The following is a 72,089-nucleotide window of genomic DNA, read 5'->3' on the forward strand; positions in this document are numbered from 1 at the left end:
CAACCTCTCCTTTCCCCTTGCTGGATCAAGAAGGAGGAGACGTCGCTGCTCCATACGTGTGTTGAACGCGGAGGTGCCGTCCGTTCGGCGCTCGGTCATCGGTGATTTGGATCACGACGAGTACGACTCCATCAACCCCGTTCACTTGAACGCTTCCGCTCGCGATCTACAAGGGTATGTAGATGCACTCCTTCCTTCTCGTTGCTAGTAAACTCCATAGATGGATCTTGGTGATGCGTAGAAAATTTTAAATTTCTGCTACGATCCCCAACAATTAGTTGTAGCATTTTCAATAAATAAGAGTGTCGAACCCAACAAGGAGCTAAAGGTAGAATTAATATTCTCTCAAGTTCTATCGACCACCGATACAACTCTACGCACACTAACGTCCGCTTTACCTAGAACAAGAAATAAAAGTAGTTTGCAAGAATTGAAAGATAGCTTTGCAAGATAATAAAGAGTTAGTTGTTGTTTCAAATTTTAATAAAAGAACAATAAAGTAAAGGTTTTTGAAGATCAATGAGAAAATTTTTGTCCCTAGGCAATTGAATATGACACGATAGTGATACTCATCATACTTATGAGGTAGAGGCTTAAGCTAACATACTTTTTGTACTTGGATCACATGTTCTTATGATTGAAACTCTAGCAAGCATCCGCAATTACTAAAGATTCATTAAGGTAAAACCCAACCATAGCAGTAAGTTAAAAGTCCCCTTTGATCCCATATGCAACAACTCAGGAACTCGGGTTTAGGCTTCTAGTCACTCACGCAACCTACTATAAGCAAATCATTAGCATATTGCGACACCCTACAGCAGGAACCCGTACGCTTGCACGACATGGCGGGCACCATAGGATAGCACCATAATAATATACAACTCATATCAACCATATCATACCACAATTAGCCCGCGGGACAAAAAAAACTACTCAAACATAATTGAGGTGTAACACACCATTGGATAATAATATATAGCATAGAGCAACATGTTCAAGTAGAGATTATAGCGGGGTGACAGAGGATACAACGCTGAATGGAGAGGGAGAAAGTTGTTAATGACGGCAGCTGATGTCTACTACGCAACCTTCTTCTTGTAGACGTTGTTGGGCCTTCAAGTGTAGAGGTTTGTAGGACAGTAGCAAATTTCCCTCAAGTGGATGACCTAAGGTTTATCAATCCGTGGGAGGCGTAGGATGAAGATGGTCTCTCTCAAACAACCCTGCAACCAAATAACAAAGAGTCTCTTGTGTCCCCAACACACCCAATACAATGGTAAATTGTATAGGTGCACTAGTTCGGCGAAGAGATGGTGATACAAGTGCAATATGGATGGTAGATATAGGTTTTTGTAATCTGAACATATAAAAACAGCAAGGTAGCAAGTGGTAAAAGTGAGCGTAAACGGTATTGCAATGCTAGGAAACAAGGCCTAGGGTTCATACTTTCACTAGTGCAAGTTCTCTCAACAATAATAACATAATTGGATCATATAACTATCCCTCAACATGCAACAAAGAGTCACTCCAAAGTCACTAATAGCGGAGAACAAACGAAGAGATTATGGTAGGGTACGAAACCACCTCAAAGTTATTCTTTCCAGTCAATCCGTTGGGCTATTCATATAAGTGTCACAAACAGCCCTAGAGTTTGTACTAGAATAACACCTTAAGACACAAATCAACCAAAACCCTAATGTCACCTAGATACTCCAATGTCACCTCAAGTATCTGTGGGTATGATTATACGATATGCATCACACAATCTCAGATTCATCTATTCAACCAACACATAGAACCTCAAAGAGTGCCCCAAAGTTTCTACCGGAGAGTCAAGACGAAAACGTGTGCCAACCCCTATGCATAGGTTCATGGGCGGAACCCGCAAGTTGATCACCAAAACATACATCAAGTGAATCACGTGATATCCCATTGTCACCACAGATACGCACGGCAAGACGTACATCAAGTGTTCTCAAATCATTAAAGACTCAATCCGATAAGATAACCTCGAAGGGAAAACTCAATCCATTACAAGAGAGTAGAGGGGGATAAGAAACATAAGATCCAATTATAATAGCAAAGCTCGCGATACATCAAGATCATGCCAAATCAAGAACACGAGAGAGAGAGAGAGAGATCAAACACATAGCTACTGGTACATACCCTCAGCCCCGAGGGTGAACTACTCCCTCCTCGTCATGGAGAGCGCCGGGATGATGAAGATGGCCACCGGTGAGGGATCCCCCCTCCGACAGGGTGCCGGAACAGGGTCTCGGATTGGTTTTTGGTGGCTACAGAGGCTTGCGGCGGCGGAACTCCCGATCTATTCTGTTCCCCGATCGTTTTAGGGTATATGGATATATATATATATATATATATATATATAGGTGAAAGAAGTACGTTAGGGGAGCCACGAGGGGCCCATGAGGGTGGAGGGCGCGCCCAGGGGGGTGGGCGCGCCCCCCTGCCTCGTGCCTTCCTCGTTGCTTTCTTGACGTGGACTCCAAGTCTCCCGGGTTGCTTTCCTTCCAAAAATAACTTCTCCAGAAGGTTTCATTCCGTTTCGACTCCGTTTGATATTCCTTTTCTTCGAAACACTGAAACAAGGGAAAAAACAGGAACTGGCACTGGGCTCTGGGTTAATAGGTTAGTCCCAAAAGTAATATAAAAGTGTATAGTAAAGCCCATAAAACATCCAAGATGGATAATATAATAGCATGGAACAATCAAAAATTATAGATATGTTGGAGACGTATCAGCAGCGAAGTTGTTGGAGTAGATCATCGTCATGATGGTTCCCCCGGCAGCGCTCCGGCGGTACCGTGAGAGAGGGGGGAGACCCCCTCCTTCTTATTCTTGCTTGGCCTTCCCCCTAGATGGGAGAAGGGTCCCCCCTCTGGTCCTTGGTCTCCATAGCCCTCGAGGGGCGGGATCCCCTCCAAGATTGGATTTCACCTCCTCTTTTTATCTAGTGTTTCTTCTCTGTTCTGGTTTTGTTTTGGGGCCGAACACCGTTTCTTTTATAGCCGGAGTTCCCTAACTCCAACTGGGCTGAAATTTTAACACGATTTTTTCTCATAATTAGCTTCCTTATGCTCAAAGGAGAGCGGTCTCTTCACAAGCCACCTCCATGTGCCCTAGGAGGTGCGTCCCCCTGGCTTGCGAGGCCCATGGGCCTCTTCTTGCATTTATTTTTGCGCCAAAAATTCAGATATATTCCACAAAAAACCACGTAAATTTTCAGGTCATTCCGGCTCCGTGAATTTTTCTCCTAAAAACCTCAAAATAATAGAAAACAGGAACTGGCCTTTGGCACTTGGTTAATAGTTTAGTCCAAATAGAAATAGTATAAATTATTTCCAAGAAATATGTAAAAGTGGTATGATAATAGCATGAAATAATCAAAAACTATAGATATATCAGAGACGTATCATGTGCCTATACTCCAGGGCATAGCCTGTGGCCGTTGGAACCCTTTGCTCCCTCCTAGCCGGTGCCCTCTGTGTCGGCCGCCTATGTGTCACCAGCGTGGGTGCCCTCAGCACTGGTGCATCCTCCTCCTCCTCTTCATCAATGATTTATCCTAAACTAGGATCCATCACAGCTGGGTGTGGTATGGGGTCTAGGGTATGTGGGGAGGGGTTTATATTGACACTCCAGGGGTGGGTGGTGGCTGTTTGATAGGCGGGTTTTATTAGCAGTAAAAAGAGGCCCATTTGACAAAGAATGGTAATCATATTCTAGTCTGCATCACAAGATCACAAACATAAACTAGGAACAATACTCAACACATTCATCTTAACTAGAATTAAATATTTAACGGATAATTTCGTCATAACACACTAGCATAATATAGAATGAACAAGGGTCATAACCCACACGATAGCAATCTAACACCTAACCACCATGTTTGCATTGGGCCTTAAAACTAAGATAAGTGGATCTAAAAACTATACCACTACCGTCATTAGCTTCCATGGCATGTTACATATATGGGCCTAATATATACCGTCATTAACTTCCATGGGCTGAAAATACAATCTTTTTGTTGACATCTTCAACAGTGGTTAAATTCAGTTAACTAGTCAGAATAAACTACCACTGCAGGACAAAACTATCATCTTTCTCTTCACATCTTCAACAGCAAGATTCAGTGAAACTATCAACTTTTTCCTTAACAACTGGATTCAGTTAAATTAAGTGAAACTACCATCTTTTTATTAAACAACAAGATTCAACAATTCAGATAACAAGTTAATTAAACATATAAGTACACACTTAATCAAATACCTACAGACTGAAACTACCATCAATACTATGAACAATAGGATCGATAGCACCTAAATCCAATTTTGTGCACTATGACTCATTTACAGAGCAAAAGTGCTAAGCTAGAACAACAAGTCCATCACTACTTACCTCCGCACCACAACCGTAAAACCTCCTCCCATTTTCTATGCCATCAAATGCCACACAGTTCTTAGCACTGGCGAGGTGAAGCTTGCATTTGATGGATGGATAAGCTATTGTCCCAGAGAAAGAGGCATCCACAATGGTCTCAGGGTTCTCCTGCATTCACAACATCTAGATTAACCAACAAATCCTTCCGGCGAGGCTCGAATGAGATCTGAAAAAAAAATCCAAATACAAACCCTAACCCTAACCCAAACCCTTCGAAAGCCTTACCCACAAATCTATGTCCATGCCGGTATACTAGAGGCCGCCGTCGCTCCTCTCCTCTTCGTCTTTCCATGAAGGCATCACATGGTAGTGGCGAGGAGGAGCAGCGTCAGCGTCGACATCGAGTGAGAGCGGGAGCGAGAGAGTGAGAGTGATCAAGTGAGCATGCTACCGTTGGCGCCCCCTCTTTGGTTGCTAATGCGCACCGTCACACCCGTTGCCACGTCAAAACTTACTCAAATATTTCCTCGGTGTTTTTTTTTTCACTGTCAACAATAGCATTCGGTGTGTTGTGTCATGTTTTGAATTGTGGTGGTTATTTGCTAGTTAGGACAAGATTGTGGTGGTTTTATGAATTTCATTCCCTCCAAAAAGGTATCTTCTTCCCGCCCATATGATCATAGTGGTGGGATCCTGATCTGGTGGTAGTTGAATATTTGTTAAGGACAAAATGGATGGTTCCTTCGCGTCCATGGCTTCTAGCTCCATTTGAGGAGACACTACGCTGGATGGTTCCTTCGTATGTCTCTAGTTCGTTTCGCTTCAATTTTACTCAGATACGTCGCCTCACTTGGGCTTCGCTGACGCTTAAGGCTTAGTCTGGGAGCACGATATTTCTAAGACCACAGTAATCCAAAACTATGGTATTGCAATGCATGGGCAATGAATACCTCGATTTCTAGATACTACAGTTCCATCTACTTTAGCAAAACTACAGAGTGTTTGGCAAGCCAATCTTTCTAAGACCAGCTAGGCGTGAGTGTTGCTCAGTTTGAAAAAAGAGGTCCAGACCTCTTTTTTAGATACTGCAAAAAAAACACCAGTTTTGTAGATACTACGGTTTTGTAACCTAAAGTATTTGTTAACGCCAAACGCATCAAAGTCTTTAAAACCATGGCTTTTTAAGAAAACCATAGTATTCTCCTAAAACTTCAAAAAATACTTGGTGCCAAACACAGCCTTAGCTATTGCTGTTGGCCCGCTCCACTAGCAGCTAAACCAGCCCAAAGAAAAATTACCCACCGAGTGGAGGTAGCCCAGGAAAAAATAGCCTTCTTCACGAGGGATCAAACTCTTGATGTTGCGGGTCAAGCCCAAAGGTTGCGACCAACCAAGGTAACACATTATTGTGTAAAATACAAGGTTTGTTTTCTTATTAAATAGTATCACCTCACTGAGAACGTCGTTTTGGTGACCGAGCTCATTGGAGCTCGTAAATTTTGAAAAATTTGAACTTTTCGGTTTAAAAAAAAACTAAAAAGATTGTGCAAGTAAACAAGGATGTTATGTGTATGTGTGTGAATTTTTAGGATGAAATACCTTAAAATGCAATCTATACAAAAGACAAATTCATGGCTTAGAAGGATGAACATTATCCTGTGTTAAAATGCCCCAAATTTGTTTTTTTTTGCACAACCCTCATTTCAACGTATTTTGCTCTGAAAATTTACGCACATGTGTATTATGCCTTCATGCATATTTGTATTTGTTTTCAGTATTTTTTGAAATGTAAAAATATGAATTATGATAAAATTTGAAATTTGAATTTAGAGGCCTCCATGGAGGCCGAGCTCCAAAAGAAAATTCCGCACCTCGCTCAATTACATCATGTCTTACCAATTTATACAGGTCTACAATTTAGAATCAATAAACATCCTCGAGAATCAATAATTCGTAACAATGGGCCTCATTTGTGAGATAATTCTGCCATGTGAATGGAGGCATGAGCGATAGCTGGACATGGACACGTCCATCGTGCTGGGCACCATAAATGAGCAAAAATAGAAAAAGGTATAAGGCTGGTCATAGCGAGGAGTATCATACACTAGTATCATATGTATGATACTACCTCTATAGTGGGGAGTAACATATGTGTAATGTCATGCAACACTTTATTTATTAGGTTGTAGACTCATCTTGTCTTGGTATGTGTGATGTTATATTAACTAGCTATGTTACCACATGCCTCTCTTTTCTTATTAATTACTCGCCACATCATCTGTTTTGCCATCTATTTTATTCCCACTGTGGATAGTCTAACAACGGAGCGGCATGGAATTTACTTAACAGCGGAGCAGAACACAGAATTTACTATGATAGTGCCAAAAATCTTACATTTTATAACGAAGGAAATATTATATTTAAGCGGCACACGGAATTTACACTATTTGCAAAAAAAAAGAGAGCGACACACGCGACCATTGAACGACCACTACCGCTGCTCGAATCAGCCCAAGGTTGAACTATATATGTGTGGAAGGAGGCAGGATTTTAAGTTATATTTATTGGGTTAGGGACATGTGTTCTTCCGTTACAACGCACAGGCTACGTACTACCAGCAATTGGCTCTACTATTGATCAACGTGGTGGTGCTGGCTGCCGGGGGCTGTGTATTGTTACTTTTCTCTTCCCAACGACTCCTTGTGATGATATATTACGCCCAGATGATTTTTTTTTAGCAAAGATCTGTCTAGATCCTGTGCAGATTTCGCTGGTACTCATTGCAGCTGTGGATTTCCCTTGTTGTTTCCGTGCGATAGGTACACGGTCCCCACTAAACCGGCTTCGTGTCCGCACCAAATGACAGGGCAAGGCGCTGGCCGCTGGGCCTGCATTCATGGGGGACCTCAACGCCTCCCTAGTGGGCAGCGGCATCAAGAGGTCATGGGCGCCCTACTCATCAATAAACAACAGCGCTAGGCTTGCGACTTGTGATTTGATTGATCATGGAGTAGGAGGAGAGGCCGGAGGGACCGAGGGTGAACTTTACCGAGTTGCCGCCGCCGCCGGGTGCCGTCGACGGGGACCGCTCTTCCACAGCCCTGTCCTAGTCACCGTCTCCGGCCAACGGGTTCGGCGTGGTTATAGCATGTATAGCCGGGCGTCTTAAACCGGACTCAAACGCACGGGCGGTCGGATCGGTCAAAAAATCTCGCTCACTGGGATGTCTCAAACCGATCTCAAACGTCTTGCTGTCTGGCGCCCCTCATATATAGTTTAAACGTAGGCCGGGTATAAGATACTCGGACGTGGACGCAAGCTTTAGGGGGTGTCCCGCCAGTGACCATGGACGCGTCTTGGCACGTCTGAGGGTGTTCGAGGATGGGGCGTCCCCGGGCGTTTGAAGGTGGCGCGTCCGCGGGCATTTGAGAGGCTGTATTTGGTGACCACACGTGTAGATGCTCTTAGGGCAATTTCAACGCGATTCAGCAAATAGATGGAATCAAATGTCTGTGGATTTCCTCTATTCTTTCCTCCCCCAATCCTAGGCGGCTAGAACAAACTCTGCTCCTCCAAACTTCACTGACCAGCCCATGGATTCGTCTTCCATCTGTCTGTCGCTCTGGTGGCCGTGAGGGAATCTTGGTGCTTTCGCTCCGGTTAGTAGTTTAGGTTAGAGTTTTTTAGTCCTCACGGGTGTTGCGCCCGGACGGATGACAACGCTTCTTCTTCGAGTTTGCCTTCCGGGCTCCGGTTCTCCTTGAGTTTGTTCCTCTGCAGGTAGTCGACGATGCTCCGGCGTAGATTCCTGTCGTCTCCTTGGGACTATGAGGTTAGCGTTTCTCGTTATGTGGCGATATTTGGTGTTAGGTGCTTCAGATCTATATAAGGGTTCAACGGCGACGATTGTGGCTCGAGGGTGTTGCTCCTTAGGAGCACGTGCATGAAAACTTTCCGACTGTCATTGACAAGGTCAAGTCGGCTCCGGTAGACGAGTGGCGACAGCGACGCGTCGGTGACTCGTTCTGGCGCCAACAATGGTCGTTCGATGGTCTCAAAATCTAAATGTATTTTTTTATTATGTTTGAGATATTTTGTACTTCGGCTGAACTTTTATAATAGATCTAATCATTTTCGCAAAAAAGTCCATGAACATTGTTCACATGTGTGCGTGTACACAGGCATGATGTTAGAGCAACTACGGCGGACCTAACTATGTGTCCGCGGACAATAACTGGCCATCCCTTCATTTGTCGGGGCCCACCGTCGGGTACCTCATTAGAAAATCCTCAGATCCATACAATCACATGCATCTCGATCCCACGCATATCGTTCGACTGCTGCATGATGCATGTCATCGGACTATCAAAAATTGGCATGTTTTACTACATCATACATGCCATCAGACTGTCAAAATTTGTCATGTTCTTCATACTAAAGCTATGGAGAAAGTTCATCCTGTGTTGCCCTTGCCCTTGTTGTTGCCCTTGTCGTCTTTGTTGTGAAAGTAGCGCTCGAGGATGCAAAATGGATTGTGTCTGATCTGCTCACTGCCAGAGTTGTCTGACCCCTCACTGCCTTCCCCCTTCTCCTCTTTGGGTAGGGGGGGGGGCACACACGTGCTACAATGGCAATGACAATGGGAAGCAAGGCTGTAAGGCGGAGCGAATCCGAAAAGATTGCCTCAGTTCGGATTGTTCTCTGCAGAAGAAACATGGGGAGATCCTGAGCTTTGAGGCAACTAAAGAAACAGGGCATCCGGCCATGGCACGGACGCCCGGCTTTGCTCCCTTGCAAGGGCGCGTGTCGTCCCCCTTTTTTCGCTTCTCGATGATGCGAGCATGAAAGGCTTCCTCGTCCAAGGCGGCATGCGACACTGCCTCGAGGACTGGCATGGCATCCCGCGCCCTTTGCCTCGCACGACGTGCATGATACGTCTCCAACGTATCTATAATTTTTTATTGTTCCATGCTATTGTAGTATCAATCTTGGATGTTTTATATACATTTATAAGCAACTTTATATCATTTTTGGGACTAACCTACTAACTTAGTGCCCAGTGTCAGTTGTTGTTTTTTGCTTGTTTTTTATTTCGCAGAATATCAGTACTAAACAAAGTCCAAATGCCACGAAACTTTTTGAAGATTTTTTTTCTAGACATAAGAGACACTAGAAGCTTTGGGAGAAGACCAGACGTGGGAGCATGGGCCCACCACCCATCATGGCGCCCTGATGGGTGGTGGGACCCATGTGGCTCCATTTGACCTAACTCCGCCTCTATAAATACTCTAAAATCAGAAAACCTACAGGGGAGTCCACGAAATACTTTTTCCGCCGCCGCAAGCCTCTGTTCTCGAGAGATCCCATCTGGGGTCCCTTTCTGGCACTCTGCCGGAGGGGGAATCGATCACGGAGGGGTTCTTCATCAACCTTGATGCCCCTCCGATGATGCGTGATTAGTTTACCACAAACCTACGGGTCCATAGTTGGTAGCTAGATGACTTCTTCTCTCTCGATGTTTCTCAATACAATGTTCTCCGTGTTGTTCTTGGAGATCTATTTGATGTAATGACTTTTACGGTGTGTTTGTTGAGATCCGATGAATTGCGAATTTATGATCAGATCTATCCATGAATATTATTTGAGTTTTCTCTGAAGTTGTTTATGCATGATTAATATAGCTTCGTATTTCTTCTCTGATTTATTGGTTTGTTTGGACAACTAGATTGATTTATCTTGTCATGGGAAGTTGTGCTTTGTAATGGGTTCGATCTTGCAGTTCTCAATCCCAATGACAGAAGGGGACATGACACATATGTATCGTCGTTGTTAAGGGTAAAAAGATGGGGTTTATTCATACATGAGTTTATCTTGTCTACATCATGTCATCTTGCCTACTGCATTACTCCATTTTTCCATGAACTTAATACACTAGATGCATGCTGGATAGCGGTCGATATGTGGAGTAATAGTAGTAGATGCAGAATCGCTTCGGTCTACTAATCTTGGACGTGATGCCTATATGTTTGATCATTGCCTTGGATATCGTCATAATTATTTTCTTTTCTATCAATTGCTCAACAATAATTTGTCTACCCACCGTATGCTATTTTCTCGAGAGAAGCCTCTATGAAAACTATGGCCTCCGGGTCTATCTTTTATCATATAAAAATCCTAAAAATACCTTGCTGTAATTTCCTTTTATTTATTTAATTTTGTATTTTTGTCACATCTATTAATCAAAAACTATACAATTTAATCTTTCTCGTAACCGTTGAGGGATTGACAACCCCTCTATGCGTTGAGTTGCAAGTATTTTTTGTTTGTGTGCAGGTGCTGTTTACATAGTGTTGCTTGGTTCTCCTACTAGATTGATAACCTTGGTTTTCATCTGAGGAAAATACTTATCTCTACTATACTGCATCATCTCCTCCTCTTCGGGGAACTCCCAACGCAGCTCACAAGTAGCAGTGCACGCCGCGCGTTCGCAGTGGACGGGCCGTGACCCATACCGGCATTGACCTCTGACTCAGAGCTTGACGCTGCGGGGATGAGGCGCCACCGAAGGGGTGCGCTGCCATCCTGGACCCCCACCCTGGAGTTGTGATGCCAGATGGTGGTCATCGCATCCGATGATGCCACAGTCAGGCGCCTCGAGCCACCAGCCTCGGTGGATCCAAGTGCCATTTGCGTGGACGCAATGGATCCCCGTCAGATCTAGTTTGATCATGGTTGGTTGCACTCCTCCCGAGAGCGGCGGAGAGCCATGCGAACGACCATCTCCTTCTTGTCTCCGCATGGGACGAGGTCCCAGTTGATGGATCAGGAGATCTCGGAGTCAGATCCGTTGCCCTCCATGCCAGAGAAAACCTAAGATGGTCGGAAAAGAGCTTGGAGTAGAGTGGAGTGGACTAGCTAGGGTTTTAACCAGGATGCCTATAGGGATGAATATATGCGAGGTCAGGGTAGGCCAGCGTGGGCCAGATCGAGCGTGTCGGACGCACTCAGGCGCGTCTGGGCCTCCCCATGTCCACCCAGATATTGGCTGGATATGAGGGGTGTCGGTCAGCACTGACATATAGGGGCGGTATGAGTGGTGCGCCTGGGTCGTGACTTTGTGACCGATCATTAACTGGGGCGTCCTCCTAGACGTATAGGGGGGCGTTTGAGGAGTTCGGATATAGATGCTCTTAGTCACCCAACCAGAGTCATCAAATGTCTGATCCGGGTACTCATCTAGGGCAGGATCCTCTTGCACGACCTATAACACATAACAGCGATCCCTTCCTCCTTGGTGATGAGGGCGGCCTCCTCCGCTCGCCCCTCATCAAACGTCTACACCTCCTCCTTTGAGAGCGGCACCCAGTCCGTCTGCCAGGGAACCAACTCCCAGAGCTACACCTGGTTTAGGGAGCTGCCCCTAGATTAAGAGTCACGCGCGGGCGACCACTTCTCAGCATCAGTCTTCTTGCCCATAGCGGCGGTCGTAGGCGTGGTGGTGTGCGGCGACCAGTGGATGTGTGGGGGAGATATGGTCCAATGAATAGTGGGTCCCTTGGACATCTAGACTCCCTTAAAACTCCCCCTGGTTTTGAGGGCGATTTGAGTAAATTGGGACGCCCGGACCAGTCATTGGACATTTGGTGACTAGCGTTGGATGATTGGAAGTGTTTAGATATTAAGTGATCCGTGTTGGAGCTGCCCTTATTGCTTGTGATTCCAATCGCTATTGCGCTGAGTCGGTAGTGTCTTGTTTGGCTGCCCACACCCAATGGATCAAACTTCATTGGATCAGATTTGCCCCTTTTGGTTGTGTTCGTGTTACCTGTATCACACACTCCTTAAAACAACCCTCGCCTTAGCATCGGAGGAACAACTGAATCGGTCGTTTCCAACGAGCTAGACTCAAGGGAGCGCATAAAAGCTGCGGTGCTGCTGGGTACGAGCCCTTTCCACATGTTTTAGTTCTGACCACCTTAATCTCCTTCATCTAATCCCTTTCAATCATACAACGGTGTTTCGATTCGAGATAACCTCTAAACGGAAAAAAATGTACATCAAGTTGTGATTCCATTCCCGTGATCGGTTTCTATTTTCATTGACTGTAAATCTTCAGTTTTGTGTTTGTGTTAAAAACCTTTATAGATGATTTTTGTCAAATTCATCGCACATGGTCGACCGTTGAAATTTCCCTTGAGGTGTATCTTCATCTTGTCATCTCACAAACATTTTGTGTTAATCCTGTTGTATTGTACTAACATGTTCATGCATGCCTGTTATTTTAGAGAAGTTTAATCAAATTCATCGCACACGGTCGATCGTTTGAAATTTTCTTTGACCACGAACTCCATCTCCTTGTTCCACGCAACTCTCATGTTGTAAGCTATTTATTTTGACGCTCATAGTTGAAGTTGTTTAGGGGTGATGGTGTGAGATAAGTTCACCATGTGAACAAGAGGTGAGAGTAACCATTGTGCGCACTTAACCAAACAGTCGAATGTTGCATCTAGCGAGCACAGAGATGCAACCAAAAGGTCTTGCTTGTGTTTCTGCTCCCATGCGAGGAAAAGCAATATAGAAACCAAACAACGTGCAAAACATGGCTCATAACTCGTATCACCTAAAATAGCCTCTACCGACCAGGTTCCCATAATGATAAAAAATGATGCGACCAACAAAACAGGCCCTCAAACCTTGCATCGGTGGCACGAGCAAGATCAAAAGGCGTTCATCAACTGGATGCCTCTAAATGTCTCGAATTGGGTATGACGACATGCATAAAAGATCGGTTTATCAGTGGCGACTCTAATAACATTAATTAGACTAGTTGCCTATCAGACAAGATGAAGTATCACTGAGGGTCGCTACACCTACAAGAAGTTACTCTCACGGCTATTTTTCGCATAAAGTAAAAGGTAAATTCAGTATAGCATATTTTAGCAACAATTAACTAGTCTTATTACATAAATAACTTGTGGACTAAAAGTTGCATCAATGTTCTGCTAAATTTGCACACTTTATGTATTGCGATTTGACATTATAATCCATAGACGAAATTGCAATAGCATTTCCTGGACTACAACACTTTCAATATTGCAATTCTAGATCCAGTAATATAAATTCGTCAATAACAAGAAAACAAAATAATTTTAAAAACCGGATAATATGCTAAACCTTTTTTAGGGATGTTAAACCTTTTTGTTATGTCTCCAAGAATGCATAAGTCAACCCCAACCCAAAAACTACTAGTTATACACACATACACCCTTTTTTGGCCGCGGGGGGGGGGGGGGGGGTACACACATACGACCTTGGTAAACAAAGCAACAACTATAGAAGTGGGGCATTTTGGTGACCGGACTCCATGGAGCATGAATTTTTTGAAAAATATCAAAATTCAAACTTTCTGGTTTCAAAATAATCTGAAAAAATAATGCAAGTATACAAGGGCAAAATGTATATGTGTGTGAAAATTGAGAATGAAATACCTTGAAATGAGACATGTACAAAAAAGCAAATTAATGGACTTTGAGTATGAATAGTATCATGTGCTGAAAAACCCAATTTGTTTTGCAGAACCCTCATTTCAACGTATTTTGTCCTGAAATTTACATACATGTATATTATGCCTCCCTGTATATATGTATTTTTTCCATAATTTTTTGAAACGTTGAATTATGAATTTTCAAAATTGCAAATGGATGCCTCCAAAAGCAATTTTCGCAAATATAAAGACAATTTTAATACCGATTAAATGACTTCGTAGTCATGGTCTTTTTCTTAACATAGTACATACGCAAGCGCTCATACATACGCGCATACACTCACCCCTATGAACGCATACACACACCCTACCTCTATGAGCACCTTCGAGAGACTGAACCGGCATATCATCTTGAGATTTACGAAGTCACCGTAGGCGCCTCGTCGTCGACGGGAACATCTCCTCCCACTGAAAGCGTGCCGCCTGAAATCCTGAAATAAATCCAGGAATAGATGACTACGAAGTCATGATCTTATGAGACATGCCTTGGTTGTCGTTGCAAGTCCCCATTGTGGATCGATATTTTTCTTGTCAAGCAACTATTAGCTCAAAAGTAAAAATGATGGACTAAGATGGGTAATATATCTCGACATTCATTCTCGAAAAAAAAAACTTGACATTTTGAAATCGTGCACATGCAGAGGAGAGATATATGTATGTTTACTAAGAAATAAAGCAAGAAAGACACGACTCTAGAAAGAAAACAAATTAAGCTAGCAATTGTAACCGACCTATGATCGTCAACTCTAACCCAACTCTTTGCAAGACGACAACCATGGGATCTTAGGGAAATGTACCCATTGAAGCATGAATCTAATATAAGTATCGGAGCCAAGATCTCTCGAGTACAAGACAATGACAATGTAGTATTAAAAACAGTAATATTAGGAGTAGACATGAGGGGTAGTGTTGAAGTATATTGATCCCATGTGTAAGGCCCATAACTCATTAGACATGAGGGGTAGTGTTGAAGTATATTGTCCGCCTCACAATTGGTTAAGACTTTTGGATGAGGTGGGTGGATCATGAATTTATATTAGAAAAAAAAGCAGGTTAAATAGAAAGGCCATGTAAGTCGTTCAACATTGTTCTTTAATAAACAAAATAAAACAAAACAAATTGACGAGTCCTGTTGAAGTTCCCTTTTTAGCCGAATCTTTTGGAGTTGAACACGGCCTGTTGCATGCGGGGGAAAAACCCACTCTGTCCTTCTCACGCCTGTGTTGTGCGTGACTTGGTTTTGAAATGATTTGGCACGGGTACGGTCTACTCCACCAGAGACATGACATGTGCGTACGCCCGACGAGTGGCCAGCCTGCCGCCGGCGGCTCGTCGCGTTGCGTCGGCAATCACTCGGCAGTGATAAGAAGTCCACTACTAGTACAAATGGTAGAGTGCTTATCGCATGTTTTTCTTGTTAAAAACTGCCCAGCGTATTTTACCCCGCACCAACTTATCCGAGAGCTCAGATTACATCCCCGCCCCTCAGCTCTCTACTGTTTTTGTTGGCTTTGGTTTTCTCCTAGGTGGCGCCAGTCAGTGAGAAAATAAACATGGCCCCACATGCCATTGTCTTCTCCATCTCTTCTTGCTCTGTGCTCTCTCCTTTTGGATCCCCACCATCGACTTCTCCGCGGTAGGGGATATCTCGCCTCTGCCGCCATATTGATGCCGCTCACCGGGGGGGGGGGGGGGGGGGGGGGGGGGGGGGGGGGGGTCTGGTGCACTTCGTGGAGCAAGAGCGCACCTTTGTAGGCGCTCACTTGTGTGCACCGATCCGACGCCACACTATCGTACAAATTTCAAAACCACACAGTTGTCCATACTAGGACAACGTCCGGCGCACGTGTTGTTGAGTAACGCGCAACCCTTTACAACTGCCCGCCGCCGCACTGTCGTCCAACACCGAATCGCTATATTTTTTCACTCCTCGCCAGCGACCATCAGGGGCGATAGCGCGCGAGCTCGGTGGCCACCATCATCGTCCGGGATTGAGTTCGCAACTGTAGGAGCCATCCCTGGCTATCTCATGACTAGGCTACGTGTGCTATTGCCTGGCTACCTTCGCTGGACGCAGTGGCGGACCCAGGAAAAAAATGAAGGGTGTGCACACCCTAAATTTTTTCCCCACCTAATCCATGTGTCAGACAAAATATGGCAAAATAATAATATGAGTAGCTTAATGCAAATCTCACAACAATTTAGTTCACAAAATATATCTTAAATGTGCTCAATTACAATACGAGTAGTCTTACATGAAAAAAGCACAAGTAAAAAATTACATCACTAGGTAACTCTACTTTGCATTGCCATGAAAGCATCAACTATTCATCTTCGCTTACTTCCATGAACACATCCCGTTCAATAAATGTCACCAAGCAATCATTCAAGCGATCATCACTCATAGTAGTCCTCAACTTATTTTCCACTAGATTCATTGCTGAAAATACTTTTTCAACACTCGTTGTCGCCACCGGTAAAATCAATATCAATTTGATGAGTAAGTAGACCAAATCATAAAGAACATGCTTCTTTGTTGCAACAAGCATAATAGAGAGCTCACCAATACTACTTGCATTTCTAAACCTATCATCTTGTCTCATATCGTCAATAAAATTAGTAAGTTGAAATTCTAGCCTTATCAAATCTGTGCTTGAAATGTCCATGGGATAGAATTCAGCAAGTCTCATTACCTTGAGTGCATCATAAGAAGCAAATGAATTGAGGGGATTCAAAGCCGACATGCAAATAAGCAACTCCGTATTAACCTCATCAAACTGATTGTCAAGCTCTTGAATGGTTTGATCAATGACACCAAGATATACTTCTCTTCTATAACGATCATCATTTGTTTGTACTTCATAATACCGACGTGATCTTCGATTACGCTCATAAATATCCTCCCACAAAGGAACTTGAATGTCATGTTTGTTGCAAAATAAGGTTAGCTTTGCAAGAAATTCTTCCCAACCATGGGACCTCATGTGTTGCATTCTACTCTTTGCCAAACTAACAAGTGTCATTGCATTGACAATATCTTGATCCCTCTTTTGCAAAGATTTGGACAACTCATTTGTATAGCCAAGAATAACAAGCATCAAGTGCAGATTGAAAACAAAGTCAAATGATTCAAAGGCTTGAGCAACTCCACGTATTCTTGTCCACTCACTTTTTTGTGAAGGATCTTTTCCAATAGCATCAAGTACTTCAAGGATTGTGGAATACATGCTAACAATGTGCATAATGGTTTTGAAATGAGAACCCCAACGAGTGTCGCCGGGTCTAGCTAGTCCCATCTCTTGATTTAGTCCGGGTGGCTGGTGGAGTGGACTGGCGGCGGCGCCGGTGCGTCCTGGCTACTGGCGGCGGCGCGGCCTGGTGGAAGGAGCCGAGCGCCCGAGCGCAGTGGGGTGGATTAGGTTGCTGTGCTGCGCTGCGCCTGACCCTGCTGCCTCTTCTGGGCTTTGGCTCGCTCAACCGCTCACGTGAAGTGGGCTGGGCTTGTGCTATTTGATTTGGGCCAAAAATACTACATGGTAAAAAATAATTTCTTAAATATCTGGGTGTGTCACGGCACACCTTGCACACACGCTGGGTGCGCCAATGGCTGGACATTGCTCTTGCCTCGGATGTTGAAACTTGGGCTCCTGCTATTGTCGCTGACCAACGGCCACAACATATGTTCCCCGTTTGGCGAGATGGCAAAGGGAAGAGGGAGAAGGGATATGGGTGGGGAAAGAGATGGGAAGAATATGACATGTTGGGTTGTACGTATCTGTTTTCTAGGTGATGTGGCGCCACCTAGTTCAAAACTAGTCAAAACATTGAGATGGTTGCCTTTTAAATGGTTTTGAGAGTTGAGGATGGAACTTAGACCAAACTGAACTTAAGGGTTATAATTTGAACTTAGCCATATATTTTTTTCCCTTTTTGAAAATTCCAGTTTTTCTTTTTTAGAAAAAAAATCATTTTAGAAAAATGTTCTGAATCTCACAAAATGCCAGCATCTAAAAAAGTATTCACATTTAAAAAAAAATATTAGCATTTTCAAAAACAAATATTCAGAAATTTCAACACATTTTTTTGATTTTTTAAATTATTGTTTTAAATATATATATATATATATATATATTTGATCTTATTTTATTTTTAGAAAATAAAAGGTAAACACTGAAAAATAAGAAGATCGTAGGAAACGTTCATGCTCAGTGCCAGCGATGAACTGGGCCTGCGCACGCACGTCTGGCAAAATTTCCTGTGGACTTGCGTGCAAGTTAGCCAATCTGACTGAAACTCAAAATAGGGTTACAGTACAGGCCCACAAGATAGCAAGCCCACCCTTTCTACATATCGCGTCCTCGCCACCCCCACCTCTCTCGCCCTCTCTTTCCCTTCGCACAATCGCGGCGTCGGCGGCTGCGGCGGAACCTCCCGGCGATCACCGGACTCACCCCGGCAGGTACCGCGCTCTCCTCCCTCCCCCCTGTATCCGCGTGCCCGCGAGAGCGTTCGTTCCTACGCGTACGGGTGCTTGCATGGTCTTTCGCCGGAAACCCTAGGTCTGCGGCGCGCGGGCTTAGATCCCCGGCGTATTCGGCGGGTTCCTTGCTGGTCCTCCCGGGGCAATCCCGCGGTCTTCAGTTTTGACTCCTGAAGTCTCATCGCCCGCTGGAAATATCGAATCTTGCCCCAGAGAGGCTCGTCACGCTGTTCATGTTACGCCGTACTATGTGGCAATAGGTTGGTTGACGCCGCATTGTCTGGAACTTGCCGTAGAGATTGTTTGATTCTTGGTATTGAAAGCCATAGAAAAGTTTCTTATGTGCTAACTTGCATGCTAGTCCATAGGAAATTTTGCTTTGTCTTCATGACAGCCATGACAAACACCCAATAATCCTGCAAGAAAATTCATGTGTTATTCCTGTGGTGCGACCAAACACCTTATATAACATTAAATCATTACCATCTTCAGTGTTTTCAATCTATGACTTAACATGCCATAGCATCCAACTCCTACAATTTTTAACTCTCTCTGTGCTTTTGGAATTCTGAAATCAAAGAGGGCCGTAACATGTCGTGTTATGTATGTAATTACAGGCAAAGCAATGAGGAGGTACAGTCCCCAATACCGGAGTCCCCCAAGGAGGGGATATGGTGGCAGAGGTAGAAGTCCCCCGAGGAGGGGATATGGAGGACGGAGGGAGCAGGGTTCAGGAAGCCTCTTGGTCCGCAACATCCCATTGAGCTGCAGGTAGGAAAACTGTGACATGGATACAGCTTTACTGATGACTTAGTTTTTCACGAAAGAAGAATATTTCACTTCGCAAGGTATTGACCTTAGTTTTGTTCTCTTATCTGTGGCAGGCCGGAGGATCTGCGGGTTCCTTTTGAAAGGTTTGGTCCTGTTCGGGATGTGTACCTACCAAAGGATTATTACACCAGGTAGGCTTTATGTATCCCATAATTTATTTGCATTTGGCAAACAATTTTGGCCTTGCTTTCCCATGATAATATGAAATATAGAAAAAAAAGGACTTTGAATGCTTATCTACATTGTTGTTGCATAAGATTGGTAATCCCAGCCTTTTTTTCATGAAGAGATGTTGTGAGCATATCTTTCAGATTTGGTGTGATTTTGGTTTGCAACCATGTTTGTGCATTAACGTTTAGGCCCAATGAAAATGCTCTAGTCATTGCAGTCTGTTCATGTGCTTCGGTGATTAATTTCTGTCACTAGAATGTGTGATTAACCAATCTGGAAATGCTTACATTACCTTGTCTTGCGTATTCATCCATCTCTATGATAGTTTCTTTTTCTGAAATAATTGCCAGGGTAGTATTGGTTTGATGCAAGTACAATCCATTGATTAGTTGAAGAATGTTTTTTTTTTAATATTCCTAACAATTCATTTGCTTGGCAAGATAGAGTCTTGTCCTAATGAAGAAGTTCTTCTATGAAGACAAAGATTTGATTTGAGAAAATTAGTTTCGTGAAGAGAAGATAAAGAGAGTTGTATTGGGTAGTCCATGAGAAGATTAAAAGAAGCGAAGTTCATTTCAAGTACTTTTGAGACTTTTCAAACATTGAGGAACTTGAAGCGAATGATTTTACGAAGATGCTCTTTATGAGGATCACCGTACTTAGTCATTATACAAGAAATTTGTACAAGAAACTTGGATACTAGGGCCTGGACATATAGCTGTGTTTTGCAACACTTGCTTCATGTTTGATGGGAAATGTGTGTAAGTTGTTGACTGTGCTTCGTCAAGAATCATAGAGGGCACACTGCATTTGAACTGTGATGGTAACATGAGAGGCACACACACTCTTTATGAATCTTCATGCTCTCTTTTGTCTGTTATCCCATTATATTTTCCTTTATCCTACTTTGTCTAATGGAATTGTTATCACAGGGAGCCCCGAGGGTTTGCATTTGTGGAGTTTGTTGACCCTTATGACGCCTCTGATGCACAATATCACTTGAACCACACAGTATTTTGTGGCCGAGAGATAACTGTTGTTGTTGCTTCCGAGTCACGGAAAAGGCCAGATGATATGCGTAATAGGGCTAGAATCAGGTATGTTATTCCATTCTTGTGAAATTCTTATCTTATGTTATGTGCTCATTTGCACTGGTTGCTTCGCAGGGGGTATTCTGGTGAACCTGAAAGGCGTCATTCTCGTTATGGTACTTCCTTACGTCATTGTTTTTTTAGGAAATGAAATCATTAATGTTGTATGATTTGCAGTCCTGCGTACTCTGAAATGCCAATCTAGAATTCTGAAAGCTTCATTCTATTAGGCTGTTTATCCCAGTTTAGACCTTGCAGTTGCATGTAGATAGACCAATTTAGATCTTTTTGCAGAGAAGAATGCATTATGTCTGCTACGCCTAACAGGTTGCAACTTGCAACCCTGCAGTTGCTGGAAGTTATTTATTTGTTCCTAGCGTTCATATAATTGTTCTTTTGCATAGCATGTGATTTTGGATCTTTTTGCACCCTCTAGTTAAGTAAACATCGAGTACCTTGCAAACAGACATCAGTTAGATGGAGGCTTTAATGGACAGAGTGCACCAGTGCTAAATCTTAGGAAAGGCTCCATTATGCACAAATCTTTATTTTGCGATACTGGTAGCTGCCTATTGCAGATTGCAGAAGAGTGAAATCTGCAGTTTACTGTGTTCTGAATATTTCAAATTATTTTTCCTGCAGTACCAGTTGACAAATTATGTGTGTTCTCACGAATTTCAGGGAGGTCTCGTTCCCGTTCACGCTCCTACTCTCCTCGCTATCGGGGCCGTCCTCGGTCAAGGTCAAGGTAGGGCAACAGTAGGTCACGTAGTTTTGCTTCTCATGTGACATTGCTAAAGCTACTCCCCTGTCATTCATGAATCCATCAACTCTCTGCTAAATATTTAATTATTTTTTAAAAGGTCATACTCTCCTGCTCCAAGACGGCGAGATGACTACTCTGCTTCCCCACCAAGATCACATCACACACAGTCTCCTAGGCGTCTGCCAAAGGGGCATGAAGAAGACGAGCGGAGATCCTATTCTCCTGCTGGTAGAGGTGGTGGTGAGCGTGATGCTGATACTAATGGAAAGTAAGTTCTATTTTTTTTTTGAAAGTAATGGATATTCTAGGCTTCCGAGTGTTTCAAGTTTACTGTAGCTCTGTCTTTACTGCTTTATGAACTCCATAGCTAATTGTCAGCACCAAGTTTAGTGTTGTGAATGAATAGGTATTTTATATGCCTCCATCTTCCTCCCATATTTGCTTTATAAACTCCGGAGCCAATTTGCTAGCACGTGGAATTATTGTTTTGTGTTCCTTTTACAAGGACATGAGCTTCTCATTAGAGACTAGGAAGTGCTGGATCCACCTTTATTTTCTTTAACAACAGCCGTTTTTCTTTTTCATATGCCAAATTGTTTCTAATGCGCACTGTGGATATCTGCCCTCATCTCCTTTAGCAACTGCTTTTGCATGCCAGATTGTCTGTAATGCACGCTGCAGAGTTACCCTATGAAATTCTAGTCAAGTTGTCCTTTACTTCTGGAATATGCATATTCTCATAAAAGGCCCTAGAGTAAACCTGTGGTCATATAGTGAAAACTCTTCTCATTGGTTCTATATATGTTCACAGGAGGTCACCACCATCTGACACTGAAGGATCACCTCCACGCACCCGTAGGTCACCCAGGCAATCCTCAGGATCACCCGTGGGGTCGCGCTCAAGGTCCCCTGAAGCTTCTCCTGCCCGCAGCGACTGATAAAATTGGTGCCTCCCATATTGCCGCGTCTCCCACAGCGGCGCGGCCATGTACTCTATCTCTAGCTTCATTGTCTGAGTAAAACCCATCTGGGATGTGTTGGCTAGTGTTGCGGTGCCTCTTTAGTTAGCAGATATGACTGGTTGGCTGTTCTTTTGCTGCTTGGTGTTGTTGAACCTTGTACCATGGTAGTGTTTTAATGTGAACTGAGCCACAATTGTGTTTGAATTTGTGATTTTAAATGCATTTTGAATGCCTTTAACTTGCTCCATGAATAGGTTCTCAAAGAAAAAATAGATTAAGTTTTATTTGTGTCGATTGTGATACACAATGCTATCGGAGCTTAGAAGGATTTATTTTGTTTCTTTGTTAGAATAAATATTTTGTTTGGAGGTAGGAAACTGAAAATTGCTTTTGAAAAAAAATAAATTTCATCAAAAGTCACATTTTTATGTTCCAAAAAAATCTGAAAAAATACAGATATACATGAAGGCATAAAACACATGTGGGTAAATTTTCAGAGCAAAATACGCTGACTGTGCCAAATCTGGGGCATTTTAACACATGATATTCAAGCCATGATTTTTTTTACAAAACGCATTTTATTGCACGTTTTTTTTTTTGAAATTGTATAGTTGGAGTTTTGAATTTTTAAATTTTTTGAGATCCAATGAGCTCGGTCACCAAACGTCCGTTCTCCTAGGAAGCTTGATATATTGAGGGGATAAACACCAAGAGATGCAACCCAATTCCTTTTAAATTTTGTCATCTATGCTTATTGTCCAATTTGTCTACGAACAAAATGGCACAAGAGGGTGTAGGATCAAAGATATTGTTAAGGCCTTGTTTAGTTATGCCCAACCTACTGATCCTATTCAACCCCGGTCTGCCCTATAGGTGTCTTCGGTTAAGGCTGGATTGGTTTGTTACCCTCCCAAGCCACATGGAAAACGTCGGGAGCCAGCCCTCTCGTCTCACCCCGTGGAAGCAAACCTCTTGCATGAAATGTCAGCACTCACTTTGGCGGCCTAGAGACGAAGGGCAGAGAGCGCTACCGGAGGAGGCGACGCCCCCTCCCCCCCCCCCCCACCCCCCCATCGCCGTGCCCCTCCCCTCTGCTAGGGTTGCCTTTTTGTGTGTGTGCTTGATTTCTACCAGAGTAATTATTAGCTTCCGATCTCTGACCAAATGGTAAATAGTCTTTGCGAGATGAGTCTGTGCACATGCACTTAGATGTTGGAACTCATTGGCTATCAGTTTGAGTACCAATTTTTTTTTGTCCTTTGGGGTTGCATATCTCACCTTCAATACCAATGGAGTTTGAGTGATGAGCAATGGGATGGATCTATGGTTGTATGCACGAACAAGAGCTCACATGGCACTAGAAACATTATATGACCGTTAATTATAATATAGTAGTGTTTTTTTATTGTTGCTGCTTGTGAAAAAATACAAACAAGCCCTTGACTTTGCAGGAAGGGCCCCGAACCAAGATAGTGAGACACAACAGGGTCCTCAACCCCCGCTTGGATTCCACCTCGCCGTCACGGGGGACGGAGCCACTCGGGGTGGCGAGACTTCCATAGCAACAAACCACAACCTGTAAGCAAACAGTGCATCGCTTCCCTATAGGCATCTGGGCCCGGGAGGAACATGGGTGGCCGTCCTTCGGCCAGAGCAGCCACTGGATCGACAAAGACCTCCCTTCAATCGCCGAGGCTAGGCTTCAGCAAGCGGCGTGTCTTTGCTTCAAACTCCGATGGTGATGAGCTCGTTAGCCATGTCAGAAGCTCCAGCCACTCTTCTCCGGCCTTCACAACTGTAGTTGAGAGTAGAAAAAGCACGAGAGAAACACCCAGGTCAGCTTTATCTGGCAACAAAGAGAACCTACCACCACACACATAGAACAAGATTCACCCCTCCTACTGACGCCGGCTGCGAGCAACGGGGAGGTCGGAGGCGCTCAAGGGCGGGGGAGGAGGGGAGGAACGACACAGAGGCCAATCGCCATAGGGGCAAGTCGTTGTTCTCCGACCATGGGGGGCTTGCATCACCGTCGTCAAGAATTAACTATTTCTCCCTTCTCCTTTAATAATGAAACGACGCGCAAATACTTTGCGTGTTCGCGAAAAAGAAAATGTTTATGTATGCATCAAAATTGGTGCCCCAAGCCTTAATTTGTCTTTTGCTAGGAGGAGAGGACCATGGTGCCCAAAAAGACGAGAAGCCCAAAGCTTTGGGCAGTGCCGCCGCTACTGTACTCCTACTTGTCTTCTCCCTCACCCCACCCCCCACCCCCCTCTGACTCTGACACATCCCCCGAAGCAACAGCTCTCCACGCGACTCCCCAAGCGAGATCGCTCGCTCCCTCCACCCCCGGCGGTCAGCCGCCGGCCTGCTCGCTCCCCCGCCCCGGAGGAGCTAGGGTTCCCGATCCCGCCGCCCGCGCGCGTCGGCGGAGCCCATGTCGGCCCCCCGGATCCGGGCGGCCTGAGCGAGCGGATCCGGCCGCCCGACGGGGCGGGCATGGCGTCCTCGCCGGTCAAGTTCTTCTCGGTGTTCCTCGCCGTCTCCGTCGTCGGCTGGGTCGTCTTCACGTAAGCCGCCCTCCTCCTCCTCCACGCACGCGCTCTGGAAACCGCCAGGAATGCCGGGGGCGGGATCCCGCGCGCGCCGAGCTTGGTTTCCGGGCTTCCCGCGGGGGGAATCCGGGCATTCGCCTCCGGGCACCGCCTGCTGCTTAGCGCCGCTGCTCGTCGAGAGTCGGATTCTCAGTTCCGGGGTTGGTTGGTTAATTGATTGAGTGGTTGGTGGTTCCTAGCCGACGACTGAAGTGGCTTACTTAGTGCCACTCCACTAGCAGCGGCAGCAGTGAACTGGGGCCTCATGGGAGGCTGCTTCCGTCTGGGGAGCTCTCCGTGGTGTGGGTTTGGTTGGGGTTTTGCAGTGCTATGTTTCAGGTCTTCAGTGTCTAAGGGTGTGTATATGCTAGCCATTTGATCTCATCGGGGCAGCGTGTGCTGCTTTCCGAGCTACTGGTTGGTAGTAAGATCCAAGCGAGATCGGGGCTTCATTTATCCATCTGGATAGTCAATTGCAAACTTCTCCACGTTTACCCCCTAGTTGGCACTAATTGGCAGCACAGTGGTGATCTGGTCCGATAACTGAGAGCTCTTGCGTTTTGGTGGATGGTGTGTTGGTAAAATTCGTCATTATGCGTTTCGTGCCCATCTACCAAAATTCATAGACTTGTATTATAGGACCATGTAGTAGCTTACCTTTTCTTGCCTTCCGCGTGCTTTATGGTTAATTACTTAATTATAGTGGTGTGTTCAAGATTCGTATGCTATTTGTGGATACTATCTTAACCGCATACCTAGTTTCTCAATGATGGGACCATCTGTAAATTCTAACCCAATCAGTTCACATTACTGTTCACATGATATACCATATCATGTAAATAAACCTTGTTGAACATCTAACGGTAAATCCCAGGCTTTCCATTTTGTTGTGGCTAATGGTTTAATCCTGTTTGTTGTAACATGTATTTGTACTACTTCTTTGTTATGGAAGAAACAAGTGACATGTCATGAAAGAGGATTTGACTTATCTCGACTTTTCAATTGTCATTCTACTGTACTGATTTAGCGCCAGTCGCACACAAAACATTTGTTCAACGACATAATGGGATAAATATGCCACAAACAACTTATTCTTCTAGCTCTTGAGATAATGTGATGCCGGTAAAAGTTGAATGTTCTATCGCTTGAATACTTCAACATTTTATTTTTTCGTAACAAAAAAACTCTGTAGGAAAACGTCTATTCATTCTGTGTTTGGATTCGTTGCAGGTTTGCCGCAAGATTGTTAGCTTGGTTCTTGAGCCGTGTATTACGTGCTTCCGTTGTGTTTCGAGTTGCTGGCTTCAATTGCTTGCGTGATGTAACCATAAAGTTCAGCAAGGTTTGTCTTTCATCTCAAACTTCTATGTTGCTTGAGTTTGCAAGTTCATGACTGTCTGTTCCAAGCCTTTTCACTTCGTTTTTAATTTAGAACAACTTGGTTTGGTGTATTCAGTTCCTTTTTCTACACGCAATCTGGTGCTATTACTTTTGCTACTTTGTCAGGGCTTTGCTAGTTTTCATGCTTTGTTGCACTTTCAAGCAGATCATTATCTAATGCTTTTCATGTTCGTGATATGAACAGTTAAAATTTATGCTTTCCCACAATGTAGCCGGGTTGCCTAAGATCACTTAACTTACGGATGTTGCATACCCTCTAAAATGAAATAAATTGTTAACCATTGTCAACGCATAAGGTATCAATACAATTATCCTGATGAACACCATCCTAGTGGCTCCATGAATAAAATAGCGGGAAGGAGATAACAAACGTTATTACCTTGAAATTGCAGAATATTTATTTTTTATAACAAAAAAGGTCTTGACTTATGCTAAAACTCTCATTTCATGCTGGTTTTTGTCTACTTGTAGTGGAGATGGCCATACCATCTTTCCTGTCATAGTATACTTACATAGTTAATAGCTAAAAATCAAAATCATTTGATGTTTGTTGGTGAACATGCATTTGATTACTTGCTTGCTAACTCATTTGTGCTACCTTTTCTTCTTCACAGGGTCCTCTTGAATCTGTTTCAATTGGTGAAATAAAACTAAGTTTCCGCAAGTCACTGGTCAAACTAAGTTTCGGTGTCCTTTCCAAGGATCCAAAGGTGCAACTGCTGATAAGTGATCTTGAAATTGTAACTAGATCATCTTCGCGAAGCAAAAAGACAAGCAAACCATCAAAGCCTCGCTCCACGGGAAAAGGGAAATGGTTGATAACATCAAGTATGGCTAGACTTTTATCAGTTTCTGTGGCAGATCTGATGATCAAGGTAACCTTCTTATCTTGCTATTGCCTTATATTTCAAAATTTGATGTGTGTATGCATTTTGCTTGTTTTTAACTTCTGTATGACAATAACACATCTAGTGTTTCGACATTCAATATTTTGTTCCCTCTGCAATCTGCATTCAAACAGTTCTACTGTTGAATTTAGTTCAGATTGGTAGCTTTACATGTATAATCTATTATATTTCCTGTTATTCCTTATTTCCCACTAGTTCAAAGTGACAACTCTGTTACAAGGGAACTATAGAGAGAGTCCAGAAAGACTAGGAAAGAACATATTTTGATAGTAGTAAAAGGTTACCTAGTTAGACTACAATACCCATCATTGGCTTAACTTTCTGCATGTTACATGTGCCTTTATGGCCATGTACACAATCTAAAAGGTGGGGCCAGTGTAAAGTTTTCACCAACTGGTATTGTTGTGTTTTTAGGAGCTTTAGGCCGCTAAACTAAGCATTCATGTGCATGGGTCACCAGTATAACATGCAGCATAATAATTGTTTAATTGGCATAGTTTTTCTGGCGTTCTGTCTTCCATATTCAATTTTTTCTCCTGAAATGCATCTCAGCAGAAGACATCACCCAACCACTGAGATGTGCTGGGTGCACCGTTTGCTGACTGAAGCATACCTTTTGTGTTTGGCTGTTTGCCGTTCTGTGCTGTTATTTATAATTGTTATTTCCACAACAATGATGCAGGTACCAGATGGTGCTGTTGACATCAAAGAGCTAAAGTTGGATACATTTAAAATCGCTGGACCTAATCATATTCTTGGTGTCAAGTTGCACATATTACCTTTAAATGTACACCTTGGAGATTTTGGGCTGATTGCTGATCCGGTGGGCAGCGGTAATCAGCTTGATACTTTCCAGTCTGATCAAGCTTCTCTATCAAGTTCTGAGAAATTTTTGGCACCATTTGTTTGTGAAGATTTGTTGGTAATTTGTGAGTTTGGTCATGAAAAGTGAGTTATTTTGTTCTTGGTAACTGTTATATTGGGTGCACATTTTGTTAATTGATATTTTGGATTGTAAATGTGGATTAAAACACATGGGTCTCTAATTGTTATGGAAGTCATATACAATTTCTGATAAGCTGTAGATTATTCTCAATTTAGTTTCTGTTGATTAATTTTCAGTTGGTTCAAAGTAATGCGAAAACAGTTTCATATTTAGATAATATAGCTAGGATACGAAAATCGTGTTTCTCAATTGGCCAAGCAATGCCTTGACACCTTGTATCTTTATCATATTTAGGTTTCAATAGCCTTTTACTTTTCTTGTGTGTATTCATAAATTGATAGTTTTTTGACAGGGAAAGAGGTGTTAAAATTGTTAATCTTGAATTGAAATGTGGAGATGTTACTGCCAACATCGATGAACGACTCTTTTACAAGAATGCAAAGCCAGAGAATAATGGTGGCTCTGAGAATGCTGGAGATGCTATCGCTGGTACTTCTTCAACTAAACAGTCCTCAAAAAGCAAATCTATTCTACCAGCATTAAAGAAGCAGATGCTTGCATTTCCAGATAAGGTTTGTTAGCACTGAAAGTTTCTAGTGTAGGCTAAATGACAATTATTCAGTTCATTTACTACAGCACACTAATGTTCGTTTACTACAGCACACTAATGTTCGTTTGTGCTTGCAACAACTGTGATTCTGTTCGGTATCTTTTGTAAGCCTAGTTGCAGCCCCAACTCACATTCATAATCTTGCTTTTCACTTCTCCTGTGAGTGTCCTGCTTAGCTAGCATTTCAGTCTCTTAGAAACACAAATTCTTTCGAACCAGCACATAATATTGCAGCATGGACAAGATTTTATCAGGAGGGAGGCTTTGCAAACATCAACACAACTCCTGCAGTATTAATTGTATACCTGATTTGACTGTTAACTGCACTGTCATGTGCATTTGATGCAAGTCACCTGATGTAGTTGTCCAGGTAGAGCTGCTTTGGGTATTCTGCTGTGCTACTTCTGAAAATGGCTGGAGGCCATTTTTGTTGTTGCATGAATAGTCTTAGGACTTGGAGACTTCCATTAGTAGTTGGTAACCATGTATTTTAATCCGCAACATAGATTGAGGTTGATCTTGTCATGTTTCTCATTGCATGAGTAGGATGGGTGCTGGTTCCGTAAGCTAAAAGCTTGCCTACTTTATAATGATCAGTGTTGGGAATATATCAATCATGCATAGGCAGAGCCAAATCCTTTTAACTTCTCACTTGTTAAATGAACTGCTTTGCCTGAGATAACAAGGCTTGTTATGCGTGTTTTGCTGATGTTTTGAAGTGCAAGAGAAAACTAGATAGTAGGCCCTCAACTTTGTAATTGTTAGCAAGATTTGTTGGCACGTGGCTTGTCGCGAGCTTAATCATGATACTGTGGCATATGTCCACACGCGATACTAAAATTTACAGTTCTTCTTTTGGCAGTCGAAAATCAATGAAGAGCTGTATTTTTTTACTTGCTTATGCTCGGCTGTACCTGAAAAGTATTGCTAAATATTATATTTGTTCTTTGGAAGGTTAGCTTCAGTCTGCCGAAGCTTGATGTGAAGTTTACACACCTGGGGGAAGGGCTTAGTGTTGATAACAATGTTATGGGGATTCACTTTACTAGTACGATATCCCTGCCACAGGATGATCTAGAGGAAGCTACACCGCACTTCGATGTTCAGATTGTTCTTAGTGAGATCCATGTACTTCTCTATTGCTTCATCTAAGATTCTCGTTATACTTTCAGTAGCTATTCATCAATCATCACTTTTAACTTTGTTGCCTTCCAGTTAGTTAGAGAAGGCTCAAGCTCTCTGTTGGAAGTTCTTAAAGTTGCTGTGGTAGCTTCTTTGGATATTCCGTTGGATGTAAGCATCTTTGTTCACTTTAGTTGATTGGCTATTGCAACTGCCCTTTAGAGCTATAAAGTATGACTTCCTTTCAGCCGCTTCTTCCAATCAGAGCTGAAATCGATGCCAAGCTTGGTGGTACACAATGCAATCTTATGTTGAGCAGATTGATGCCATGGATGCGCCTTCATTCTTCGAGAACCAAAGGAATGAAGCTTTCAAAGGCAAACTCTCATCAAGAAATTTCTCAAACAAAGGAGATCAAGCCAATTATGTGGACTTGCACAGTTTCTGCCCCAGAAATGACTGTCATGCTTTACAGCCCTAGTGGGTTGGTATTATATCATGTAAGTTCTCTCGAGATTCAATTTAAGATAAGGTTTGTTCTGCGCAGCACTTGTTTTATGTAGATGACTCTTATGGATTGTAAACAGTATTTCTTTTGTCGTGGCATCGATTATGGATTGTGTTCGTTGTGATCAATGGAACCGGGGGGCTTTTGGCCACCCTGTTTGTCTAATATATATATATATATATTGGTGTTTGGTGTCAAGAGTTAATTGATTGGTGATAGTTTAATCTACTGGTTGGTGTGTGCAGATGCAGATGCCTAATTTAGTCTAGATGTACTAGAGGTCTAGCATTTTTTTTGAAAAAGTTGGTAGTGCGGCTGTGCAGGCAAGTGTTAGTATTGTGGATGAACTCTCATTATGGGCCATGAACACATGCTATCTACTTCCTCTGTCCCATAATGTAAGACCTTTTTTGGCACTAGTGTAGTGTCAAAAAACGTCTTATATTATGGGACGGAGGGAGTAGTAACTAGTTTCTTTTCTTATCTCTACTTTCCATGTCTTGATAGCACATAGTTCTTCTGCAGTGTGGTGCAAGTCCTCTGAACTTGTGAAAGTAGTTTTTTTGGTATCCCTTTTACGGTTAATAGCACTTGGTCTTTTGACAATAGGGTGCAAGTTTCTCTGAGCATGCCAAAGTAACTTTAGTAATCTTTTACGGTATTCCTTACAATTTGTTTATGCATTGATTGTTTATTATAAGCATCATCTTCCTTCCAGTTCATATGTTCTTTTCATTTTGCAGGCTTGTTGCCAGTCATCACATGTATTTGCAAATAACATTGCCAGCAAGGGGATTCAGATACACACTGAACTTGGTGAAATGCTGGTGCACATGGAAGATGGGTATAGGGAATTCTTGAAGGAAAACATATTTGGTGTTGATACTTACTCTGGCTCCTTAATGCACATTGCTCGGGTGAGCCTTGACTGGGGGTACAGAGAAATTGAGGTCCAAGATATGGCTGAAACTAGTAGACTTGCACTTGTATTTTCCATTGATATCAGTGGCATAGGAGTAAAGTTTGGTTTCAAGCATTTAGAATCTCTTCTGCTCAATTTGATGTCCTTTAGGGATCTATTTAAGAACCTTTCATCCTCTCGTGAGAAGGATAAAGAAAAGGATTTGGAGGAGAGACGGAAAAAGAAAACAAAAGGCATTGAAATATTGAAATTAAGCCTACAAAAGTTCTCTATTACTTACAGTGGTGATATCAATATATTAAATATGCCAATTGCTGATCCAAAGCGCGTCAACTATGGCACTCAAGGTGGTCAAGTAATTGTTGATGTTTCTGCTGATGGCACGCAACGTACGGCAAGTATAACTTCGGAACCACCTGGCATTGGCCGCAACTTGAGGTTCACCTCATCTTTAGTTATCTCTCATCTCGCTGTATGTGTAGACAAGGAGAAAAAGTCAACACAAGCAGAATTGGAACGGGTGAAAGCAATGTACGAGGAGGATCACAGCTCTGGTGTCAAAGTGACCTTACTAGATATGCAGAATGCTAAAATTGTTCGCCGATCCGGTGGCCTTACAGATGTCGCTGTTTGTTCCCTCTTCAGTGCAACAGACATTAATATCAGATGGGAACCTGATGCTCATTTAGCACTCTTTGAGACCTTTATCCGCTTTAAGTGGTTCCTGCATCATAACAAGATTCAGAGTTCCGAGAAGCTGATGACTGGAACTGGCAGTATCAAGGAGAATGAGCATGTCAACATAACTGCTGGTTCAGTGAAACCTCAGAAGTCTGACAAAAGAGGTTCAATTTTTGCCGTTGATGTGGAAGTGTTGAGAATATCTGCTGAGCTCGCAGATGGTGTCGAAGCAAACATGCATGTACAATCTATCTTCACTGAGAATGCCAAGATAGGTGTACTATCGGAGGGTCTTTCTGTCAGCCTTAATGGTGCCAGGGTTCTAAACAGCACACGAATACAGATCTCATGTATTCCTTTCAGTACTGCAAATTCGCTCAGTGCAAAGGTTGAACCATCACCCAAGAGAGATTGGGTCGTTCAAGGGCTAGATGTTCATATTTGCATGCCATTCAGGTTACCATTGCGTGCCATAGAGGATGCCGTTGAAGATATGATTCGTGCTCTAAAGCTTGTTTCTGCTGCCAAAAGAAGTATATTGTTTCCTGATGGCAAAGAGAACTCGAAGAAGGTTAAGTCTGGAGCTTCCAGTTTTGGATCTGTAAAGTTCGTGTTGCGTAAACTCACGGCAGAAATAGAGGAGGAGCCCATACAAGGTTGGCTCGATGAACATTACTATTTGATGAGGAACAAAACCTGTGAATCAGGTGTTAGATTAAAATTTCTTGATGATGCTATATCAGGAAGTGTAGATTCTAACCACTGCAGCTCTGAGGGAAAATTTATATATGAGGGAATAGAGGTTGACGTGCATGACACTGCAGCTCTTCAAAGGCTGCGGGAAGAAATCCATAAGAAAGCATTTCGATCGTATTATGTGGCTTGTCAAAAGAAGGTATTTGCGGAAGGGTCGGGGGCGTGCGCAGAAGGTTTTCAAGCTGGATTCAAGCCAAGTTCACGGAGAGCTTCACTTCTTTCACTTTCTGCTTCTGAACTTGATATTACTTTGACCAGAATAAATGGTGGAGCAACAGAGATGGTTGAATTTATAAAGGGAGTCGACCCTGTTTGTCAGGAGGAACACATACCATTCTCTCGACTATATGGGAGTGATATTGCTCTCCTTGCAGGGTCCTTGGTCATACAAGTGAGAGACTATACATCTCCTCTCTTTTCTGCAACCAGTGGGAAATGTCAAGGCCGTGTTGTGCTTGCCCAGCAGGTGAGGTCCATCAAATTCTTTATTTGTATTGCTCATTCATGTTCCCAAGTTAATTTTATGCATGATTATAGCTTTGTTACTTTTTGGTTTTGTGCACATTTCATTTCATATGCATGCCTTGTTTCATATAAGGCTGGAACTCATAGCACCCACCTTCTCCTTTTTGTGTTGAGAGTTTACTTCGATATATGTTAAAACATAGAGCTAATGAGCCGTTAATGATTTGTTACATGCTTAGATGGAAAGTACGATACTTGGATCTGTTGTTTCTTTTCTGTTCCTATGCTATCTATTTTCAATCCCTTTGCATTGTGTTTTGACAGACCTGATTAAACTAGTTTACACTAATAATTAGATCACACTTCATATTGTTTAGCATATTATCTTCAGCTAGCTTTTCATGGTAATGGATGACTCAAAATTCCCCTATTTCACATCTAAGAGTTATATGACTGAGATATACTTACTAAAACATAAGGGTATGCTAATTTTTTTTGGAACATACACAAAAATCAAGCTCACTCCTGAAAGCTTTAACTCTGCAAATACCTGCCAGATACGAGTTCTTGTACGGACATTTAGATCTGGTTGTTACATATTTGGATGCAAGTCTTATTCAGAGTATTTTGTGTTTTTGTTTCCCATTGTATCTACTTGCAGGCAACATGTTTTCAACCCCAAATACACCAAGATGTATATATTGGCAGATGGCACAAAGTCAAAATGTTACGTTCTGCCAGTGGTACCACACCAGCAATTAAAATGTACTCCAATTTACCTGTTTATTTCCAGAGAGGAGAAATTTCTTTTGGTGTTGGCTATGAGCCATCTTTTGCTGATATAAGTTATGCATTTCAAGTAGCCCTAAAGAGAGTTAATCTTAGCTCCAGAGTTAAAAGTTCTGGTGCAGCAAACCAACCGCCTAAAAAGGAGCGCAGCTTGCCATGGTGGGATGACATCAGATACTACATCCATGGAAAGATAGTTTTGTATTTCAATGAGACAAAATGGAAGATCCTGGCAACAACTAATCCTTATGAGAAGGTAGACAGACTGCAAATTGTTTCTGAATACATGGAAATCCAGCAAACGGATGGGCATGTAGATGTCTCTGCAAAGGAATTCGGGATGTATATCAGTAGCTTAGAGAGTATGATGAAGAATTGCAGCTTAAAAGTGCCATCTGGCGTGCCCAGGCCTTTTATTTATGCTCCTTTGTTCTCTCTTAATGTGATTATCGACTGGCAGTGTGAATCTGGCAGCCCTTTGAATCATTATCTGCATGCACTCCCTATTGAGGGTGAGCCAAGGAAGAAGGTTTATGATCCATTTCGATCTACTTATCTCTCTCTTAGGTGGAACTTCTCCCTTAGACCTTTGCAGGTGCAGTCTGATAATGGCACATCATCTCCCTGCTATGCAAACAATTCAATGCTATGTGGGTCTGCCTTTGGTAGTTGCTCCAAAATAGCTGATGTTGATTTCCCTACAATGAACCTGGGTGCTCATGACCTTGCTTGGGTTTTCAAATGGTGGAGCTTAAACTACAGCCCCCCACACAAACTGCGTTCTTTCTCTAGATGGCCTCGATATAAAATTCCTCGAGCTGCTAGATCTGGTAACCTCTCAATGGATAAAGTTTTGGTTGAGTTCTTTTTCCGGGTTGATGCTACTCCCTGTTGCATAAGACATGCCACTTTAACTGAAGATGATCCTGCCAGTGGCTTGACCTTTAAAATGTCAAGTTTGAAGTATGAATTGTGTTACAGTCGAGGTAAACAGAAATACACATTTGATTGTAAGCGTGAACCTCTGGATCTAGTTTATCGCGGTCTTGATCTATACAGGCCAGAGGTTTATCTAGTGCGAGATGTTAACTCATCCTCAGTTGAAAATGTGTCCAAATTAAAGACTACTACCCTGCCGTCACAGGGCAAAGATAAATGCACCATGGGCAGTTTTCAAGAAAAACATGAGGATGGTTTCCTCTTGTCCTCTGATTATTTCACAATAAGAAGACAAGCTCCAAAGGCAGATCCTGCAAGGCTTATGGAATGGCAGGATGCTGGTCGGAATCTTGAGATAACATATGTCAGATCTGAGTTTGAGAATGGCAGTGAAAGCGACCATAGTCTATCTGAGCATAGTGATGATGATGATGGTTTCAATGTGGTGTTGGCAGATAATTGTCAACGGGTGTTTGTGTACGGTCTTAGACTTTTATGGACCATTGAGAATCGTGATGCAGTTTGGTCATGGGTTGGAGGAATTTCCAAAGCATTTGAACCTCCAAAACCCTCGCCTTCGCGGCAATATGCACAAAGAAAGATGATCGAGGAAAGGCAGAATGCAGATAGCTCTAGATTAGCTCAAGATGCTACCTCTTCTACCCATGCTGGTTCTCCTTCGGTGCAGCATGCTGAAGCTCTGGGCTCTACTTCTCCATTGCATAGTAAACCCAATCGCTCCTCTGATATAGCAGGTATGCTTACTTATGCTAGATGTTTCATGTGGTACCAAAAGTTGCAGGCTTCATTTCTTTCACTAGTGTCAGTTCAAAATTACAAAGCTATTGGAATTATTACAGATTCCTGCTACCTTTTTGGCTAAATCTTCTTTTTGTCCATCCTGCAGTGAAGTATGGCATGTTCGATGATTTGGATAAAGGAGGGAATCTCCATTTTATGGTTAATGTTGTCAAGCCCCAGTTCAACCTACATTCTGAAGATGCCAATGTAAGTGATCTTGAAATACTTATGTTCTGTCCTTTGACTAATGATAAAAAATTAATACCGGCGGTCTGTTCAGGTTCCAAAGTCATAATGGCAACTAAACACGAGGTTGCGCTCGTTGCGAGTCTTTATTCAACACCTTAAATATCATATATGTTGGTAGTTTTTGAGTGTCACCAGTATAGGTCAGTTTGGGGCCCCGCAGCATGTTCTTTCATTTATAACCCACTTAAGGTTACATTTTGCCTCAAAACAGCAATATGCCAATACATTATATATATAACAATGATACAAAACGTATACGGATGCATGAAGGGGATTACCATACATTGATGAAACCATATCCAATTGATCGTGTAATTTACTATACACTTCGATACCATCTGTTTTACTGACCCATTTTAGTAACACAAGAGACGTTATGCACTCAAGAAAAACTAACAAATCATCTATATCCAACTTAGCATAGGAATTTGAATAAATATCACTTCTTACTCTGAACAACTGATATAACCATGTAGATTTAGTTGGGTGCTGTGCGTTGCGACAGGCTTCAAATGAGGAGTTATCTGCTCTAGAATTATTGGAGGGGTATCCCCCACTTTCTCCAATATTTCCTAGTATCAGGGAATATCCAGTATCCGATACAGTAATTTTGCGAAACTTCAGAACCACCTCGGCTGTCATGAACACTGTATCTCTTTGTGCCTTAGTTTTGTTTCTCTTGTGGGTTCTGGGTGTGTATGAACGTATAGTTGCTCTGTTTGGTAATTTTTATTTCCCTTTGGTGTGGTAGTGACGCGAAGGGGCCATGGAATTGGTGTTTATGTATCAGGCTCATGTAGATTATGATTTATTGCAATAATAGTTGTATGGCTTTTTTGGCAAGGAACTGAAGTTTGTGTTATATGTACCAGGGTAGATTTCTACTTGCTGCAGCTAGTGGGCGTGTTATGGCACGTTCATTTCATTCAGTTGTTCATGTTGGGAAAGAGATGCTAGAGCAAGCACTGGGGACAAGCAGTCTACATATTCCCGAACCACAACCTGAAATGACCTGGAAAAAAGCTGATCTCTCCGTGATTCTGAAAGATGTTCAGGCTCATGTTGCACCGACTGATGTGGACCCTGGTGCAGGCCTACAGTGGCTTCCTCGTATTCTTGGTAGTTCGGAGAAATTGAAGCGCACAGGGGCCTTGCTAGAGAGAGTATTTATGCCTTGCCAGATGTACTTCCGTTATACTCGTCACAAGGGTGGAACTGCAGACTTGAAGGTAAAGCTAAGAGTCTTAAGGATACAGGCCAATCCCAATGTCTGTGAGTTTGTACTGGGTCCAGTCTAGGAAAACTATATGCATGAAGTAATGTTCTTCTGTTTATTGTATTTAATGATCCAGGTTAAGCCATTAAAGGAGTTACGTTTCAATTCTCCAAACATTACCGCAACAATGACTTCACGCCAGTTTCAAGTTATGTTGGATGTGCTTAGCAATCTCCTGTTCGCAAGACTTCCCAAGTAAGATTCCTTCTAGGTTCATGGACCTTTTTCTTATGCTGAATTACTTATGTTTGTGGCTTTCAGTATGTGGTCATCGAGCTCGCCCTAAAGATTAATGAAGTTACTATACAACGGCATAATATTGTTTCATAAAAGGCACATTTTTAACTAAATAAACACTGTCATTTTGTGGATAGAGGCCTCTTGCACCATGTGCCAAAATTTTAGTTGTTTTACACCTTGATCTACACACCATGTGAATGACACATGTTCGGTTGATATTTCAAAGAGGCAAGGAATCTTTTACGGTTTTACCACTCTTTTTTGAATAAAGGTTTGTGCCTTTACATCTTTTTTGGGGTAATTTTCACTCGTAATTATTTAAAACAGGACCTATTTAACGAGTTAGCAGTATCTCAAAATTCGTCCTCATTTCTCGTTAATCTTTCTGGCACAGGCCTAGGAAAAACAGTCTTCAGTATCCATCGGATGACGAAGATGTTGAAGAAGAGGCTGATGAGGTGGTTCCTGATGGAGTAGAAGAGGTGGAGCTTGCAAAAATTAATCTCGAACAGCGAGAAAGGGAGAGAAAGTTATTGCTTGATGATATAAGATCCTTAGCTGGAACTGGTGATAGTCATATCGACCATCTTTCTGCGGAAAAGGATAATTCGTTCTGGATGATTAACAGTGAGAAAGCATCACTGGTAATTTTTCAAAACTTTGTATGGCCTGTTCCAAATAAATAATGTATTTTTTATGGTGCCTATATCATTATAATAACATCAAAGTACTTTTGTGTTTGGTAGCAAATCTACTCATACTAGCTGAATTGCTGTGTGTTTCTATGGTAGTAATAAATATCTAATCATGTGGCACATCAGTATACATATAAAATTCATGGCCAGAAAAACTGACTTGGAGTGAAAAAACAAGTTAATTTTGATATGACATATTTTGCAAACATTAAGACAAGATGGTGAAAATCATAAAGAGACCACCTGAATAGTCAGGAAGTTGCATTCAGTGGAAGGGAGGAGGTGGACGGCATACGGACCATCCCCTGCTTTAATATTTATAGGGGTAAAGATAGCATGTACTCACTTTCTGTTATGTGTGTTGTTAGATCCAAGTACATGTATCTATTCCTCATACCAAAAACATCTCAGACTGAAATACACTCTATTGATTCTGTTTGCTCTATATCAGCTTCAAACATAGGAGTCAAAACTTCCAGTTACCAGAGTGTAGTTTCTGTACAAGGTTTGACTGATATTATACTGTAATCAGGTGGAAGGACTGAAGAGAGACCTTCTAAATCTCCAGAAATCTCGAAAATTTGCATCTTCTGCGTTAAGGAAAGCACTACAAAAAGCTGCCCAGTTACGCTTGATGGAAAAAGAAAAGAACAAAACCCCATCTTGTGCCATGCGAATCTCTATGAAAATCAGCAAAGTTGTATGGAGCATGCTTGCAGATGGGAATACTTTTGCCGAAGCTGAGATCAGTGATATGGTATGTGTTCAAACTTTTGTGGAACAGTTCTTTGTTTGTAGTTTCATTACTGTCTTTTGTATGTACCACGTGCCAACCCCAATGCATTAATTTACTGCAACTTTATTTTATTCTTTTGGCTATAAGCCTATAACTCATGTTTCACAATCTGAAGATTTTCTCAAACTACCTTTTCCCCTAGTGATTTGTAGTACTTTCCAATCGACTAACTATTCTGGTTGTTCAATCATTCATTTTTGAAATATTTGCAGGTATATGATTTTGATCGTGACTACAAAGACATTGGTGTTGCTCGGTTTACGACTAAGTATTTCGTTGTGAGGAATTGCATGGCTAGTGCCAAATGTGATACATTGTTGTCTGCATGGAATGCACCTCCAGAAAAGTAAGGGCCTAATTTTGGCTTTATCTCTATCATTGGTTATTCATCATATTATTAACGTATATATACCATGTTCAACTAGTCTGAGTCTCACACTCAATTCACTTTTTAATGCAATGTCACATTAGTGGGCAGTCTGTTCTCAGTTACTTTATAATTCTTAAAACCTCCCAGTACCTCAACTGGGGTTTCAGCAAATGATGTTAACTGCATTCTATTGCAGAGGTGTCATGCTTCGTGTGGACGCGAAGCAAGGTGCTCCGAAGGATGGAAATTCCCCTCTTGAGCTCTTTCAGGTTAGTTTTTTTAGTCTGAACACCTCTTTCAGGTTAGTTTGTATGTGGACTAATTATCTTATTTTGCGCCAAGCTAAAATGAGCAATGACTGTGCTAAAGGTTCTAAAATCCAAGATGTAGCTTAATGACACCATATCATAAGTCACATGGATTAGCGTAACAAAACAAATTTAATTGATCTGTAGAGATGTCTAGAATCAGTTATTGAGCAGAAAAAGGAAAGTAATCCATGAAAGGGAAACCCGTTAGAATGACATGAAAAGCGAATACAATTGTCCAAATTGTCTATCTGAATTCAGTTTCTCCCCGTAGATACTTTGGAATTCTCTTTGCATTCGTCATCCACTACAATACTAGATTTTTCTGTCCAGATCGTTTATGGTAGTTTATACATTCCTACTTTATGCATGTTTTCAGTGGTATTTATCTGCCTGTTTTGGCCATGCAACGAGTATTTAATTTTGTTCGAACTAAGCTGTCCATGTAAACATCCAATTACCTGTAACCATATGTATTGTTTTATACTTCTAATATTTTTACCTGCTTGTTTGCTTCGACAAGATTCATGTAGTACTGAAGTGTTTACTCCGTGCAGAACATATTTTGTTTTAAAACCTCTGCTGCCAGAACTTTCACACTTTTGTACCAATACACAGTACTTGAGATTGGCCACATAAAAATATGCTCCTTTAATACATTCCGTTCCCTATATTTCTGTTTTCCCCTGAAATACTTTTGGAAGGTGTAAGATCGTGGTTGTGTAGTTAGTGATGCATACATACCTTATAATGTAGAATCATGAGATCAAAGTGTGATGGAAAAAAAAAGGATGGTGGTAGTAATATTTTTATCCGATTGCTGCATTGCTGTCATTACACATTTACAAGCTGCTCTAAGCATTTCATGACTAGACTCCACTGAAACATTTGGTGCACTCTATATATGATTTATACTGCTACTTCACTAGTTATGTTTCTGTATTCACGATCGAGCTTTGCAGGTGGAGATATACCCATTGAAAATATACCTCCCGGAAACAATGTATAGAATGATGTGGGATTATTTCTTTCCTGAGGAAGATGATTCTCAAAGACGTCAGGTAAGCCGTAAATCATGCTTCGTCACATCTCCCATGTTTATTATTTCTACACCTTGTTCGCTTAGTTTTCTGTTGATATAATTTTCATTTCTGATATTTTGATTGGGTGTAAAAGGATATTTGGAGGGTCTCAACATCAACTGGATCTAGAAGAACTAGAAGAGTATCTTCTGGTGCTGATGCTGTTGCTTCTACCAGCTATTCTGTCAGGGAGCATGAGCTTCCTGGGAGATCAGGTACTGCAGTAAACGTCTCAAGTTGGCAAGGTTCACATGGAGACAATCCGCAGGTGAGTCACATAAGAGCAACCTAGGATATTTCAATGACACTAATATGTAGAATTGGTCCAAGTTTGGTGCCTCTGAGTTATAGTGTCATTCTGGTCTAATCACTTGTACAGAGCTGGGCCCAACCAGCCTGATAGAGCTATGAAGCTCACTATAGTATTTAAGCACGCCTTCAATTGAAAAGAAGTGCTAAAGCTACTCGTGTCGTCTCCTGTCAGATGGAATTTTCTTCTATTATTGGTCTCTATATCACAGAATAGGTCAACTGCATGCAGGTATCCAAGTTGCAGAGTCTAAAGGCCAATATGGTATGCGGTTCACATCCGGAGTTGGGACGGACATCTTCATTTGGAAAGGCCTGGGAAGAAAGTGCGACAGAAAATACCACAAATAATGATGTGGTATCGCTACTGAATCCTTCGAACATTTCTTCAAAAAGCGACGGCTATTCTATGGCAGAGAACACTGTTGCTGCTACTGAGATGTTCAGGAGTAAGACTAAAGATCCCAAATCGATGAAGTCTGGCCGTTTATCTCACGAGGAAAAGAAAACAGGGAAATCCCATGATGAGAAGCGGCCAAGAGCTCGGAAATTGATGGAATTTCATAATATCAAGATTAGCCAGGTTAATATATCTCTATATCATTGCATCTGGAGACGTCTATATCTAATATTTCGGTCTAATGTGACTAAAACTTGCTGACACTGTAGGTTGAACTTCTTGTTACTTACGAGGGATCGAGGCTTGCAATAAATGACCTAAGGCTGCTTATGGATACTTTTCACCGTGTAGAATTTACTGGTACATGGAGGAGGTTGTTCTCAAGAGTTAAAAAGCATATTATTTGGGGTGTTCTAAAGTCGGTGACTGGGATGCAGGTAAGACGAGTATCCATTCCTTGTTATGGAAACGAACATATTCAGAGATGGCATGGCCTCTTTGCTATTTGACTTCCCTTTGATTTAGCATGTAGCTTCTTTTCATGATTATGTTAAATATTAATGGTTGTGTCCACATGTTTTGGAAAACCTTATCCCCTTTATTACTTAAGAGAATTGCTGATTTTATGGTCTTGAACAGGGGAAGAAGTTTAAGGCCCAGAACCAGAGGGAAACACTTGATGGTACTGTTCCAGAAAATGATCTTAATTTCAGCGACAGTGATGGCAGCCATCATGGAAAACCTGATCAGTTCCCAGTATCATGGTTGAAGAGGCCAGGTGACGGTGCAGGTGATGGATTTGTCACATCGATTAGAGGGCTATTCAATTCGCAGCGCCGTAGAGCAAAGGCATTTGTGGTGCGGGCAATGCGAGGCGATGGAGATAATGAATACCATGACGAGGGGAGTGAGAGTGATGGCGAGTATCCTTTTGCTAGACAGCTCACAATTACAAAAGCTAAGAAGCTCCTCCGAAGAAAGTTCCGCCCGAGAGGGCAAAAGATCATAGGTATCCCTTACACGCCGAAACTATGCACTGCAGAGCAGAAGTCGCCACTGCCCTGGAAAGTATCCTCGTCACATGTAGGACTGACATTTTTATCTTTTGGTTTTGTGGTAGGACCAGCAATGCAAGATTCTCTCCCGTCTAGCCCGCGTGAAACAACACCGTACCAGAGCGATTCGTCAGAGTCGTCTTATGAGGACTTCCATGAGTAGCGAAGCAATGCAGGCCGGCCATGATATCTATTCAACAGGCAGCACAATGACTTGCGGTTTGTCGCGAACCCCTTCACCGGGTGAACACAAGAAGCAACTATTCCGCCGGCGATGTACAGTACTACTTCTACCTGCTGTGAGGAGGTGCATAGTCTTTGGGGTGGCTCTGGGAAAAAAAAACTCCCCCTTGTACATAGTAGGGCGGCGGAGACAGCGGAGGAAAATATGTATTGTTGTAGTCAGGTGTATCGGTAAAGAATTTCAGATGTAGCTGGCATTATGTTTTGGCCTTGTAAGTTAAATAAGAGGCCTTCTCACAAATTATGTAACAGTATCATGAGAACAAAAGTCCTTGTCTCATTGCTCATGCCATTTTCGCCGTTTTTGCTGTGGATGAATGCATAAATTTTTGCAGTTGATCTTGTGTTGTAATAGTTACTGAAGAAACACCCTGGTAGTGTCATGTTAAGTCGTCTTTGGTTTACAGGAATTTGCTATAGGATTAGGATTCCTGCAAACTCAACCCGGTACTTTCTCTCGGTTTTTCTCCACTGCGACCCGTCAGCGGGTGCTCTCAACTTCCCGTCTTTCTTATGGTCCTCACTGTTTCATCGCATCAACTTGGCATGCTCTTTGTTTCTGAATAGTCGTTTCAACCGTGGTATTATAGGAGCATACCACATCACCTTCGCAGGAAGAGGGGGGGCTCGTCGTCAACATCATCAGGCTCATCTCGTCTGATCTTATACCGCAATGCACCACATACCGGGCATGCGTTCAAATCCTCGTACGCACCGCGGTAGAGGATGCAGTCATTAGGGCATGCATGTATCTTCAGCAACCGGGGACCCTCGACAAACACAAACACCCTTAGTTGCGAGTCGATGATCGACATGCAACTGGGGAGCCTCGACAAACACAGATTCGCCTAGTTGCGAGTCGATGGTCTGCTTGCAACTAGGGAACCTCGACAAACACACACACCCCTATTGCGAGTTGATGGTCTGCTTGCAACTGGGGGCCCTCGACAAACACACACACACCCTTAGTTGCGAGTCGATGGTCGACATGCAACTGGGGACCCACGACAAAACACACACACCACCTAGTTGCGAGTCGATGATCGGCATACAACTGGGGACCCTCGACAAACACACATACCCCTAGTTGCGAGTCCATGGTCGTCATGCAACTAGGGACCCTCGACAAACATACACACACACCCTAGTTGCGAGTCGATGGTCGACTTGCAACCGGGGACCCTCAACAAACAGAGACACACACCCGTAGTTGCGAGTCAATGGTCAGACATGCAACTGGAGACCCACGACAAAACACACACTCCCCTAGTTGCGAGTCGATGGTCGTCATGCAAATGAGGACCCTCGCCAAACACCATTAGTTGCGAGTCGATGGTCGGCTTGCAACTAGAGGCCACGACAAAACACCCCTAGTTCCGATTCGATGCTCATCATGCAACTAGAGACCCTCGACAAACACACACACCCCTAGTTGCGAGTCGATGGGCGACAAGCAACTACGGACCGCGACAAACCCACACAAACACCGCCCCTAGTTGCGAGTCGATGCTCGGCATGCAACTAGGGACCCTCGACAAACACACACACCCCTAGTTGCGAGTCAATGGTTGACATGCAACTAGGGACCCTCGACAAACACACACAGCCCTAGTTGTGAGTCAATGGTTGATATGCAACTAGGGACTCTCGACAAACACACACCTTGTAGTTGCGAGTCGATGCTCGTCATGCAACTGGGGACCCTCAACAAACACACACACCCCTAGTTGCGAGTCCATGCTCGGCATGCAACTGGGGGCCCTCGACAAACATAGACACCCCTAGTTGCGAGTCAATGGTTGACATGCAACTGGGGACCCTCGACAAACACAAACACCCTTAGTTGTGAGTCGATGGTCGACATGCAACTGGGGAGCCTCGACAAACACAGACTCGCCTAGTTGCGAGTCGATGGTCTGCTTGCAACTAGGGAACCTCGACAAACACACACACCCCTAGTTGCGAGTTGATGGTCTGCTTGCAACTGGGGACCCTCGACAAACACACACACACACCCTTAGTTGCGAGTCGATGGTCGACATGCAACTGGGGACCCACGAAAACACACACACACACCACCTAGTTGCGAGTCGATGATCGGCATACAACTGGGGACCCTTGACAAACACACATACCACTAGTTGCGAGTCCATGGTCGTCATGCAACTAGGGACCCTCGACAAACACACACACACACACCCTAGTTGCGAGTCGATGGTTGACTTGCAACTTGATCAACTCGCAACTTGGGACCCTCAACAAACAGAGACACACACCCGTAGTTGCGAGTCGATGGTCGACATGCAACTGGAGACCCCACGACAAAACACACACACCCCGTAGTTGCGAGTCGATGGTCGTCATGCAAATGAGGATCCTCGACAAACACCATTAGTTGCGAGTCGATGGTCGGCTTGCAACTAGAGGCCACGATAAAACACCCCCTAGTTCCGAGTCGATGCTCAGCATGCAACTAGAGACCCTCGACAAACACACACACTCCTAGTTGCGAGTCGATGGGCGACATGCAACTGGGGACCGCGACAAACCCACACAAACACCGTCCCTAGTTGCGAGTCGATGCTCGGCATGCAACTAGGGACCCTCGACAAACACACACACCCCTAGTTGGAGTCGATGGTGGACATGCAACTAGGGATCCTCGACAAACACACACACACCCCTACTTGTGAGTCATTGGTTGACATGCAACTAGGGACTCTCGACAAACACACACCTCGTAGTTGCGAGTCGATGCTCGGCATGCAACTGGGGACCCTCGACAAACACACACACACCCCTAGTTGCAAGTCGATGCTCGGCATGCAAATGGGGACCCTCAACAATACAGACACCCCTAGTTGTGAGTCGATGGTCGGCTTGCAACTGGGGACCCTCGACAAACACACACACACACACCTAGTTGCGAGTCGATGGGAGACATGCAACTGGGGACCGCGACAAACCCACACAAACACCGTCCCTAGTTGCGAGTCGATGCTCGGCATGCAACTAGGGACCCTCGACAAACACACACACCCCTAGTTGCGAGTCGATGGTTGACATGCAACTTGATCAACTCGCAACTTGGGACCCTCAACAAACAGAGACACACACCCGTAGTTGCGAGTCGATGGTCGACATGCAACTGGAGACCCCACGACAAAACACACACACCCCGTAGTTGCGAGTCGATGGTCGTCATGCAAATGAGGATCCTCGACAAACACCATTAGTTGCGAGTCGATGGTCGGCTTGCAACTAGAGGCCACGATAAAACACCCCCTAGTTCCGAGTCGATGCTCAGCATGCAACTAGAGACCCTCGACAAACACACACACTCCTAGTTGCGAGTCGATGGGCGACATGCAACTGGGGACCGCGACAAACCCACACAAACACCGTCCCTAGTTGCGAGTCGATGCTCGGCATGCAACTAGGGACCCTCGACAAACACACACACCCCTAGTTGGAGTCGATGGTGGACATGCAACTAGGGATCCTCGACAAACACACACACACCCCTACTTGTGAGTCATTGGTTGACATGCAACTAGGGACTCTCGACAAACACACACCTCGTAGTTGCGAGTCGATGCTCGGCATGCAACTGGGGACCCTCGACAAACACACACACACCCCTAGTTGCAAGTCGATGCTCGGCATGCAAATGGGGACCCTCAACAATACAGACACCCCTAGTTGTGAGTCGATGGTCGGCTTGCAACTGGGGACCCTCGACAAACACACACACACACACCTAGTTGCGAGTCGATGGGAGACATGCAACTGGGGACCGCGACAAACCCACACAAACACCGTCCCTAGTTGCGAGTCGATGCTCGGCATGCAACTAGGGACCCTCGACAAACACACACACCCCTAGTTGCGAGTCGATGGTTGACATGCAACTAGGGATCCTCGACAAACACACACACATCCCTAGTTGTGAGTCATTGGTTGACATGCAACTAGGGACTCTCGACAAACACACACCTCGTAGTTGCGAGTCGATGCTCGGCATGCAACTGGGGACCCTCGACAAACACACACACCCCTAGTTGCGAGTCGATGCTCGACATGCAAATGGGGACCCTCGACAATACAGACACCCCTAGTTGTAAGTCGATGGTCGGCTTGCAACTGGGGACCCTCGACAAACACACACACACACCCCTAGTTGCGAGTCGATGGGCGACATGCAACTGGGGACCGCGACAAACCCACACAAACACCGTCCCTAGTTGCGAGTCAATGCTCGACATGCAACTAGGGACCCTCGACAAACACACACACCCCTAGTTGCGAGTCGATGGTTGACATGCAACTAGGGATCCTCGACAAACACACACACACCCCTAGTTGTGAGTCATTGGTTGACATGCAACTAGGGACTCTCGACAAACACACACCTCGTAGTTGCGAGTCGATGCTCGGCATGCAACTGGGGACCCTTGACAAACACACACACACCCTAGTTGCAAGTCGATGCTCGGCATGCAAATGGGGACCCTCAACAATACAGACACCCCTAGTTGTGAGTCGATGGTCGGCTTGCAACTGGGGACCCTCGACAAACACACACACACACACACCTAGTTGCGAGTCGATGGGAGACATGCAACTGGGGACCGCGACAAACCCACACAAACACCGTCCCTAGTTGCGAGTCGATGCTCGGCATGCAACTAGGGACCCTCGACAAACACACACACCCCTAGTTGCGAGTCGATGGTTGACATGCAACTAGGGATCCTCGACAAACACACACACATCCCTAGTTGTGAGTCATTGGTTGACATGCAACTAGGGACTCTCGACAAACACACACCTCGTAGTTGCGAGTCGATGCTCGGCATGCAACTGGGGACCCTCGACAAACACACACACCCCTAGTTGCGAGTCGATGCTCGACATGCAAATGGGGACCCTCTACAATACAGACACCCCTAGTTGTAAGTCGATGGTCGGCTTGCAACTGGGGACCCTCGACAAACACACACACACACCCCTAGTTGCGAGTCGATGGGCGACATGCAACTGGGGACCGCGACAAACCCACACAAACACCGTCCCTAGTTGCGAGTCGATGCTCGACATGCAACTAGGGACCCTCGACAAACACACACCCCCCTAGTTGCGAGTCGATGGTTGACATGCAACTAGGGATCCTCGACAAACACACACACCCCCCTAGTTGTGAGTCATTGGTTGACATGCAACTAGGGACTCTCGACAAACACACACCTCGTAGTTGCGAGTCGATGCTCGGCATGCAACTGGGGACCCTTGACAAACACACACACCCCTAGTTGCGAGTCGATGCTCGGCATGCAAATGGGGACCCTCGACAATACAGACACCCCTAGTTGTGAGTCGATGGTCGGCTTGCAACTGGGGACCCTCGATAAACACACACACACACACCTAGTTGTGAGTCGATGGTTGACATGCAACTGGGGGCCACCATAGAAACACACACACACACACACACACACTTAGTTGCCAGTTGATGGTTGACATGCAACTGGGGAGCATGACAAACACACAAAAGCACCCATAGTTGCGAGTCGATGGTCGGTTTGCAACTGAGGGCCCCAACAAACACACACACACCCTTAGTTGCGAGGTGATGGTTGACATGCAACCGAGGACCCTCGACAAACACACAAACACAACCCTAGTTGCGAGTCAATGGTTGACATGCAAGTGGACCCGTAGAAACACACTCCCCTCCCCCACCTTCACGAGTTGTGAGTCAATGGTTGGCTTACAATTGGGAGCCCACGACAAACACACATTGAGAACGCCCCCCCAGTTGCGAGTCGATGGTTGACTTGCAACTGGGGTCCCTCGACAAACACACAAATTCTTAATTACGAGTCGATGGGTGACATGCGACTGGGGCGACGGCGGCCCAACAAAAATACCAAAAAATAATTGCGCTTCGTTGTAGGCCTCCCAGCCCGACAAGACAATACGAGGGACACGGATCGATCGCGACGCGTGCGATCACTCGAGCATGAAAAATAAAGCACAAACAGATCGGACGGCTAGCCCTAGCCCGTCTCCTCTTATAATACCCAACCTTTTTGCAAGAGCTAGCGCCTCCATCGATACGTCTCGTATAGAGTCCCCGAGCAAGAGCTGCGCCGATCGATCATCACCCGATCGATTCACATGGAAGCCGGCGATCATCGCGATCAATCCATTGCCGGTGTGGCGGCGCACGCGCAGCTGCTGCCCGACGACATCCTCGCGTGCGTCCTCCGCCGTCTCGAGCCACGCAGCCTCGCCGCGTCCCGCTGCGCCTGCAAAGGCTGGCGCGCCGTCGTCGACGGCCGCCGCCTGCTGCGGACGGACCTCCTCCCGCTCTCGCTCTACGGGATCTTCTTCATGGAGATAGACGTCCTCTGCGGCGACCCCCCAAAGCTCTTCGCAAACCCGCTGACAAGTCGCAGGATCAACGCAAACCTTGACTACACCGACAGGGAAGAGGGTTCACGCATCATCGAGAATCACTGCAACGGACTCCTCCTGCTCTGGGGCAACATGGTGGTCAACCCGGCCACCCGGCAATGGGTGCGCCTGCCTCCGCCTCCGCCGCGGTGCACCGAGAGTGGGATGGAGGGCTTCTACGACGACGTCTGCCTTGCCTTTGACCCCACCGTGTCCCCCGACTATGAGGTATATATGGTTCCTAGCGTCCCCTGCGAGCTTGATCCCACGGCGACAATATTTACGGAGGAATCGGAGTGGCCGCCCTCGTCATGTGCAATACGAGTCTTCTCTTCCAGGACATGGAGATGGGAGGAGAGGTCGTTCCTCCGCAGAGGAGAGGCTGCAGGCACCATCGCCGACATGCAGCAATATACAGAGTTCCAACGCCGTTACACCGTCTACTGGAAAGGGGCGCTTTATGTGCACTGTCAAAATGACTCCATCATGCGGTATGTATATGCATTCACTCACCCGGCCCGCTCTTAATTTAATTAGTTAGGTTTAGCTTCTTTTTTACTATAGATTTTGATTTATTTAGGGTTTGATGTAACTCGTTGCTTAATACAGTAAATTATAATACCTCTGTTCCAAAAAGTATATAATTGAAGATGTTGCGGGTTTTTCCTAAATCAAACTTGCTTAATTTTGACCAAGCCAAAATACATAATTCAAGTTCGAAACTCAATTTGTTCATATATGTTCTTATTAACATGCATATATTTTATGTTCACCCGTTGGCGTCTCAACTTAATTTGCAGCATAACATTATCGGATGGTGCGTATCAAGTGATTAAATCGCCAGCTGGGGGCAAGATGAATGGTTCTGCACATCTTTATCTTGGAAAATCAAACAAGGGGGTGTACTGTGCTTTGATTTATCATAATCTTCAGCACCAGTTTCAGGTTTGGTTGCTGGATGAATCTTGTGGTAGAATGGGGTGGGAGTTAAAGAATGATATCAAATTTGCGCCAGTGATGGCAAAAATTTCTTTGGTCAAGTATAAGGATGGATTCCCCAACAAAAAAAAGCACAAGGATCAAAACCTCAGACCTTGGATCTTTCTGAGAGGTAATTGTTTTGATGAAGATGTTAAGCAAGCACTAACGGAAGATAATGCTGAATGGGACTACAGCAAGGGTTTTATCCTTGAGACTCAAGATCTTAAGGTTAATTCTGACCACATGCATTTTGAAGAAGTCTATTTCCTTGGATTTCATCCATATAAAGAGATTGTCTTTTTGTGGATGTCACGAGACACGGCAGTTGCTTATGATTTTAGTAGCTCTAAAGTACAGTGCTTGGGCAAGTTACACGCGCATTGGATCGGAAAGTCTTTTCCGTACACACCATGTTGGATAGGAGAGTTATCTGAAAAATAATAATTGTGAGGATAATATTCAGGGTGCATTTTTATTTGACTTGTATAAATTAAGTTCAGGGATATGAATTCTTATAGAAGACGATTTTAACAACCGGCTCCCATCCTATTTTTATTTCCTCTGTATGTGTTCTTTTCTTTTGTATGAAAGGTGCATTAGAATGTTAAATGAATTTACCATCCCTATGCAAACCATAAGTGATGGATGTGCAGCTGCAAAACCAGAGCTTCCTTGAGTTTGACGAGGCCCTGCAGAGGGCCCTGCCGCTTCGTCAGCCACCTCCCCCGAGGCCGGTTGTCCTGGACGCTGCCGAAGCAGATGCGGTGAAGGAGAGCCTCCTGATCATGATGCAGGCTCTGGCGGAGGGGCTCAACGCTCGCCGCGGCCTCCTGAGCTTCCGCAACCACGGCGAGGAGGAACCCGCGGCGTCTCCAAAGGAAACCGTGGCTTGACATCCTGCAGCGTTTACAGTTAATTCCCCTAAAGCTCCACTAATTAACCTGTCTGGGGAGCAACTAAGAAGTACTCTATGATGTAATTGTTAGGTTGATCTCTCTCCCGTTCGAGCCCAACGGGTCGAACGGGCCCCTGACTCGCGCCCTGATCGGGGGCGCCCAACCAAACCATGGTTGGTGGGCCCCTGTGACCCGCGCTATATAAACAGAGGTGGGGGCCGGGGCGCTATTCACGAGGTTAATCGCTGCCACAAACCCCACCAACAATCCCTACCGATCTAGGGTTAGTGCGGTGCTCACGGGAAGCTCCACCACCTCGCCCACTCTCCGCCATCGCCGTGCGCCCCAGCACCACGATGGCCTCCGGCTCGAGTTCATCCACTGCCGGACAAGGTAGGTTCACCGGATCTACTAGCCTACTCCGATCCAAAGGTCTATCAATGGTATTAGCCAGATCGGGCTAGTTGATTTCGGTACAAAGAAACAAAAACAGAAAAAGAAAAGGAAATCCCCTACCCCAAGAACCCTAAAAGCAAAAAGAGGGCAAAGACATCTCAAAGAAAAGTTGCGCCGCTGCTCCGGCCGCGCCGTTCCTCTCGATCCCCACACGCATCGGCAAGCCGAGGTGCGGGGAAGAAGAACACAGCCTCTCCAAGGGGGCAAAAGGGCACCACCACCGCACCGCTTGACGGCGACGCGCTCTCCTTCGGGAGCTCGCGCGCACCGGCAAGGGGGACGGGGGAGGCGCCGCTGTATCGCACGCACAGAGGAGCAGAGCAGGGCTCTGTTCGCGTCTCTGATCCCTCTCTCTCACTGGCTTCGGTGGAAAGAGGGAGGAAGGAAAAGAGGTGAGGAGCTCGTGGCGGTGGCGTCGCGCGCCGGCGCGCCGTCGCCGACGGGCCACTCCACTCGGCCGGTAGCGGGCGAGATCCGCCGCCGCGGGAGCGAGACCAGAAGAAAGAAACAGAAAGGGGGAAGGGAAAGGAGGCGCGGGCGTGGCGCGGTGGAACCGCTGCCGTCGCCGGCGGCTGGCCAAGGGCGGCCGGGGCGCATCCCCGTGCTCAGCCAGAGGCGAGCGGCGCGACGAGAGACGAGGGGGAAAGAATCGGGCGAACGGATTAGGTTTCGTCCCGAACGGCGCGGTGGGCAGGTTTTGTTTGGGCGCAAGGCCCGCTTGACCGTCCGATCAAAACCGACGCTGCCGATCGAAACCCTAGCCCCGCCCTGGGCCACTGGGCCGCAAGAGAGGAAGGCCGGCGGCAGCAGCGCGCGTGCCAGCGCTGGGCCGAGGCCACAGCCGCGGGCGGCGCGCAGGCCAGGCCGTGGGCCGGCTCCTTCCGCTGCGGCGCGCGCGTGCTGTTTTTGGGCCGAGGCCACAGCCGCGAGCGGAGTGCAGGCCAGGCCGCGGGCTCTGCTGCAGCTAATTTTTGTTTTCTCAGAGAATAGAAAAATTCCAAAAAGAAAAGTTTATGTATTTTATAAAGTAAAAGTTTATGTAGAAATTAAAAAGTTCATAATTTTTTATTCTGTCAAAGAAAAAGTTTCTGTAAAGAGTAAAAGTTCATGAATTTTTATTCATGATTTTCCGCTGCGTAAATAGTTAATAGTGCTCTTTTACAAAGAAAATAAAAGTTTAAAAAGAATTAAGTTTTTTAAGAGCATGTTAAAGTGAATATTTTAATGAATATGATTATGTTATTTGTATGACCAACGTTGTTAATAACATGATCATGTTTTATTATTGAAATTTAAAGGTGCGCTTTTAAAAGTGAATCGAACTAAAGTAAGATATTAAATTGTTGCTTCTCTAATGCATTTTTGAACCAACCGGTTAAAATTGCTTAGAGAGTAAAAGAGTACATAATTGTTTTTGAATAGAATATTGTAAAGCTTCCGTTGCAAAGTAAAAGTTTTATCCTCCAATTAAATTGGAACCAACGGGAAAATTTAATTGGAAGAAATGTTCTTAGCAATGTTTTCCCCCTGTGGGTGAAATAAGATGCAGATAGTTTCCACTATGACAAAAGAAAGATATTTGTTTTAAAGTTAAAATGTGGTATTGTTATTTTTTGACCAATGTTGATGATAACAATGCTATAATTCTATGAGTCTTATGTTCAAAGTTTAAATCTCTGATAAGTTTTGTATCAAAGTGGTCAATTTTCAGAGAACGGATAAAGATCAAGAAATGTTCCTGAACTAGAGAAATGTATATTTCTTGTTCCCGCTGCAATAAAGTTGATGGTGAAGATTAATTCTTAGCAAAGTTGTTTAATAGAAATACTATCATCACATTGTTTATAAGTTATATGCATTATTTCCATTTCCGCCCAACGGTGATATGGAATAATGTATAAGGATGATGTTTATTCTAATTCTGCCACAATGGTGATTTAGATATAAAAGAAAGTTTCAAAAGTTTAATGTGCATTTCTTTTAACCAGACCAACGTAGGGTTATTTTGTATGCCCATCATTGTTGATTATTGGCTAAGTTTTCTCGGACTAAAAGTTTTGCATGCTTTCATTCGTGAAAGCGAATGGCTGGGTACTTGTGACCCAAAAGATGACCAAGAAAAGTCATAACGTGAGGGAGTATGTTCTCTCTAAAGAATGGCATAAAAAGAAAAGAGATAGATCATTCAGAGTCTTGGTTGATGAATGTCTTTCATGTACTCTCTATGAAGAAGTTTTTTCAGTCAACATGATTTGAGATGAAAAAAGTAACATGCGTGTTTAATTTGACCAACGTCGGATCAAGCATGTGTGTCAAAGAGCATTCATATTTATTCCTAAATTTGATGATTGAATATGCAGTCAAAAGAGCCAATTCTGGCATTTATGTTCCCTTACAGGGAATTACCTGCATGGCGGGAAAAGATGATTATGATAAAACCTGCATGGCGAAAAAAGTCTGGGAAAATACCTGCGTAACGGGGTAAAGCTGACATAATATTATGTCCAAAATCCCGTATGGCGGGAGAAATTTTGGCAAGAGAAAAATATGATAACTCATGTGCTTTTAATGTATCCCACTCTGAGAGAAAAGAATGGAGTAGCTGAAAGGCGCAACCGTACACTTATGGATATGGTGCGCAGCATGATGAGTTATTCCAACTTGCCATTGGGATTATGGATGGAGGCGCTTAAAACCACCATTCACATTCTCGATAGAGTACCAAGCAAGTCGGTGCCCAAAACACTGTACGAGCTATGGACAGGACGGGTGCCCTCCCTACAACACTTCAAGGTGTGGGGGTGCCCTGCTGAGGCCAAAATGTTTAATCCAAACATTGCAAAGTTAGATACCAAAACAGTAAGTTGCCACTTCATTGGCTATCCAGACAGATCAAAAGGATTTCGTTTCTACTGCCCTGACAGATATACAAAGTTTGTAGAAACGAGACATGCAGTCTTCTTAGAGGACGAAATGATGAGGGGGAGCTTGGTAGCTCGGAAAATTGATCTTAAGGAGAAGAGGGTGCATGCACCTAATCCGATGATTCAGGAGCCATTTTTCTCACTACCAGTTGCAACTCCACCCATGACAGCTATGGGGGAAGACCCGGAACCTGTCCGTCAGGAGCCGACTGAACCCGTTGTTGAGCATGAAAGGGAGGTGCAACAGCAAATTTTAGAAGAAGTGCCAGAAGTTGAGGCACAAAATGTGCCAGAAACTGAGGCCCTTAGAAGGTCTACAAGACCAAGAAAGTCAGCTATTTCTACTGACTTTAAAGTTTATAACACAGAAATGGTTCATATGGAAAAAGATCCCACCTCATATGAAGAAGCCATGAGAAGCCCTCATTCATCGAACTGGATGAAGGCAATGGAAGACGAGATGAAATCAATGAGTTCCAAAGATGTTTGGGACTTAGAGGAAATTCCCAAAGGAGCCAAAACAGTAGGCTGTAAATGGGTCTATAAAATTAAGTATGACTCTAAAGGGAATATAGAAAAGTATAAAGCACGACTCGTGGCAAAAGGATTTACACAAAGAGAAGGGATAGATTACAATGAGACATTTTCTCCAGTCTCATGTAAGGATTCCTTCAGAATCATAATGACATAAGTTGCTCATTTTAATTTAGAGTTACATCAAATGGATGTTAAGACGACATTTCTGAATGGTGATTTAAAAGAAAAGGTCTACATGAAACAACCCAAGGGTTTTATCATGGAAGGCAAGGAAAATATGGGATGCCGCCTGAAGAAATCCATTTATGGATTAAGACAAGCCTCTCGGCAGTGGTATCTAAAGTTTAATCAAACGATTAAAAGTTTTGGATTTAAAGAAAATATTGAGGATAATTGCATTTATGCAATGTTTAAAAATGGGAAATATATTTTCCTAATCTTGTATGTGGATGATATCCTGCTTGCTAGTAGTGATGTTAGTCTACTACAAGAAACAAAGAAATACTTATCCTCAAATTTTGACATAACAGATCTTGGTGAAGCATCATATGTTTTGGGCATAGAAATTCACCGAGATAGGAACAATGGAGTCTTAGGACTATCTCAGAAAGCATATTTAGAAAAGATTCTTAAAAAGTATAATATGCATGCGAGTAAAGCCACACCTGCTCCAATAGTCAAGGGCGATAGTTTTGGGAAATTCCAATGTCCCAAGAACCAGTATGAGATCGATCAAATGAAAGCAGTACCATATGCTTCGACAGTTGGCAGCTTACAGTATGCACAAGTGTGCACTCGCCCTGACTTAGCTATTATCACCGGGGTACTCGGTAGATATCAAGAGAATCCAGGCCTAGAGCACTGGAAGATGGTAAAGAAAGCATTGCGTTATGCGCAAGGCACGAAGGACTACATGCTAATATACAGGAGAAGTGATTCCCTAGAGATAAAAGGGTATTCAGACGCAGATTTTGCGGGGGACAGAGATGATAGAAAATCCACGTCAGGATACATATTCACCCTCGCCGGGGGAGCTATTTCGTGGAAAAGCTCCAAACAGTCGATAGTTGCATCATCCACGATGTATGCAGAATTCATAGCATGCTTCGAAGCCACGGGGCAGGCGATATGGCTAAAGAAATTTATACCCGACTTGAAAGTGGTAGATTGTATTCACAAACCACTAAAGATGTACTACGACAACCAGCCCGCGGTATTTTACGCTCACAACAACAAGTCGAGTAATGCTGCCAAAACAATATAGATAAGGTATTATGTTGTGAAAGATAAAATCCAGGATCAAACTATAAGTCTCGAGCATATAAGGACAAAGGATATGCTTGCGGATCCGCTAACGAAAGGCTTACCACCCAATGTGTTCAAGGAACACTTAGCCGGCATGGGTTTAAGGGAAAGCCTTATGATTCCTGGATAGGCCCAAAAGGAACAAAATTTGTTTCTGAACATAAAGTATGTTGTAGCTGTATTATTCTAATGGCAATTAAGCCGTGACGATGAAACATGCTCTATGTACCAATATACCAATATGTGATTGAAACAGATAAACTAGAAAGTATAAAGTTAAAAGTAAAGTTGAGATCAAGGGGGAGAATGTTAGGTTGATCTCTCTCCCGTTCGAGCCCAACGGGTCGAACGGGCCCCTGACTCGCGCCCTGATCGGGGGCGCCCAACCAAACCATGGTTGGTGGGCCCCTGTGACCCGCGCTATATAAACAGAGGTGGGGCCGGGGCGCTATTCACGAGGTTAATCGCTGCCACAAACCCCACCAACAATCCCTACCGATCTAGGGTTAGCGCGGTGCTCACGGGAAGCTCCACCACCTCGCCCACTCTCCGCCATCGCCGTGCGCCCCAGCACCACGATGGCCTCCGGCTCGAGTTCATCCACTGCCGGACAAGGTAGGTTCACCGGATCTACTAGCCTACCCTGATCCAAAGGTCTATCAGTAATCGCTCTGTCCTGTGCACGCGCCGTCGGTCTATTGTGGTTATAATGTGTTGTGTTATCAGTTGTTCCTTTGGACACAACAAGTACAAGCATAGCACATCCATCACTTATGGTTTGCATATGCATAGGAGATCGATGCATGTTGACGATCAACGTTTTGCTTAAACGCTCATCTATCTCTCTGTGATGTGATTCAGATAATTACTACTTTCTCCGTCTCAAAATAAATAAGCATCTCAAACAACACATTAGTCGGTCCTTTCATAATCCATTATTTGTTTGGGAGCAACAAGTACAAGCTAGCACATCCGCGGCCGATTGTTCGCATATGCTTGGTAAAACCATTCAATATATTCTAATGCACATTCCATAAAAAAAATGTACGAAAGAAATAGAATCAAGATCGGAGTAGATTGTTACAATTATCTTCTTTAAGCATTCATGAACATATATAGATTACAAGTCATTTAAAACACACCCTACACCCTGGTATTCCTTCAAAAAAAAAATTCCTTCAAAAAAAAACACCCCGTATATATTCCCTCTCTGCAGAGTTAATTCTTTTCAGATATATCTCCCGTCCAGCATGGTGTGTATGGGAAAACACTTCCTACACTCTGTACAGGAACTGGCCCAAGTCTTGTACTTTCAATCTACTGAAATCATAAGCAACTACCCTCGCTTGTGTCCGTAGGAAGACAATCTCTTTGTATGGATGAAATCCAAGGAAATAAAGCACTCCCAAATTCATATCGTCAGATTCAACCTTATCTTCAGCCGCAAGGATAATACCATTGTCGAAGCCCCATTCATAGTTATCTTGCACTGGTGCTTCCTTAACATCTTCATCACAATCACCTTTCTGTAAGATCCACGGTCCTTGGTTTTCATCACGAGAAAACCAAGAAAATTTTGCCACCGCTGCCGCAAAGTTGATGTCATTCTTTAGCACCCACTCCCATTTACCACATGATTCAGTAAGCAGCCAAATCTGAAGTCCCCCCAGATATCATTATAAATCAAAGTGCAGTACACCCCCTTCTTTGATTTCCCTAGATGAAGATTGGTAGAATCTTCCATTTTACTTCCTGTTGGCGATTTAATCACTTCATACGAACCGTCTGATAAGGTTATGCTGCAAACATATCAGATGGATGAAGATAAGATGCCTGTTAAGAGATACTAGTACTTGTGCTCCATGATAATATTTGATTTTTAGAAAGTCAAGCGTGTCTATATATGTTTATAAAACTTATAGAAGAAAATATCATCATTCAAAATCCAAAATTAAGTATCATCAGATTCATCACAAAGTGTATATTTTATATTTTATTTATTAAATGATTTAGACATATCTAGTTTATATTCTTCAAACTTGGTCAAACGTAAACATGTTTGAATATTTATCTAGACTAAATATGCACTAGCTACGTTGTGAAACAGAGAGACTAGTCCGGTGAGATGAGTTTCATCTTCTTAAAAACAAATAACATGATTAAAGTGATGACCAGGGCACGGATGCATACCGTAAAATGGAGTCATTTTCACAATGCACATAGATGGCTCCTTTCCAGTAGACGGCGTAACAGTGTTCATAATCCCTATATGGCTCCATGTCAGCGATGGTCCCTGCAGCCTCTCCTCTCCGGGCCAACGACCTCTCCTCCCATCTCCATGTCATTGAAGAGAAGACTTGTATTGCGTAGGCGGAGGGCGGCCACTCGGATTCCTCCGTGAATATTGTTGTTGCGCAATCAAGAAGACCGTAGGGGACGCAAGGAATATGGAGCACATCGTAGTGCGGCGATACGGTGGGGTCATAAACAAGGCACACGTCGTTGCCGAAGTCCTCCATCCCGGTGCACCGAGGCGGGGGCGGAGGCAGACGCACCCATTGCCGAGTCGCCGGGTTGACCACGAGGTGGTTCCAAAGCAAGAGAAGCCCGTTGCAGTGATTCTGGATAAATGAGCCCTCGTCGTTCTCGACATAACCAAGGCTTGCGTCGCCGATCCTGTGCTTTGTGAATGGGTTTGCAAAGAGCTTTGGGGGGTCCGGGCAGAGCTCCTCCATGAAGAAGATCCCGTGAAGCGTGAGCGGGAAGAGGTCCGTCCGCAGCAGGCGGTACTCGTCGATGACGGCGCACCAGGCTTTGCAGACGCAGCGGGACGCGGCGAGGCTGCGCGGCGCGAGACAGCCGAGGACGCAAGCGAGGATGTCGTCAGGCAGCAGCTGCGCCGGCACTAGGGCCATGGATTGATCAGTGTGTATACCTTCCTTGTGAAACAGAGACGGATGATGATGGAAAATAATTTTATATTATGGGACTTATTATTATTATTATTATTATTATTAGTATTATTATGGGACTTAGGGAGTATAGGGAGTATGTAATATATGTCGATGGTGGGATAGCTCTTGCATATCTTTACCTAATAATAAAGCAAATTGAGTTTCTTTCGTTCATTATGGCATTTTTTTAAAAAGTCTCTCTATTTCAGAGAATTCAACCCGCAGTCCTGTTTTAAGTTAAAGCGAATCATTTTTTCATATTTTACATAAAAGTTCCTGTGTTTTCTTGAAATCAACCCGCAGTCCGGATTTAAATCACACCCGAACCGTTATTTTACATTTTTCGAACCCCTGATGTTTTAGGTAATTCATCCGCGGATCAGATTTAAGTCAAACAATGTTTTTTTAAATCATCCATATCTTTTAAACCGTAACTCCAATTTGAACATGTTATATATGACATTTGATTAGAAAAATATGTAGAATATAAATATGAGATTATTTTTACCTGTTATGTATTTTTAAATATTACTTTGGAATATATTTAAGTCAAACAAATGATTTTCTAAATTATCCGTATCTTTTTTACCGCAACTTCGATTTTAACATATTATATATGAAATTTTATTAGAAAAATGTATGGAATCTAAATATGATGTTAATTTTACCTGTTAAATATTTTTCGTACCGGAAGCAAACTTATAATTTATAGCGCAAGATCCGTTTTTTTCGTACCGGCGGCGATCCGGATTGCAAATAAACACCCCACTAACCATATAGGGAAAAGAAAACAATGATAACTACACACGCATACCTCTGAAAAATGTCGCAGGGGAAAACAACAGATTTCTCATCGCAAGAGTGAGAGAAAGCGAGGGGAGAGGGAGGGGAGAGGGAGGGGAGAGAGAGAGGGAGAGGGAGGAGAGAGAGGGAGAGAGAGACACCTTAGGATTAACCATATTCAAACACGTTTTTGTTTTTTTATGTGAATACCGAGGCCATCGCCGGCGAGGGTGAGAAGGAGGATAAGCGGCAACACAAATATGATGCCTTGCAAAAATAAAGGAGATGGACCTATTGTGGTCTTGAGTGATGGTTGTTGGGTTAAGAGCGTGTGTTATATTTTCTCTCCCGTTGCAACGCACGGGCTCTTTTGCTAGTATATATTCCAGGGGGCCGTGGCTAATGCGCGTATCCGCGTCCCAGCCGGCGCACGCGATTCCGACCGTGACCCGGAAACGACAAAGCCATAGCTGGATTCTGATCGATCCTTGCCCTGGTCTATTTCCTTTATGCGTTGGGGTGGCTGTCCTACATGAAGTGCTCCACGAAATTAATAACACTAAGGAAGAGGTGCTTGTCATTGCCGGTTGCCTGTCACCACCGGGATTTCCCTCGCCGCTCTCGGTTCCCCATACCGAGCAGTGCTCAAGGCGCAGCCCCGGCCTCCCACCCGAACTGATCTCCTCCCCCGCGTCCCCCGCGACGCCTCTCCCGACGGCGGCGGGGAACCCTAGCCGCGTCGCCGCGGCCCCCTCCCCACCTCGTCCCACCTCCTCGCCGCCGCCTGAGGCAGCCGCCGGGCAAGCCTGGGGCGCCAAGGATGGTGGCGGCGGGGCCTCGGTTGCCCTACTTCTGCGTGGGAAACCCCGGATCTGGAGCGGCGGCTCCATTGGCAAGGCACAGCCGGCTAGCAGCCGTGCGGGCGGTGGATCTGGTGTCCCGGCCGCGCGGGCGGCGGGATACGGTGGTCGTTGGCGGTCGGCGGCAGCTTCTGCGGCGGCCGGTGCACGCAATCTGGCGCCTCCCCTCTTCCCCTGTTCGGCGTGCGGGCTAGCCTGGTCGGGTCGCGCTTCCTCTTGGTCGCCGGTTCTGTACAGGAGGCGCTGCTGGTGGCGGAGATCTAGTTAGGGCGAAATCCCTGGCCGGCCATGACCGGCCGCGCCGACGGCGACGCCTCAGGGTGCCGTTCCCCTCCTTGGAGGCGTCGGTATGGACTGATCTCCTCACTTTACCTTCCCCTAGGTCTCCCGGGTGAAAGCCCTAACTTTGTTGGGGGGCGGCGGCGCTCACGGCGCCGTTGCCTTCTTGAAGGAGCCGCTTTGGGAACCTTGGGGTTGGGTGGCGCTTGTGGGTGGTGGGCGACGGCGGCGGTGCATCCCTATCCTAGCATGGATTTACGTCCGTTGCTTGGAGATGGACTCGCGTAGGTGGAGGTCGTTGGCTGGCGTCGTGGTGGCGTCAATGGCGGAGGACCTGCCAAAGCTCGCGTAGGTGGAGGTCGTCGTTTGGCGTCGTGATGGCGTCGATGGCGGAGGACCTGCCAAGGTTGTCACCTCAATCTGCTCTGAAGATGGCGGAGGACCTGCCAAGGTTGTCATCACAAATCTCCTTCGGCTTCTTGATCTTATCAACGTACCCATGTTTCTGTTTGAGAAAATCTGCAATAATATACTCAAGTTTTTTTTCTCTTGCTTCAGCTGGTCCCTTTCTCTCATCACTTGGTCTCTCTCTAGAACCACCCGGCCCCGGTCTTTCTCAGCCTTTGCCCTCAGGACCTGATGTAGATTGGCACAACCATGGTCTACCATCTTATTCTTCTCTAGCTCCTCTTTGAGATCGCTAAGTGACAATCTTGCATTGCCCAACTGTGTGAGAGCATCCTCCTTATCAGCCACCATTTTAGCAAAGTCCATTTTGAAAAATCTCAGCTCTTCCTCCGTCCTCCTCTTTTCTCCAATTAACTTGAAATTTTCTTCAGCATTTTTAACATTCCGTCTCAGCTTCTCGTCATACATGCTCCACGTGAAGGAAATATGCCCTAGAGGCAATAAGAAAGTATTATTTATTTCCTTATATTATGATAAATGTTTATTATTCATGCTAGAATTGTATTAACCGGAAACATAATACATGTGTGAATACATAGACAAACAGAGTGTCACTAGTATGCCTCTACTTGACTAGCTCGTTAATCAAAGATGGTTATGTTTCCTAGCCATAGACATGAGTTGTCATTTGATTAACGAGATCACCTCATTAGGAGAATGACGTGATTGACTTGACCCATTCCGTTAGCTTAGCACCCGATCGTTTAGTATGTTGCTATTGCTTTCTTCATGACTTATACATGTTCCTATGACTATGAGATTATGCAACTCCCGTTTACCGGAGGAACACTTTGTGTGCTACCAAACGTCACAACGTAAATGGGTGATTATAAAGGTGCTCTACAGGTGTCTTCAAAGGTACTTGTTGGGTTGGCGTATTTCGAGATTAGGATTTGTCACTCCGATTGTCGGAGAGGTATCTCTGGGCCCACTCGGTAATGCACATCACTATAAGCCTTGCAAGCATTGTGACTAATAAGTTAGTTGCGGGATGATGTGTTACGGAACGAGTAAAGAGACTTGCCGGTAACGAGATTGAACTAGGTATCGAGATACCGACGATCGAATCTCGGGCAAGTAACATACTGATGACAAAGGGAACAACGTATGTTGTTATGCGGTCTCACCGATAAAGATCTTCGTAGAATATGTGGGAGCCAATATGGGCATCCAGGTCCCGCTATTGGTTATTGACTGGAGACATGTCTCGGTCATGTCTACATAGTTCTCGAACCCGTAGGGTCCGCACGCTTAAAGTTACGATGACAGTTTTATTATGAGTTTATGTATGTTGATGCACCGAAGGAGTTCGGAGTCCCGGATGAGATCGGGGACATGACGAGGAGTCTCGAAATGGTCGAGACGTAAAGATCGATATATTGGACGACTATATTCGGACTTCGGAAAGGTTCCGAGTGATTCGGGTATTTTTCGGAGTACCGGAGAGTTACGGGAATACGTATGGGCCTTATTGGGCCATACGGGAAAGAAGAAAAAGGGCCTCAAGGGTGGCCGCACCCCTCCCCTTGGTCTGGTCCGAATTGGACTAGGGAAGGGGGCGCCCCCTTCCTTCATTCTCTTTTTCCCTTCCTCTTTTCCTATTCCATATGGGAGGTGGAATCCTACTAGGACTAGGGAGTCCTAGTAGGACTCCACACTTGGTGCGCCCCCTCCTAGAGCCGGCCTCCTCCTCCCTTGCTCCTTTATATACGGGGGCAGGGGGGCACCCCAGACACACAACAACTGATCCTTGAGATCTCTTAGCCGTGTGCGGTGCCCCCCTCCACCATATTACACCTCGATAATACCGTTGCGGAGCTTAGGCGAAGCCCTGCGCCGGTGGAACATCATTATCGTCACCACGCCGTCGTGCTGACGAAACTCTCCCTCAACACTCGGCTGGATCGGAGTTCGAGGGACGTCATCGAGCTGAACGTGTGTAGAACTCGGAGGTGCCGTGCGTTCGGTACTTGATCGATCGGATCGTGAAGACGTACGACTACATCAACCGCGTTGTGATAACGCTTCCGCTGTCGGTCTACGAGGATACGTGGACAACACTCTCCCCTCTCGTTACTATGCATCACCATGATCTTGCGTGTGCGTAGGAAATTTTTTGAAATTACTACGTTCCCCAACAATGGTATCAGAGCCAGGTTTTATGCGTTGATGCTATGCACGAGTAGAACACAAGTGAGTTGTGGGCGATATAAGTCATACTGCTTACCAGCATGTCATACTTTGGTTCAGCGGTATTATGAGATGAAGCGGCCCGGACCGACATTACGCGTACGCTTACGCGAGACTGGTTTCACCGTTCGGAGCACTCGTTGCTTAAAGGTGACTGGCGGGTGTCTGTCTCTCTCACTTTAGTTGAACCGAGTGTGGCTACGCCCGGTCCTTGCGAAGGTTAAAACAGCACCAACTTGACAAACTATCGTTGTGGTTTTGATGCGTAGGTAAGAACGGTTCTTGCTAAGCCCGTAGCAGCCACGTAAAACTTGCAACAACAAAGTAGAGGACGTCTAACTTGTTTTTGCAGGGCATGTTGTGATGTGGTATGGTCAAGACATGATGTGATATAATGTGTTGTATGAGATGATCATGTTTTGTAACTGAGTTATCGGCAACTGGCAGGAGCCATATGGTTGTCGCTTTATTGTATGAGATGCAATCGCCATGTAATAGTTTTACTTTATCACTAAGCGGTAGCGATAGTCGTAAAAGCAATAAGTTGGCGAGACGACAACGATGCTACGATGGAGATCAAGGTGTCGCGCCGGTGACGATGGTGATCATGACGGTGCTTCGGAGATGGAGATCACAAGCACGGTGCTTCGAAGATGGAGATCACAAGCACAAGATGATGATGGCCATATCATATCACTTATATTGATTGCATGTGATGTTAATCCTTTATGCATCTTATCTTGCTTTGATTGACGGTAGCATTATAAGATGATCTCTCACTAAAATTTCAAGATAAAAGTGTTCTCCCTGAGTATGCACCGTTGCAAAAGTTCTTCGTGCTGAGACACCACGTGTTAATCGGGTGTGATAGGCTCTACGTTCAAATACAACGGGTGCAAAACAGTTGCACACGCGGAATACTCAGGTTAAACTTGACGAGCCTAGCATATACAGATATGGCCTCGGAACACAGAGACCGAAAGGTCGAGCGTGAATCATATAGTAGATATGATCAACATAGTGATGTTCACCATTGAAACTACTCCATCTCACGTGTTAATCGGACATGGTTTAGTTGCTTTGGATCACGTAATCACTTAGATGATTAGAGAGATGTCTATCTAAGTGGGAGTTCTTAAGTAATATGATTAATTGAACTTAAATTTATCATGAACTTAGTACCTGATAGTATCTTGCTTGTCTATGTTAATTGTAGATAAATGGCCCGTGCCATTGTTCCGTTGAATTTTAATGCGTTCCTTGAGAAAGCAAAGTTGAAAGATGATGGTAGCAATTACATGGACTGGGTCCGTAACTTGAGGATTATCCTCATTGCTGCACAGAAAAATTACGTCCTGGAAGCACCGCTAGGTGTACCACCTGCACCAGCAACTGCAGACATTGTGAATGCCTGGCAGTCACGTGTTGATGACTACTCGATAGTTCAGTGTGCCATGTTTACGGCTTAGAACCAGGTCTTCAACGACGTTTTGAACGTCATGGAGCATATGAGATGTTCCACGAGTTGAAGTTAATATTTCAAGCAAATGCCCGGATTGAGAGATATGAAGTCTCCAATAAGTTCTATAGCTGCAAGATGGAAGAGAATAGTTCTGTCAGTGAGCATATACTCAAAATGTCTGGGTATAACAATCACTTGATTCAACTGGGAGTTAATCTTCCGGATGATAGCGTCATTGACAGAATTCTTCAATCACTGCCACCAAGCTACAAGAGCTTCGTGATGAACTATAATATGCAAGGGATGAGTAAGACAATTCCCGAGCTCTTCGCAATGCTAAAGGCTGCGGAGGTAGAAATCAAAAAGGAGCATCAAGTGTTGATGGTCAGTAAAACCACTAGTTTCAAGAAAAAGGGCAAAGGGAAGAAGAAAGGAAACTTCAAGAAGAACAGCAAGCAAGTTGCTGTTCAGGAGAAGAAATCCAAGTCTGGACCTAAGCCTGAAACTGAGTGTTTCTACTGTAAGCAGACTGGCCACTGGAAGCGGAACTGCCCCAAGTTTTTGGCGGAAAAGAAGGATGGCAAGGTTAACAAAGGTATATGTGATATACATGTTATCGATGTGTACCTTACCAATGCTCGTAGTAGCACCTGGGTATTTGATACTGGTTCTGTTGCTAATGTTTGCAACTCGAAACAGGGGCTACGGATTGAGCGGAGATTGGCTAAGGACGAGGTGACGATGCGCGTGGGAAATGGTTCCAAAGTCAATGTGATCGCCGTCGGCACGCTACCTCTACATCTACCTTCGGGATTAATATTAGACCTAAATAATTGTTATTTGGTGACAGCGTTGAGCATGAACATTATATCTGGATCTTGTTTAATGCGAGACGGTTATTCATTTAAATCAGAGAATAATGGTTGTTCTATTTATATGAATAATATCTTTTATGGTCATGCACCCTTGAAGAGTGGTCTATTTTTAATGAATCTCGATAGTAGTGATACACATATTCATAATGTTGAAGCCAAAAAATGCAGAGTTAATAATGACAGTGCAACTTATTTGTGGCACTGCCGTTTGGGTCATATCGGTGTAAAGCGCAGGAAGAAACTCCATACTGATGGAATTTTGGAATCACTTGGTACTTGCGAACCGTGCCTCATGGGCAAGATGACCAAAACACCGTTCTCCGGTACTATGGAGAGAGCAACAGATTTGTTGGAAATTACACATACAGATGTATGTGGTCCGATGAATATTGAGGCTCGTGGGGATATCGTTATTTTCTCACCTTCACAGATGATTTAAGAAGATATGGGTATATCTACTTAATGAAACATAAGTCTGAAACATTTGAAAAATTCAAAGAATTTCAGAGTGAAGTTGAAAATCATCGTAACAAGAAAATAAAGTTTCTACGATCAGATCGTGGAGGAGAATATTTGAGTTACGAGTTTGGTCTACATTTGAAACAATGCGGAATAGTTTCGCAACTCACGCCACCCGGAACACCACAGCATAATGGTGTGTCCGAACATCGTAATCGCACTTTACTAGATATGGTGCGATCTATGATGTCTCTTATTGATTTACCGCTATCGTTTTGGGGTTATGCTTTAGAGACGGCTGCATTCATGTTAAATAGGGCACCATCAAAATCCGTTGAGACGACGCCTTATGAACTATGGTTTGGCAAGAAACCAAATTTGTCTTATCTTAAAGTTTGGGGTTGCGATGCTTATGTGAAGAAACTTCAACCTGATAAGCTCGAACCCAAATCAGAGAAATGTGTCTTCATAGGATACCCAAAAGAGACTGCTGGGTATACCTTCTATCACAGATCCGAAGGCAAGATATTCGTTGCTAGGAATGGATCCTTTCTGGAGAAGGAGTTTCTCTCGAAAGATGTGAGTGGGAGGAAAGTAGAACTTGATGAGGTAACTGTACCTGCTCCATTATTGGAAAGTAGATCATCACAGAAATCAGTTTCTGCGACACCTACACCAAATAGTGAGGAAGTTAATGATAATGATCATGAAACTTCAGATCAAGTTATTACTGAACTTCGTAGGTCAACTAGATCGAGAACCGCACCAGAGTGGTATGGTAATCCTCTTCTGGAGGTCATGTTACTAGACCATGGCGAACCTATGAACTATGAAGAAGCGATGGTGAGCCCAGATTCCGCAAAATGGCTTGAAGCCATGAAATCCGAGATGGGATCCATGTATGAGAACAAAGTATGGACTTTGGTTGACTTGCCCGATGGTCGGCAAGCCATTGAAAACAAATGGATCTTCAAGAAGAAGACTGACGCTGATGGTAATGTTACTGTCTATAAAGCTCGACTTGTTGCAAAAGGTTTTCGACAAGTTCAAGGGATTGACTACGATGAGACCTTCTCACCCGTAGCGATGCTTAAGTCTGTCCGAATCATGTTAGCAGTTGCCGCATTTTATGATTATGAAATTTGGCAAATGGATGTCAAAACTGCATTCCTGAATGGATTTCTGGAAGAAGAGTTGTATATGATGCAACCGGAAGGTTTTGTCGATCCAAAAGGAGCTAACAAAGTGTGCAAGCTCCAGCGATCCATTTATGGACTGGTGCAAGCCTCTCGGAGTTGGAATAAACGCTTTGATAGTGTGATCAAAGCATTTGGTTTTATACAGACTTTTGGAGAAGCCTGTATTTACAAGAAAGTGAGTGGGAGCTCGATAGCATTTCTGATATTATATGTGGATGACATATTACTAATTGGAAATGATATAGAATTTCTGGATAGCATAAAGGGATACTTGAATAAGAGTTTTTCAATGAAAGACCTCGGTGAAGCTGCATATATATTAGTTAATAGTGCTCTTTTACAAAGAAAATAAAAGTTTAAAAAGAATTAAGTTTTTTAAGAGCATGTTAAAGTGAATATTTTAATGAATATGATTATGTTATTTGTATGACCAACGTTGTTAATAACATGATCATGTTTTATTATTGAAATTTAAAGGTGCTCTTTTAAAAGTGAATCGAACTAAAGTAAGATATTAAATTGTTGCTTCTCTAATGCATTTTTGAACCAACCGGTTAAAATTGCTTAGAGAGTAAAAGAGTACATAATTGTTTTTGAATAGAATATTGTAAAGCTTCCGTTGCAAAGTAAAAGTTTTATCCTCCAATTAAATTAGAACCAACGGGAAAATTTAATTGGAAGAAATGTTCTTAGCAATGTTTTTCCCCTGTGGGTGAAATAAGATGCAGATAGTTTCCACTATGACAAAAGAAAGATATTTGTTTTAAAGTTAAAATGTGGTATTGTTATTTTTTGACCAACGTTGATGATAACAATGCTATAATTCTATGAGTCTTATGTTCAAAGTTTAAATCTCTGATAAGTTTTGTATCAAAGTGGTCAATTTTCAGAGAACGGATAAAGATCAAGAAATGCTCTTGAACTAGAGAAATGTATATTTCTTGTTCCCGCTGCAATAAAGTTGATGGTGAAGATTAATTCTTAGCAAAGTTGTTTAATAGAAATACTATCATCACATTGTTTATAAGTTATATGCATTATTTCCATTTCCGCCCAACGGTGATATGGAATTAATGTATAAGGATGATGTTTATTCTAATTCTGCCACAATGGTGATTTAGAATATAAAAGAAAGTTTCAAAAGTTTAATGTGCATTTCTTTTAACCAGACCAACGTAGGGTTATTTTTTATGCCCATCATTGTTGATTATTGGCTAAGTTTTCTCAGACTAAAAGTTTTGCATGCTTTCATTCGTGAAAGCGAATGGCTGGGTACTTGTGACCCAAAAGATGACCAAGAAAAGTCATAACGTGAGGGAGTATGTTCTCTCTAAAGAATGGCATAAAAAGAAAAGAGATAGATCATTCAGAGTCTTGGTTGATGAATGTCTTTCATGTACTCTCTATGAAGAAGTTTTTTCAGTCAACATGATTTGAGATGAAAAAAGTAACATGCGTGTTTAATTTGACCAACGTCGGATCAAGCATGTGTGTCAAAGAGCATTCATATTTATTCCTAAATTTGATGATTGAATATGCAGTCAAAAGAGCCAATTCTGGCATTTATGTTCCCTTACAGGGAATTACCTGCATGGCGGGAAAAGATGATTATGATAAAACCTGCATGGCGGAAAAAGTCTGGGAAAATACCTGCGTAACGGGGTAAAGCTGACATAATATTATGTCCAAAATCCCGTATGGCGGGAGAAATTTTGGCAAGAGAAAAATATGATAACTCATGTGCTTTTAATGTATCCCACTCTGAGAGAAAAGAATGGAGTAGCTGAAAGGCGCAACCGTACACTTATGGATATGGTGCGCAGCATGATGAGTTATTCCAACTTGCCATTGGGATTATGGATGGAGGCGCTTAAAACCACCATTCACATTCTCGATAGAGTACCAAGCAAGTCGGTGCCCAAAACACTGTACGAGCTATGGACAGGACGGGTGCCCTCCCTACAACACTTCAAGGTGTGGGGGTGCCCTGCTGAGGCCAAAATGTTTAATCCAAACATTGCAAAGTTAGATACCAAAACAGTAAGTTGCCACTTCATTGGCTATCCAGACAGATCAAAAGGATTTCGTTTCTACTGCCCTGACAGATATACAAAGTTTGTAGAAACGAGACATGCAGTCTTCTTAGAGGACGAAATGATGAGGGGGAGCTTGGTAGCTCGGAAAATTGATCTTGAGGAGAAGAGGGTGCATGCACCTAATCCGATGATTCAGGAGCCATTTTTCTCACTACCAGTTGCAACTCCACCCATGACAGCTATGGGGGAAGACCCGGAACCTGTCCGTCAGGAGCCGACTGAACCCGTTGTTGAGCATGAAAGGGAGGTGCAACAGCAAATTTTAGAAGAAGTGCCAGAAGTTGAGGCACAAAATGTGCCAGAAACTGAGGCCCTTAGAAGGTCTACAAGACCAAGAAAGTCAGCTATTTCTACTGACTTTAAAGTTTATAACACAGAAATGGTTCATATGGAAAAAGATCCCACCTCATATGAAGAAGCCATGAGAAGCCCTCATTCATCGAACTGGATGAAGGCAATGGAAGACGAGATGAAATCAATGAGTTCCAAAGATGTTTGGGACTTAGAGGAAATTCCCAAAGGAGCCAAAACAGTAGGCTGTAAATGGGTCTATAAAATTAAGTATGACTCTAAAGGGAATATAGAAAAGTATAAAGCACGACTCGTGGCAAAAGGATTTACACAAAGAGAAGGGATAGATTACAATGAGACATTTTCTCCAGTCTCATGTAAGGATTCCTTCAGAATCATAATGACATAAGTTGCTCATTTTAATTTAGAGTTACATCAAATGGATGTTAAGACGACATTTCTGAATGGTGATTTAAAAGAAAAGGTCTACATGAAACAACCCAAGGGTTTTATCATGGAAGGCAAGGAAAATATGGGATGCCGCCTGAAGAAATCCATTTATGGATTAAGACAAGCCTCTCGGCAGTGGTATCTAAAGTTTAATCAAACGATTAAAAGTTTTGGATTTAAAGAAAATATTGAGGATAATTGCATTTATGCAATGTTTAAAAATGGGAAATATATTTTCCTAATCTTGTATGTGGATGATATCCTGCTTGCTAGTAGTGATGTTAGTCTACTACAAGAAACAAAGAAATACTTATCCTCAAATTTTGACATAACAGATCTTGGTGAAGCATCATATGTTTTGGGCATAGAAATTCACCGAGATAGGAACAATGGAGTCTTAGGACTATCTCAGAAAGCATATTTAGAAAAGATTCTTAAAAAGTATAATATGCATGCGAGTAAAGCCACACCTGCTCCAATAGTCAAGGGCGATAGTTTTGGGAAATTCCAATGTCCCAAGAACCAGTATGAGATCGATCAAATGAAAGCAGTACCATATGCTTCGACAGTTGGCAGCTTACAGTATGCACAAGTGTGCACTCGCCCTGACTTAGCTATTATCACCGGGGTACTCGGTAGATATCAAGAGAATCCAGGCCTAGAGCACTGGAAGATGGTAAAGAAAGCATTGCGTTATGCGCAAGGCACGAAGGACTACATGCTAATATACAGGAGAAGTGATTCCCTAGAGATAAAAGGGTATTCAGACGCAGATTTTGCGGGGGACAGAGATGATAGAAAATCCACGTCAGGATACATATTCACCCTCGCCGGGGGAGCTATTTCGTGGAAAAGCTCCAAACAGTCGATAGTTGCATCATCCACGATGTATGCAGAATTCATAGCATGCTTCGAAGCCACGGGGCAGGCGATATGGCTAAAGAAATTTATACCCGACTTGAAAGTGGTAGATTGTATTCACAAACCACTAAAGATGTACTACGACAACCAGCCCGCGGTATTTTACGCTCACAACAACAAGTCGAGTAATGCTGCCAAAACAATATAGATAAGGTATTATGTTGTGAAAGATAAAATCCAGGATCAAACTATAAGTCTCGAGCATATAAGGACAAAGGATATGCTTGCGGATCCGCTAACGAAAGGCTTACCACCCAATGTGTTCAAGGAACACTTAGCCGGCATGGGTTTAAGGGAAAGCCTTATGATTCCTGGATAGGCCCAAAAGGAACAAAATTTGTTTCTGAACATAAAGTATGTTGTAGCTGTATTATTCTAATGGCAATTAAGCCGTGACGATGAAACATGCTCTATGTACCAATATACCAATATGTGATTGAAACAGATAAACTAGAAAGTATAAAGTTAAAAGTAAAGTTGAGATCAAGGGGGAGAATGTTAGGTTGATCTCTCTCCCGTTCGAGCCC

General features: G+C 43.8%; 3 protein-coding genes across 5 annotated transcripts; all 3 read left to right on the forward strand.

Moving 5' to 3' along the window:
• Positions 1–18,331: 18,331 nt before the first annotated feature.
• On the forward strand, positions 18,332–22,453 carry LOC109734867 (serine/arginine-rich SC35-like splicing factor SCL30A). The gene is made up of 8 exons (XM_020294042.4): positions 18,332–18,407; positions 19,046–19,199; positions 19,313–19,390; positions 20,363–20,527; positions 20,597–20,637; positions 21,203–21,269; positions 21,385–21,555; positions 22,099–22,453. The coding sequence occupies exons 2-8, from the start codon at positions 19,054–19,056 to the stop codon at positions 22,223–22,225; spliced, it is 795 nt and encodes a 264-aa protein (XP_020149631.1). The 5' UTR covers positions 18,332–18,407; positions 19,046–19,053; the 3' UTR covers positions 22,226–22,453.
• Positions 22,454–24,466: 2,013 nt separating this feature from the next.
• Positions 24,467–43,004, forward strand: LOC109734866 (protein SABRE). 3 transcript variants are annotated; one of them, XM_045227309.2, is made up of 23 exons: positions 24,467–24,822; positions 26,077–26,188; positions 26,862–27,122; positions 27,838–28,103; positions 28,454–28,673; positions 29,666–29,839; positions 29,927–30,004; positions 30,082–30,333; positions 31,085–33,166; positions 33,827–35,648; positions 35,801–35,901; positions 36,816–37,172; positions 37,296–37,414; positions 37,854–38,103; positions 38,687–38,911; positions 39,163–39,296; positions 39,517–39,589; positions 40,591–40,689; positions 40,805–40,978; positions 41,237–41,602; positions 41,689–41,856; positions 42,059–42,428; positions 42,540–43,004. In XM_045227309.2, exons 1-23 carry the CDS (start codon positions 24,752–24,754, stop codon positions 42,635–42,637), a joined length of 7,872 nt encoding a protein of 2,623 aa, XP_045083244.1. In that variant the 5' UTR covers positions 24,467–24,751; the 3' UTR covers positions 42,638–43,004. The 3 variants fall into 3 exon arrangements, with proteins under 3 accessions (XP_045083244.1, XP_020149629.1, XP_045083246.1); XM_020294040.4 differs by having other exon boundaries at positions 24,468–24,822; positions 41,252–41,602; XM_045227311.1 differs by lacking the exons at positions 24,467–24,822; positions 26,077–26,188; positions 26,862–27,122; positions 27,838–28,103 and having other exon boundaries at positions 29,671–29,839.
• A 5,851-nt stretch (positions 43,005–48,855) lies between these two features.
• On the forward strand, positions 48,856–50,745 carry LOC109776048 (uncharacterized). Its single transcript, XM_020334735.4, has 2 exons — positions 48,856–49,667; positions 49,977–50,745. Exons 1-2 carry the CDS (start codon positions 48,898–48,900, stop codon positions 50,596–50,598), a joined length of 1,392 nt encoding a protein of 463 aa, XP_020190324.2. The 5' UTR covers positions 48,856–48,897; the 3' UTR covers positions 50,599–50,745.
• Positions 50,746–72,089: the final 21,344 nt, after the last annotated feature.

The sequence above is a fragment of the Aegilops tauschii genome, chromosome 4 (genome assembly GCF_002575655.3).
Source record: "Aegilops tauschii subsp. strangulata cultivar AL8/78 chromosome 4, Aet v6.0, whole genome shotgun sequence".
NCBI lineage: Eukaryota > Viridiplantae > Streptophyta > Magnoliopsida > Poales > Poaceae > Aegilops > Aegilops tauschii.

Coding starts and splice junctions, on each gene's coding strand:
- LOC109734866 (XM_045227309.2), top strand. CDS start 24,752: ATGGCGTCCTCGCCGGTCAAGTTCTTCTCGGTGTTCCTCGCCGTCTCC. Junction 24,823..26,076: donor GTCGGCTGGGTCGTCTTCAC/GTAAGCCGCCCT, acceptor GATTCGTTGCAG/GTTTGCCGCAAGATTGTTAG. Junction 30,334..31,084: donor GTGGGTTGGTATTATATCAT/GTAAGTTCTCTC, acceptor TTCATTTTGCAG/GCTTGTTGCCAGTCATCACA.
- LOC109734867 (XM_020294042.4), top strand. CDS start 19,054: ATGAGGAGGTACAGTCCCCAATACCGGAGTCCCCCAAGGAGGGGATAT. Junction 20,638..21,202: donor AAGGCGTCATTCTCGTTATG/GTACTTCCTTAC, acceptor CACGAATTTCAG/GGAGGTCTCGTTCCCGTTCA. Junction 21,270..21,384: donor CGTCCTCGGTCAAGGTCAAG/GTAGGGCAACAG, acceptor ATTTTTTAAAAG/GTCATACTCTCCTGCTCCAA.
- LOC109776048 (XM_020334735.4), top strand. CDS start 48,898: ATGGAAGCCGGCGATCATCGCGATCAATCCATTGCCGGTGTGGCGGCG. Junction 49,668..49,976: donor CAAAATGACTCCATCATGCG/GTATGTATATGC, acceptor CTTAATTTGCAG/CATAACATTATCGGATGGTG.